Source organism: Helianthus annuus, chromosome 9, assembly GCF_002127325.2.
Source record: "Helianthus annuus cultivar XRQ/B chromosome 9, HanXRQr2.0-SUNRISE, whole genome shotgun sequence".
Lineage (NCBI taxonomy): Eukaryota > Viridiplantae > Streptophyta > Magnoliopsida > Asterales > Asteraceae > Helianthus > Helianthus annuus.
In genome coordinates this window covers 144,981,619-145,053,707 of record NC_035441.2, presented here as the reverse complement: position 1 = coordinate 145,053,707, position 72,089 = coordinate 144,981,619, and the positions used below count along the sequence as shown (strand labels likewise).

The following is a 72,089-nucleotide window of genomic DNA, read 5'->3' as shown; positions in this document are numbered from 1 at the left end:
TATTTTTGAAGTTGAGACCGTTGTTAGCCAACGGCTAATAGTTTGAATGATTAAAATCCATTATTCCATATATTATATAAACATAAAACTATTAAATTATTTGATTAACATATACAGTAATTAAAAAAAGACCAAAATAATGCTCATAATCTAAATCATGTTTTGAACAATAAATTAACAAACCTTTAGTTACAATGATTCCTAAACGACATGAGTGACTCACACTCCTAAACTTAAACTACACACATAAACCAAAAAAAGAAAACATCCCCTGAAAAAGTAGAATTAATCTTCTCCAAAAAAAAAAAAAAAAAAAGTTGTCGAAAAGAGAGATTGATGAATGATTACAAGCATGCTCAACAATAATCATCTCAATCAATTAAGCTTCACTTGGTGCAGCTATCGAAAGCTGCTTTAACCACTCAAACGTTCGGTGACGTGACGCCGTCTGTCTCCCTTCACCGATCATCGTACTATTTCTATCTTCAGTTGTTGTCTTCTTCTTTCCAACAGTATCTTTCATCGTACCAACGGTTGTAACTGCAGTACATTTACATCCGCCGAAAAACAACCTCTGTTTCTTCTTGTTGTTTTTCGGCGGATGCTTTATTTTATTTTGGTGTTTGTTTTGACTTTGTGTTTGATCATTTGTACCATTCATACTATTCATACTACCGCTATTGCTGCTGCTGTTGCTGTTGTGGCTCCCGAATCTCTTGCTCCGGTTTTTTAAATCTGATAACCCGATTTCTTGTGGCTTTACTAAACCCACTTGTAAAAAACTCCATAACGAGGATGATGTTTTCGGGTTTGAATGTGAAAGTGTACGGAAACTTTGGGTTCGGATCTGTGGTGATGGGCTCGGGTGTGAATGGAACTGGTTTCGGATCTTGGGTTTGTACCCGTACTCGTTTGACCGAATTGTTCTCGGGTCTTTTCCGGTGGTTATACTTCTACTGCCGACAACACTCATAGATGCTGACCGGGTCAACCCGGCTGTTTCGGAGCAGACCGAGTGGCGTAACGGTAGAATCTGACCTTGGAAAAACACATCATCGGCGTTGCACATGTTTTCCGGTGAGAGACAAGTGGTATCGCCGTGAGAGGAACCGAACTGGAAGTCTTCTGGTTCGGTGTCTTCTATGTTTGAGGTTGTTTGGATTTGAATGTCGTTGGTGGGAAGATCGCAAAGAGATAATGTTTCTTCTTCGTTGTCTTCAAAACATTGATTGTCATGAGAATCGAATTGAACCCAATTACCGTTGCAGCGAATTGTTGCCATTTTTTGGTGGATTTTGAAGAAAAGATGGAAGGGTTGGTTTTTTTATAGGGGTCGGTGGGGAAAGAGAAAAGTGGAGATGCAGGCAGAAAGCACAAATGATTATAGAAGTTGAATTTTGCATTGTTGGTACTTTAAGTTTAGTTAGTAACAAGTATAGTCCACTAGCTTTTGAAGTTAAAGTTATACTAGAAACTAGTAAGTTTCAAGGATGAGAGTTTTTACCGAAATACTGGTATCATATCGATCATAAATGGTAGTATTAATACCAGTACTAGTATTAGATTTTTTGAATTTCGGTATGGTAAATAATGGTATCAGTATCGATATTTTTCGATAAAAACCGGTATTAGCACCTAATTTTACTAAGAAATTTCAAGGGTTATTTTTGTCACTATTTAATTAATTTATCTTTCAATTTACATTTTAAATAATGGTAGATGAGTTAATTCAGGTGATGCATTTTTTCTTATAAACCAGTTGAATATTTGTTTACAACTAGTTTAGTTATTTATTGTCTTTATAAACTAAACATATAAGTGTTTGAATAGTTTGTGAAATGAACAATAGGCGGATACTGGATAGCAGTTTCATGATTGAGTCGATCGATTAAAACAAGTTATGCATATGTGCCAGATTATCTTATACTCTTTCATTATTAATTTTCATTATATTGTACTTTTTTATTTAGATCTGAATTCCAAACCAATATCCCATCTCCACGGTTTTTCTTTTAAGTTGTTCATACCATCTTTATCATTAGTGAAAAGCATGGCTCAAATGTACTTATTTCTTGCGTCTTTTAGTAAGATAATTTAAACTTATTTGTAATACAATGGTTTGTATCCACAATTAAGGAGATTAGGTAAAACAATGGATAACACCAAAGCGGTACTAATGCGGTAAAGTACCGTAAAACCTGTACCGATACTGCTATCGTACCGGTACCGAACCAATATATGCGGTATGGTATTTGGTATCCACTTTTCCTTAATTTCAGTATCAGTATTTTTAGTATTGGTACCGATACGGTTTTGGTTTGATACCGATCCCATCTCTAGTAATCATTTTATAAAATATATAGCACCCTCGTGTGATACCACGGGTAAAACATATACACTACTAGAAAAAATGGCAATTGTCACCGAAATTTGTTACCGAAAAAAGGGTAGCAAAATGGGTAATTTTTTTCCATGTGAAATCTTAATTTCCCTAAATAACACACACACATCTCATCTCCCCCCACCAAAATCACCAATCACACGATGCCAATCGCCACATCGTCGCCCTATCTCCTCTGTCCTTACCGGAACACAATAGCACACCGGAGAAATTGGTTGATTAGATTAAATATCCGATTCAATACAACGATCAATTTGAAGACAAATCTACATCATCCTACCGGAACCAAACCTTAGTGGTCTGGTTACATCACAGAACAAATTGATCAATTTGAAGACGATTTAATATCTGATGCAATACAGTGATCACTTTGAAGAAGATCAGATTCAATGTTCGATTCACAGAACAAATTGATCTGGTACAGTGCGTTTCATTTTTTCCGATCTTAGTACCTAGATGTTCTTATTACATTGATCTGATACAGTGATCAGCTTCATTTGCTTCTCCTTGTTTGCTCAAATATATAACCAGTAGTTGTTGAATCTCGAACAATTAGTTAGGGTTTATGTAAATCGTGTGTTACAGAGTTACTAATGAAACGTGCATTTAGGGAAATCGGAGGCAAGTGACCGTATATTGATTAGGTTTAGTGTATTGATGAGGTATACTGTACAGTTTTTCAGATGTCATTTAGAAATACTACAGATTTGAATCTCTCCTTATCTTTTGGCCATGGCAGTTCTTTCGTTATCATCAAAGTCATCGAGAAACCGTCCATAGCAGACCGATTCCACATATTAGGGTTTAGTAAGGTATGATTCTCGACCTCATTTCTTGTTAATTAGATGACTGATTTGACCAATTTACAATTTCTCTAATGTTCTGATTCTCGATTATATCAATTAATTAGCGTTTGCTGAAATTTATTATCCAAAAAACTGTTTATATGTAATCTGTTGAGATTTTGGAAAGTTGATTTCATTGATAATTACTTATTTAGCTCTTAATTTGTAGCAAATTTCTACACTGAAATTGATTTGTTGTTTGGCTATTTGATTGATCAGGATTTAGGTTTTAACTGGTTATATATATCATTCATGATCGATGTTTTAGCTTTATGAATGCTTATTAGAAGTTTCAGATTGTTAAATCAGGAGTGAAATTGGTAGGTTTCGCAGCGAAAACTATAAGCTTATCATTATCAATTGAGAGTGGTTGTTTGAGATGTTGTGACACATACTTAGGTATTGTTTGGAGACAACCTTGTGGTCAAAGAATCTTGAAAATAGAATCAGTAAGTAAAAGTTGTTACAACAACGAGATTCCAATTATTGACATAGTATTTTGGTTCTTAGCCAACATTAAAGGTTGCAACCTTGACCTCTATGAAAGGGTCAATTTACTTTCTACAGTTGTTCACTTTATATTCAAATAAGAAGATGACCAGTAGATTGATTTAGAGTAGTGTTCTATAAATAGAGTCATCACTTTTCTCTCAATCTATGAAATCAACTAATCTAGGGTTGGTCCTTAAATAATAGTTGACTTACAACAATAATCCCATAGTTTTAAGAACCGTAATCAATTAATGTTTTAAACTCTGTTGTGAGTTAGTTTGGAAAGCATATTATGTCAAAAGTTTTGAATGCAGAGAGGGGAAGGGATAGAATGGATTGGGTGCGTATATTCTTTTATTTTGCAGACTTAGTTTTAATAAGTGCGCCTCAGGGCCTTGAGGCGGAGCTTTATGCATTCACTAGATCTTTCTAATGTATCAATTCACTATGGAACCATGTGATTAAGGTAAAGAATGCATTTGCCAATTGTATCGAGTCTGAGGTCTGTCAAAGGTTTGACCTAAAATATATGTTGGTTTGTCATGTTAGTATGCCTGTTTTAAAGCTTACGTGGTCGTTTGCATAGATTTTTTTCTTTGGGATAGATAACATTCATGCCATAGGGAGAGTAAAGCTTGTCTTAGAGACTACTTTGATACACATGGAACTAGCCATCAGATAGGATGTCATCATTCTTGGTATAATCTCAATCTCCAACATCCTAACCCTAAGAATCAACTCTAATTTTAAGAAGTATGGGGTGGAGGTAATCTCAGCTATATGTCTGCATTTGTATCATTCCTTGGTGACAGTGGCTGGTTAATACACATTCAGAATGTGCTGGTAGACTCCGCTTGGATTGTTGTTCGTGTTGCAATCGAGAGCATCCATGCTTGTTCATTGCAGGTATACACATCATCTGCGACTGTTTCAGACTCGTGACTTTCAACCTATTGTTCTAATTTATTATTATACACTGCTTAAGTGCTTTGTATAGGGTTTATTACTCTTCTTAAGAAATAGAAATGTATGATATCTTCACGAACATGCTTTTCTTTTTGTACAGAGATGGATGGGATAAAACAAGCCAACTAGTTACTCTTGGAAGTTTGTTACTTGATTCATATTACCGCACCATCAAGGGATTTATGGTTTGTTTTCATTCGAGATGTAGACTATGTATACATGTCTTGTTAGCTAAGTAAAAACAAGTATTATTAATCCCTATTTTTGTGTAGCAACTTGTGGAAAAAGATTGGCTTGCGTTTGGACATCCGTTTTTAGACCGAGACCGAGCTGGAATTGTTGGGGAAATTCGAAATTGCTTGGATAAATCTGAAGTCGTGTAATCACTTTCAGATCAAACAATTGGAGTGGATACCAATCTTTGATCGGATAAAATCAGAATTGATTCTTGATTTCTGTATGAGAATTTGGTTGAGAGAATTTTGAGGGATTCTCACGAACTGCAAATTCGTCTGGGGTTTTTCAAAATCGTTTGAGAGAGCGTATTTGCAGTTTTCCACAACTGCTTGCAGTTTTCATCTTGAACAAAAACACCTTTAGTCCCTCATGTTTCAAAAGTGCATATTTAGCCCGAAATTTAATTTCTGATGCATTTTCGACCCCAGCCAGGGGCTCTGCCCCTTGGACCCCGCCAGGGGCTGCCGCCCCTTGGACCCCGCTTCTCTAGGGGGCGCTGCCCCTTTGGATTCCCCGTTAGTCCCGATGACATTCAAATAAGCATGCACTCTTATTTGTATGTCACACGCAATCTCAAATTACACTAAAATATCCAACAGGAATGACAAGCTTAATTGGGAGTGGTTTAGAATTACCTAGGCAGTCTTCAAGGAGCTCGTTAAGGAAAAGAAAGAAGAGAAAGAAAGGTTCAGCGTAATTATAAAAGAGTTGATGGCTGAAATGGAAAAGGATACAAAGATGTTATGATGAACATTGAAGCTATGTTAACAATTGTGGTTCGAAAATAGCAATAAAGACGTTTAGTTTGAATGTATTGATTTGGATGTTTTAATTTTGGTTATTTGATGTTTTGATTTGAATGTTTATTATAATTTTGAAGTATCATAAATGGCTAGATATTGCAAATAAATGAAATGGAGTACGTAGATATAAAACATGGAATAGCATATGACAAAAAGCGGTAGCTAAATGGTGACAAAAATAAAAAAAAAAACGGTAGGAAAAAAAGTGGCAAAAAGCAGTAGCTAAATGGTGACAAAAAAAGCGGTAGCACAAATGGTAGCAAAACGGTAATAAAAAGTGGTAGCAAAATGGTAGCAAACTAACTATAGCAAAACGGTAGCAAATAGGTGCCAATAGGGCAATAGCTACGTGTGTTTTTCTTACCGAGTTTTTGGTGGCAAAAAGGCAATTGCCACCATTTTGCGACCGGAAATGCGGTAGCAAAAACCCAATTATCTAGTAGTGATAGCGTTTTATAAAACTTACCCTCGTGTAACCCAAAGATATAACTTAAACAATAAAATCATGATATGCGAAAAATGATATCGACCTGTATTTTACATCGACTAAAAACCATAAATATAAATATCCATAATAGTTCCGATAATATCAATATCGGTACCAATTTTGTTTCTTAGTATCTAATAGTTTGTTACGATATACTAGACTACTTCTTTTAACTACTTTTTTATTTTGAAAAATTAGCTAACACAAGTTATTTGAGAAAAATAATAAAGATATGAAAAATCAGTTAGTGTGTGTTATTTTTAGTACATCACATGAAATTGAAACTTAAAAAACACGTGACATGTTATTTTTAGTACATCACATGAAATTGAAACTTAAAAAACACGTGACACGGTAGTGCTGGAAATGGTGGGGGGTGGGATGGGTGGGTGGTGACGGTGTAGACAGGTGGCGGCGATGATAGAGGCTTGTGATGGGGTGAGTGGTGGGAGGTGGTGGTGGTGGTCGATGAAAATGGCAAAAGATGACTAAAGTAAGGGACTAAAATAACAGAAAACAAAACCATTTGAACTAAAATAGCAAAAAAAAATTATTTAGACTAAAGTGACAATTTTAGTCAAATCTCAGGTACTAAAATGACAATTTACTTCGGTAAATTCAATAAATGATGGGGTTTATTGAGCATAGTTGATTACACTACTAAATTGGTTTATAGTCAAAGAAAAGAAACAAAGTGCAATCTGCAATGTAAGCAAAAGTTGTAACATATAAAAACACCAAGAATTCTTAGGGGATTATATAGTTTTATAAGTGTCGTCTCAAATAACTTGAAATTGTTATGCATGTTAACTCTTTATCTCGTCATTTTAGCGCTCAATATGGATATAGCCACTGATTAAGCAAAGAGATTCCAACGAATATAGTCTTGTAAGTAATATATTCATAAAAAAAAATATATACAATCAAATAAACCTATCGTGTAGTGTTTATTTACGAATCATGCTATTATTACTTATTTGGTCGCAAAACATCCCAATTAAAGACACGTACTAGACGGCATCATCCTTGTCTAATTTCTTTAGACATAAGAAATACAAAATGGACGATAGGACATCTCTTTCTAAATTACGTAAATAAAATACGGGTTACACTCACTGGTTGTAGGACGTAATTTCCACTACTATTTTTCGAAGGGTTATTGGATTTTATCACCCCAAACTATTAACTATTGGCCGTTGCCACCCCGACTATCACTTTGACGTTCACCACTCCCAATTTAACACTTAGTGTGTTCTGTTATCATGTCGTTAACTGATCACTAACTTTTAATCATGTTGCTATACTTTTGGGGGTGTTATAAGATTCCTAAAACCTTCCTAAAATCCCTATGACACCCCTAAAAATATAGTAACATGATCAAAAGTTAGTGATCAGTTAACGACGTGTTTACAGAACATGCTAAGTATTAAGTTGGGGGTGACGGATGTCAAAGTGATAGTTGAAGGTGATAGCGGCCAATATATAGCTAATAGTTGGAGGTGGTAAAATCCAATAACCTTTTTTCGAAACTACACAACAAGATTTGATTTCATTATTACCCTTATTATCACTACACTAAGGCCATGGGGTATGGGGCGGGAGTTTGGGCGTGGGTTGGGGGAAAACGCCTAAGCCATCACCCTGGGTGGGCTTGGGTTGTGGCGTGGCCCCTTGGGGCTTGGCTTTCAAGCCGGGCGTGGGGCGGTATGGCCAAGCGAGCTGGCTGAATCCCATTGGTTCACCCGCCACGTCAGGCGGTTGATTTTGAATTTTAAAATTCAAACGGTCCCCCATCCCCCCATCTTCTCAAACCGCCACCCGGGTCACCCAAAGGCCTATATATTGTAACCCCAACCCCACTGGTCCCCCCATCCCACGAACAAAAACCCCACCGGCTACCCACTGTCTTGAACCCGCTACCCCGCTGGTCCCCCCATCCCACGAACCCAACATCACTGTCTTGAACCCGCTACACCACTATGGCATCCTGGACCCGTGAAGAAAAAATGACACTCATAACTAGCGTCGTCGACGCTATGAAGGGGCGGCCACCGGGCCAAACAAAATATTGGGCGGAAACATTCGCGGCCTACCGACATAACGTCGGTAACGACCGCCACAACCTCAACGCGTGCCAACATAAATGGCGCGAGCTACGGCCCAAGCTCGAGCGTTTCAAGGCTTACTACGAAGCCGTTCCCGGTGGCGAGTTAAGCCACGAGGACCGGGTGGCGGTGGCGAACATAGAGTTTCGAGGCAAGGAAAACAAGGCGTTCGACAAGATCGACCTTTTTGAAATTTTTTTAACGCTCTAGGTTTTTTTATTTTGTAATTTTTAGAAATTATGTAATTTTTAGGATTATGTAATTTTTAAAATTTTAATGAAGTTGTAGGTTTTTTTTAAAATGTTGTGTGATTTTTTATAAATTTTTTGTATTTTTTTTAAAAAAACATTTATGCCACGCGGTGCACCCAATCCAAGCCCAACCCACGCCCCGCCATACCCCGCAGACACGTCACCTGGCAGTGGGCTGGCTCCCTTTACACATGTCACCAAATGCCTAACCCAACCCCCAACCCAAGCCCACCATACCCCACGGTGTAATGTTAAATATTCTTCTAGATCACAAGGACTTCTTTTTACTTATCACTATTAAAAGATACATAAAACATTTGATTTATATTTATAATTTATATTTATAATCACATATATAAACTAACAAATGTGGCTGATTAAATTAATACTTTTCTATATGTAATTTGACTTTTTGAGGCTTGAAACGGGAGTTTATTTTTTTTACAAGTTGGGTAAAGAGGGCGGCCTGCCGTGAACAGATTCACATGAACCCCAAATGCCCAAATGTTTCCTTTTCATACCATCATCGACACCCACCCCTATAATAAAAAAGTTGTATTTTTTCAAAAATTCAACTTCTAGTGAATCAGACTGTTCCGGTTCTGAGCATCGGCCACCCCAAATATAAAATCTGCTCGTTTGATTATTATTTGAAAATACTTATCAAGGTACAAATGGAAGTTAAAAAAAAAGACATATTAATTAGGGCTGTAAAAGAACCGAACGAATACGAACAAGGCCTTGTTCGTGTTCGTTCGTTAAAGAAATAAATGTGTTCACGAACGGTTCATGAACACTTACCAAACGAGATTTTATGTTCGTGTTCGTTCATTAAGGAAATGAGTGTGTTCGCGAACGGTTCACGAACACAAATAAATTTAGCGAACGCGACGAAGGATAAAGATAGATGGCCCAAAGAGTAGCACTCAAACTTGAATCCCTTATTGTGGAACGAAGGTCGATCGTATTCGCCGATGTAAATAATGAGAAATGAAAGCGAAATGATGCATAAACAAGGTGAAAGTGAGTTTTCTAGTTTAATTGTTAGGGTAATAAAATAAATAAAAGTTTAATAATATACAAAATGACAAATAAAATATAAGAAAATACAAAGATCTTCAATCAAAACACAAACATACGAACATAAACGAACGGAAATCAACGAATGTTCACGAACACGTTCACGAACACCTTACCGAACGTTCACGAACACAATCGAACGAATGAGACCTCTGTTCATGTTCGTTCATTTAACTAATAGAACAAAATTTCTTATTCATGTTCATTCGTTTATTAAACAAACGAACATAAACGAACTTCCCGCCGAACAGTTCACGAAATGTTCGCTGAACGTTCGGTTCGTTTACAGCCCTAATATTAATCACTTAATTATGAAAAGCAAATATAATTATAACGTCCCATGGTAATTGGTAGAAGTTTTATCATCTTAAACGTGTTTTTATATGTACTTATAAATTGTTATAGAAATATGTATCATGTACTACTTAACCTTTACCAAAACACACTTCCTATGTGAAAAACAATTTATGTATGATTAGCTCAAGTACAAAGCTTATAGTTTTTTATAGTAAAAAAGTAGTAAACTTTGTGGTCAAATTATTCATCAAACTGTTAGATTTCATGTTAGAAGGTCATGCTTGTGGTATGAAATATATTGTTACATCTTTTAGTTCATATTTTCTTGTATTGATGCTGTAAGTATTGTAACAATAACATAATTTATATGTACATATTGATTATGGTTGTAAAACAAGGTCTCCAAGGCCGAGTATTCCCCGAGTAGTCGCTACAAGGTAGGTTGCCGATGCGACTTTCTTCAACTCCGATTAATTGCTCGGAATTGATCAAATGCGGTCAACATCGGCCAAAATCGGATCTAGAAGGTCAACTCGGGCTGAGTTTGACTTAAAATAAAATAAACCATAATTTCTATGCCTATAAATTAAAGAATGAATATCAATTTCACGTATTTTGTTATAAATATTAATAAATTTATGTTATTTGACATATATTTAATATCCGAAAACTAATTTCTTTATAATTTGGCATGTCCGAGTACTCTCCGCCTAGGCCGAGTACTCTCAACTCCCCGGTCGACCGACTAGGGAGCGCCTAGCGACTTTTGCAACCATGATATTGATTAGCTTAACAAAACTTTAGTTACATATGATATTTTGTAAAGAATAATCTAGAACAAGAACAATCTAGATAGGCCCCAATGTAGTATAAATAGCTGATTTGGGGTCTCATTTGAGACATCCCCCAAACACTTGTAAACATCACACTCTTGTAAGCTTCCTTTGTATAATACAAAGCATTTCTCTTGTATACTTGTGTTCAAGTATTACAAGCAACTTCCTTGCGATCCAACATTCCCTTTTAGCAACTTTCATAACCAAAACTTAACGACACTAAGTCGACTAGGCTTACTTAGACCGTGTTCTAAGGCCGCACGCGAGTTGAAAGACTAACTCCGTGACACCTGGGTTTCTTTAAGTGATACCACGAGATTCTATGGTTGAGCACAAAGAAGAGAAAAGGACTTTGCATAGAGAAATGGTTGTTTTGTTACTAAAAATGTCATTCAAACTTTAAACACATGACCCCTTGTATGAACGCCTAGTCGACCAAGGAAACACAATATAATCAACAATAGAGATATACGTTATTAGCATGGTACTTGGTGCTTAATTGTTCTGTAAGATATACATTATTTTATGGTTGTATTTGTGCATGTTTAGTTTGTTCATGAATTAGAGCTTGAGCTTGTCATGACGGTCTTTTCAAAGTCATATATTTGAGAAAGTTTTGGTTCTTCGGAGGTGTATACGTTACTCATGCTCAACAGGGTAAGTGGACCAAATGTTAGCTTTATATTATAAAAGTTTAGGCATCTTGAAAATTGAGTTTCTTCTATAGGTTTCCTTGTGCCCGGAAAAAAAATGGTTTACTATTTTGAGACAGAGACAAGAGAGTAATGGTTTTATCTATATAATTAAAGCCAGAATCAATTAAAACCTATATAAATTAGCAACAAAAACATGCAATACAAGTTGTAACTTGTGCTTTGGGAAATTTTCAAAAAAAAACTTGATTTTTTTTTACTTTTAACCCAATGGTTTTACCTTTTTCAATTTTAACCCTACATAATTTGTTTTTTTAACTTTAACCCAAAACTTTTCATTATTTGCAATTTAACTTCACAACTATTGTCACTTAACTTCACAAATTTTTGTTTTACGTATAGTTCTAAATTTTTCGAGTTCAAACGACGCAACGTACGAGTGTGGTTCAACTTTTTCATGTTTTGTTTCAAATTTTGCAAGTAAATTTTTGTTTTACGTATAGTTCTAAATTTTTCGAGTTCAAACGACGCAACGTACGAGTGTGGTTCAACTTTTTCATGTTTTGTTTCAAATTTTGCAAGTCAACACGACGCAACGTGCATGTGTGGTTCAACGTTTTACCTATATTTTTCGTGTTTGACAGGTTCGTCGCAACACACAGATCCTAGGTCGAGTCAGTGTAGTGGTCGATGACGGTCATGTGGCATTAGTACTACTTGACACCGTTTTACGCCCCGCCGCAACCCGGGGTGTGCTTTGAGGGGTTTTTCAAAGAAAAAATGGTAATGGATATGGTTGTTGTAACCTTGACTTTGGGGGTTTTTCAAAAAAAAGATTTTTTTTACTTTTCACCCAAAAGTATTTCATAAATTACTTTTAACCCAAAACTATTTGTTTTTTTACTTTTAACATAAAACTTTTTATTCTTTGCAATCTATCATCACAACTTTTTTTACTTTCAACTTTGTTCCTTTATACTTTTCATTTTCCGCAAATTTTTTGCTTTATGCTTGATTCTAAATTTTGTGACTTAACACATCGCAACGTGCGTCTTTGGTTTAACGTTTTACGTTCCGTTCTAAATTTTGCGAGTTAACACGACGCAACGTGCGTGTGTGGGTGAACGTTTTTACGTCGTCTATTTTCCCCATTTGACAGGTTTAACATAACGTGCAGGTCCTGTATCGACTTAGTTATAACTAAAGAATCCCCGCCGCATTGCGGCGGGTCGCAATTCTAGTTGAACTTTAATTAGCAACCACCTTAATTAATTAATAGTTAATGGTTGAGATTTTTTGAATATGAATTATTTCAAAATTTCAAAATTCAAATGTTCTTAACGACTTCTTACTTTGAAGTTTGACTTTGGATTAAATTGCTGTCAATGAGTGTGATGTTTTGAACTTTAATAAGTTTTAATGCTTACCTTTTTTTGTGGCCAAATGTTCCAATAATAACCCATCAAAATAATCAGAACACGTTTACAGACAAAATTCATGTTGATCTAAATTTGGCAATTTGAATAGTATTTAAGTTAAAATGAGAACCATCATGAGTTATCAGAACTATAAGAACTCCTATTTTCTACGTTAGTTGGGCTACAATTTTTTACACAAACGTAGATGAAAATATTATAAACACATCTGTAAAAAAAGAAAAAAAAATATCGAGTCAGTAGTTTTGCCTGATGTAAGTTTTGTTTACGCGCTAATATAAATTTTGTTACGATGATAAAAAATTTTTTACACCTCATGTTAATTTGTGTATGCGGCATTTTTTAATTTTTTTTGCTGAAACAAGTGATTTTTTAAAACTTTTGAGAATTTTTTTTTTTGGAAAAACTTTTTGAATTGCCTAGTTCTCATTGTTCACTTTTTTTTTTAGAAAATTTTGCTGAAACAAGTGATTTTTTAAATTTTTTGAGAATTTTTTTTTGGAAAACCTATTTTTTTTTTGAATTTTTGAGAAATAAGCAACAACTTTAAGCTTAGGGTAATTGTATCGTTGTCTTTGGGTGGGTTTCAAAAAAATGGAATTTTATTTTTTAACCTAAGTCTTTCTATTTGTTGCAAATTTAACTTACAAAATTGATTTTGCTCATCTTAAAACCAAAACTTTTCTTCTTTTACAATTTAACCTCACAACTTTTCTACTTTTAATCTTTCGCAAATTATACATTATACACCATAAATAAGCAACAACTTTAAGCTTAGGTAGTTGTATCCTTGGCTTTGGGTGGGTTTCAAAAAAAATTGGAATTTTACTTTTTAACCGAAGTCTTTCTATTTGTTGCAAATTTAACTTACAAAATTGATTTTGCTCACCTTAAAGCAAAAACTTTTCTTCTTTTATAATTTAATCTCACAACTTTTCTACTTTTCATTTTTCGCAAATTTTCGATTTAAGTTTCGTATTAAATTTTACGAGTTACCACGGAACAACGTGCTTGTGTGATTCAACGTTTTATGTTTCGTTCATACTTTGGGTGGTTTTCAAAAAAAAAAAAAAATAGAATTTAACCCATGTCTTTCTATTTGTTGCAAATTTAACTTACAAAATTGATTTTGTTCACCTTAAAGCCAAAACTTTTCTTCTTTTACAATTTACCACGGAGCAACGTGCTTGTGTGGCTCAACGTTTTTACATTTCGTTCATAATTTTGCGAGTTAACACGGCACAACGTCCATGTGTAGTTCAAGGTTTTTACGTATATTGTTTTTCATCTTACAGGTTCGTCACAACGTGTGGGTCATTGATCAACTTAATTATTTTTTATATGTTTTATGTTTCGGTTTCTTGCAATTTTAACCTCACAAAATTGAATTTTTAATTTTAACTCAAAACTTTTCATCTTTTACAATTTAACCACACTACGTTTTTACTTTCAACTTTGATCTCCTATGCTTTTCATCTTTCACAAATTTCCGTTTTACGTTTCGTACTAAATTTGCGAGTTAACACGGCGCACCGTGCGTGTGTGCTTCAACGTTTTTACGTTACGTTCATAATTTTGTGAGTTAATACACCGCAACGTCTATGTGTGGTTCAAAGTTTTTATGTCTACTTTTTCTCATTTGACAGGTTCGTCACAACGCGTGGGTCCTAGATCGACTTAGTTATTGTTTTATATGTTCTACGTTTCGGTCTATTTCTTCGCTTTAAAATGCAACAACTTTAGCGTTGGTTATCACTGATGGATGTATGGCATTTGTGCTATTTGACATGGTTTTACACCCCACCACAATACGGGGTGCTTAATTCTAGTTATAACATACAATTGCAAGTTACATTAACACTAACTATAAGATCCTCTTATTTGCTTTCCTTTATATATATATATATATATATATATAGTGAAATTCACCTATTTTCCTTTTGGTTATTTTATATGAGCTTTATGTGGTTAATAGGGTGATGGTCCATTAATAAAACAAAGCCTTTCTACATCTAGATTAGAAAAAACGAGGTCTTGGATTTAAATCCCACAGATGATAAGAATTAAGAAAAGTTAGTCGTTCAAAAAAAGCTTTATATTGTTATATTATCTCTTATGAGATAGATATTATTGTATATATAATAATTATATTATATTATATTATATTATATTATATTATATTATATTATATTATATTATATTATATTATATTATATTATATTATATTATATTATATTATATTATATTATATTATATTATATTATATTATTAGTGTTTAATCTAAGATAATCTGATTATCATCTGAGTAAAATAAAAAAAAAAATTCAGTTTATATTTTCAATATCTCGAAATATATCAAATATTTTAGATCATTTGATTAAGAGTGAAGTGTCATTACGTCCCTGTGGTTGTTCACTTTTGTCATTTTAGGACAAATAACAAAATTGCACCATTTTCCTCCCCGACGTTCTTAAAACGTGTTATTTCAGTCCAAAAAATTAACCCCAATTAAAAACATTCAATCAGCTCAGGTGTAAAATTGTCATTTTACATAGATTTTTTTTTAACTTCAGATTTTAATATAAAGAAAAGAAAAACATAAGCAGATGGTCGGGATCGACCCGTGACCACCTGCTTAGAAACACGTGCATTAACCAGAGAGCCATAGCTCCTTTTGTTCTAAGTTTCCATCTGTTATTCTTTTGATATGTGTTAAACCGCCAGCACCAACACCATTCAACTATCCAACCACCATCACCACGATTCAACCATCAAACCACCACCATTCAGCCACTACCACAACCACCGTTCAATCTCCATCACCATCAAACAGCTCCACCATCGCCGCTTCACGTTCGATTATTGCATCGATTCCTCTTGCTTTGCTTTTCACTGTTGCCGGAAAACGTAAACTTATTGCATCGATTGTTGTTTCATGATACCTCTACTTTGCTTTTCACTGTTGCCGGAAAACGTAAAATGACACATACCGAACGTGAAGTGGCAGCGGTGGAGTTGCTTGGATGGTGGTGGAGATTGAACGGTGGTTGTGGTAGTTGTTTGGATGGTGAAGGAGATTGAACGGTGGTGGTGGTGGCGGCTGAATGGTGGTGGTTTGATGGTTGAATCTTGCTGATGGTGGTTTGATAGTTGAATGGTGGTGGTGGTTTAACACATATCAAAAGAATAACAGATGAAAACTTAGAACAAAAGGAGCTATGGCTCCCTTGTTAATGCATGTGTTTCTAAACAGGTGGTCACGGGTTCGATCCCGGCCATCTGCACATGTTTTTCTTTTCTTTATATTAAAATCTAAAGTTAAAAAAATAAAAAAACTATACAAAATGACAATTTTACCCCTAAGCTGATTGAATGTTTTTAGACGGGTTTAATTTTTGGACTGAAATGACACGTTTCAAAAACGTCGGGGAGGAAAATGGTGCAATGTTGAAATTTGATCTGAAATGAGAAAAGTAAACAAACCACAGGAACGTAAATGACACTTAACTCTTTGATAAAACTAGAGCAAAGCAATATAATCAATCTTAGATTAAACTAGAGCAAAGCTATATAATCAATCTTTGAGATTATACAATGCATTATTTTCTAAATAAATTTTCATGACTTATTTTTACTTTCTTTTAAAACTTTATGTTCTTTTTCTAATGTTTTCTGATGTTTAGTTTTCACTCCAACGCAAATTCGAATCCCTCCCCGAACCCCTTGTTGGTTCTTACTTCTTATGCGCTAACATCATCCTCCAACCTGCTGACATCAACTTTAATCTCTCAATAATTTTTATAATTTTTATGACTTTTTTTTCAATTGCAAAAACGTTAATTATTTCTTTTGATGGTTTCGATCGATATAAAACACGAGTCATATCCTCTTAAACATATTTCTTTCGATTGCTATATCAAATACTAATGTCATACCAAACTGATATTGATGCCGACCAAAACTCCGTTACGTAGTACGAGTATTTTTACTAGTTTGATTCAATTCAATTCATTTATAAATAATTACATTGATGATCCCTACATTACCTCTGTATTAGAAATTTGATCCCAAGGTTTACATTTGAAGTTGTTTACCTTTTTTAAGTTTTTGTGAAATTAGATTCACACCCTTTATATTAATAAAAAAAGTAAATAACTATTTTGGCCTATGGGGTTTGGGTAGTTCAATCCTTTAACATATCAAATCTTAAGGTTGCATTTTATAATGGTTTTGGCCAGTTACAAGTTTTATTTTATTATTTCATTATTTTCTCGATTATTATTTAACAAGATCCTTTTTCAATATACAAATAAATATATATTTTCTTTAACTGTTTATTTTTTATAAACGTCGTTTTTAAAATCATTTGTTTCTAAACTTTTTTCTTTAAATCATATATCTTTTTTAAATTATTCCTTTTTAAACCATTTGTTTTTCAAAATTATTCTTTTAAAGTTGTTTGTTTTTTAAAGAGTTCATTTTATAGCATTCTTTTCAAAATCATTTGTTTTTATAACATTTTTAAACAATCCATTCTTAAGTCATTCATTTTTAAACGTTTTTTGAAATCGTTCCTAACTTCCTTTAGAATCGTTTTTGAAATCGCTCATTTTTAAACTTTTTATTCAATTTACTTATAGCCATTAGGGAAAAATAACTTTAAAAACGAACTACTTTAAAAATTCACGATTTAAAAAGAAAGAATTGTTTAAAAAAAGTTTAATAAACAAACAATTTTTAGAAGAACGGTAAAAAAATGAATTGTTTTTAAAAAACGACCAACTTTAAAAGAATTAATTTAAAAAAACCAACGGTTTAAAAATTCATGATTTTAAAAAATGGATGATTTTAAAAAAGGTTAAAAAATAAATGATTTAAAAAATAACGTTTATCAAAAACACATTTGTATATTTAAAACGTATATTAATAAATAATAATCATGAACATCACAAAATAATAAATAAAAGTTAAATGATTAAATAAATAGTCTCTTAATTTACATAAACAACCTCTAAGGTGGAAATGAACCAAAACATCCTTACACTTAAGTGCACAAAAATAACAAAGTTAGTGTTAGGGGCCAAAAGCATTACAAAATGCTAACCCTAGGTCTGATATGTCAAAAGATTTTTTTTTTTTTGGCTGATGTGGTTAAACTCGTTAAACCATAAGGGCCAAAATAGTAATTTACTTTAAAAAAATTGTAAGCCCATGTGTATTCGCTCGTTATGGGGCTTCATATGAGGTCATAGCGCCAGGGAACACCCCCTCGTTGCTATGAGCTGAAAAATTGCACCCCGCGATTGTGATAACGGGTGAAATGTAGGTGAGGTTTTGACTTTGTGACCTTTAAAGATTTAATATATAAACCATTAAAGGTTTTATATATATATATATATATATATAAACCCATTCACTTTATAATTTTTATACAACTCTCTCATCTCTCATTCTCTTCACTCTTGTATATTAAAAAAAAAAAAAACTCAAGCTTTCACTTTGAAACAGATGCATCCCTACAACCCACGTTTCGTTCCTCCTCGTCCATGCGAGGAATCAGAGCAAGATTCGAACCAAATGAATGTTCCAAACCAACCTTTTTTTGCGGTTCCTACCCTACCAACAGCCCATGGAATCGGGTTTGCCAACTTTAATCACAACCAAATCGATTTCATGAACCTCTTGAACCAACCACTTTAACGGGATCAAATTCAATTCGGTTAGAAGCCTAACTTTAACATGGGAGGTTACGGCTCATCACAAGGTTACAGCTCGTGACAAGGCGAGCCCGACTATGTCTCGTTGACACAATCGGAGACCCAACTAGAGACACAACCGGACCAAACCAAACAAGACAAACGGGTGTCACATAAAAAGAAAGACACAACATTGACCCGAACCAAAAAAACGTGGAAATGTGGGAAGATGACGAGGAGTACGCTTTAGCCCGGGCTTGGCTCGAAGTATCGGAGGATCCTGAGATTGGTATGGGTTTCTATATACTTTTTTTAATTTTTTAATTTTATACTATTTTATTGTAAAAAATTGTATAAACGTTTTTCATTTTTTTGTAGCCAACAACCAAAATAATATTTTTTTTGGAGACGAAGCCCAAAACTCTTTTTTGATCTCATCTGCAAAGGAGTGGATTACCGGCCACATGATTCCATATCGGGCAAGTGGTTCAATACGAACACCAAATGCACAAAATTTCAATTGGTTTATCAACATTTTAGAAATGGTTGGAAAAATGGCGAGATCGATTATGATATATTTTTGTCGGCATTAATAGAATATCAAGCGGAACGGAACGAGTGAACTTCCCACACTTAAGGGTTTGGAGGCTTCTTCGTAATAGCTCTAAAATGGGCCAACGTCCTTATGATGAGGAACTTCTTCTGGTAGGTCCGAAAATAGAAGGCCTTCAAAGAAGTAAAAAAACCTTCGAGTTCGTTGATCCAGAAACGCCAACATCCGATGCTCGAAACATCGGCTTAAACGATGTAAATCTGTTATTTGTGGGTGAGGACCCGGCGAAGGAGCCAGAGACGGAGCTACGATGATCATCTGGTAGTAGAAGTAGTGGAAAATCAAGGCGACCAAAGTTATCGACTGGGGGATCCGACTTGAAAGAAGAGTTTGCGAATATGAACCAACGCCATCAAGACATACACAACCTCGCGGCTCAACGTGTACAAGAGAAGGTGGAAGTGCTTGAGCTTATGAAGGAGAGACAAATGGAGAGAGACATTGAGTATTACTCGAAGTCGATCGACTACTTAACTGGAAAGACGTTGGAATGGTTATAAAGCGTAGTGCGATTATCGAAAAAAATATGGATTTTAGTTATTTAATTAATTTTAGATAAAAAAATATATAGATTTTAGTTATTTAATTTTAAAGTGTTTTTAAATTTATTGTAATGTTTTTTTTTAATTATTGTAATTTATTTTTATTTAATGAAAAAATGCTATTTCTCTTTTATATATTTTAATTTTATAAATTAAAAAAAAATAATAATTGAGTACTGGTAGGGAGGTTACGGGGTTCTATCCACTACACACATGTTATACAACCTCTCTTTCTTACACATTTTGTCACTTATCACATAACCACCGTCATGGGGCTTGACCACTAAACATGGTCTGGCCTTTACCCCTCGCCACATTTATATTTATGCATGGATGAATAAGTGAATACATACAAATGGTACGTAACACCCTCTCTTTCTACGTAACAGACACATAACGGAAAGCATCCGACCTGTTGTCTTTGCTCATCACATCGAGTAGCCTAAACATACAAGAAAACGTGATAATTGATTCTACTATAAGTGTTGTACTTAAAAAAATAAAGAAAAATAAACACTTAAATATATAAAGTACTTAAAAAAATAAGAAAAATAAACACTTAAATATTGAGAGCTTGGATATATTACCCGGCCTATTTTGTATATCTAATACTACTAGGTTAGGTTAGAACCCCGTGTATTACACGGGTTGAATAAATACAATTTTATATATTAAATAATAAAAAAATATATCTTTAAAAATCTCGTTTATTATATGGGTTGAATAAATGTCATTTTATATACCAAATAATAAAACAATATATAATTAAAAATCTCGTTTATTGCATTGGTTGAATAAATGTAATTTTATATATTAAATAATAAAAAAAGTTATATCTTTAAGAACCCCGTGCATTGTATGGGTTGAGTAAATTTAATTTTATATATTAAATAATAAAAAGTTACATTTTTAAGAACCTCGTCGAGCTGAGGAGCGAGACTAAGTTCGACCGTTAGGGAGACTAAAGCGGGAGGCTGTGTTATACGGGTTGAACACATGTAATTTTGTATATCAAACAATAAAAAGTTATATCTTTATAAATCCTTTGTACTATATGTATTGAATAAATCTAATTTTATATACTATATAATAAAAAAAAGTTATATTTTTAAAACCCCGAGTGTTACACGAGTTGCATAAATGTAATTTTGTATAGTAAAAAAGAAAAATGTTATATCTTTAAAAAAACCTCGTTTATTACACGGGTTGAATGAATCTAATAAAAAATTATATCTTAAAAAAAACTAACGGATACACTCGATATACGATGGATGGGGTGATTGCGGTGATTGTTCTTATAAATGTCACGTAAACATAGTGATTACCGTATTTGAGTTGAGAATTGCACACGAAAATATATGTATAGAACCAATAAACACCTTTTAAACATTTTTGAAATAGGTTCTACCCTTAACTATTTTAGTTTAATAAAATAAATAAATCATTTAAATTAACTGAGTTAGGGCTAAAGGACATAACTTGCAAGGGTTTGCAAACATCGAGTACGTTTTCTGTAATTATTGAAGACAAATGACACAGTTTGCAATAAGTGACATACATAAAGGACGATTTTTGTAATTTACTCTATTTTAAAATATTATATATATTATCTCCTATATGAATTGTTTAAATTTATATTAAATTTAATTGTATAGTTATCTTTTAATTGATATTATTTATCTATAAAAATAGATGGATTACACGTGTCCAAAACTTGGTTTCTTTTATTATAGTAGATAGATATCATCTCTTACATTTTTTATTGTATAAAAAACATGTAAGGAAATTACTTTACTGTTCTGGTAATTAATTTGTAGCTCATAATATGGAATTGGTACACACTTGTCCAAGGTTTATGATTTAGCAATGCTGCAATAATTGGAGCACTACAACATTGAATATGATATTGAAGTAAATTATCCTTCTCTCCACTTACTACGAACATCAAACACTCCCCCCCGCCCCCCTCCCCCCCTCCTTCCATAACATATAACCTATCAGCACCCTTAGTCCATACGTAGTGGGGCGCTAAGTAGGCCCATAGCGCCTAGATGGCGCCTTGCACACCAAAACGATGGGCGCTATGCCCAAAAAAAAAAAAGAACGGCGTGATGAATTTCGCGGCGCCATGTGTTGAGGATTTGATTTTTTTGACCGTTTAACAACGGTCATATTTAAAAAAAAAATCAATTTTTTTAAATTTTCACACTATAAATACCCTCCTACTCTTCCATTTTTTTTACAACTCAATACATTCCCACTCTCATTCTCTATATATTTTTAAAAAAGCTAGTCTCACCTTATTAAAAAAAATGGGTTCCCCGTCGGAAGACTCTTTCACCGAAATTCACCGAAATTTTTTTTCGCCCGACGAAGACGCGGCCGAGGAAGAAGCATACAAGCATTTGAGCACATTCGGCCTACTCCCCCCACGACCCATCTTGCGACGCACCTATATCTTGCGAGATCGTGAAGCCGCGAACGAGCGTTTGATGAAAGACTATTTTGATGCGACACCGGTTCACGGACCGAATGTTTTTAGACGACGTTTTCGGATGAGCCAAAGGTTATTTTTGCGCATTAATAATGATTTGGAAAATAGGTACGATTTCTTTAAGCAAAGAATGGACGCGCGAGGATATCTAGGCTTCACCTCAATTCAAAAGGTCACATCCGCCTTACGCGTATTATCATACGGAAACACGTACGACATCAACGACGAGTATTTGAAGATGGCGGAGAAAACAACCCGAGATTGCTTGGAACATTTTTGCTATGGTAATTTTTATTGTCTTTTATTTATTTACTTTTACATATTTATTTTTTAGTAGCTTACTAGTAAAACTTTTGTATTTTAAATTAAATTTTAGGTATATGCCAGTTATATGGAAAACGTTATTTGAGAAACCCCACTTGGAACGACCTTCAAAAAATATATATATATGAGGTGCATCTAGAAAAGCATGGAATACCCGGCATGATTGGTAGCTTGGATTGTCGTCAATGGTGTTGGTATAATTGTCCAACCGCATGGCGAGGTCAACATACACGGGGTGATCAAAAAGGGCCAACTTTGGTATTACAAGGTGTTGCGTCATACGACCTTTGGGTTTGGTCGGCCTTCTTTGGTGTAGCCGGGTGTTTTAACGATATTAATACGTTAGAGGCTTCACCATTAATAGAGGGCTACATTTCTGGAACTATACCAAAGGTCGGTTTTCATGCAAACGGGAACGATTACGAGCATGGCTACTACTTGGCCGATGGTATCTACCCTGAGTATTCGATTATTGTTAAAACGTTTTCTGAAACTTTCGATGAAAAAAGAAAGTATTTTAAAAAATTACAAGAGTCTTCGAGAAAGGATATCGAGAGGTGTTTTGGGGTTCTACAGCAACGATGACATTTTATCAGAAATCCTTGTCGCATGTGGCATAAGGATAGAATACGAATGACCATGTATGCTTGCATCATTTTGCATAATATGATCATTGAGGATGATGGAAGAGCGATATGCCAAAACTATATTCCCGAAGATTTAGTCGAAGGAACCCAAGCGACAATGGAAGAGAGACTCGCAAATGCTCAACTATTGCGATCTAGAGAAATACATAACACGTTGAAGGCGGATTTGGTTGAGCATGCTTGGGCGATTCGCCCAATTCGATTCAACAGTGATCACGACGAAGATTCCGAGAAAGAAGAAGTTGAGGAATTCGAAGACGGGAACTTTGATGACGTAGGTTTGGATGCTGGAGAAAACGAAGAGGAAGAAGGAGAGAACGAAAATGAAACCGAAGAATAAATTTATTTTTTAGGTGTAATTTTTTTTTGTTTAACTTTTTTTTTAATTTTAATGTATTGTTTTTTATTTAATGGAATGTTTTTTAATTTTATAAAACTTATAAATTATTTAAAAAAATGAAAATTAAATTAATTTAGTAATGATGACAAAGGGGCTTTATGACTACGGCCTTGCTGACGTGGCATGCCACATGTCGCATAACGCCCCTAAAAGGGCTTTATGACTACACATGCCCTTATAAACGGCATTTCATCCATCACAGCCCTTGTGAAGGCGTTGCCAAATGGGAGACTAAGGCTTCTCCCAGGGAGACAATTTCCATAGCGAGCTTATTATAATAATAAAATAAAACTATAGTTTGTATGAACTAATAGTGAAATGATTATAAGGTTAAAATGATTATCTAAATAAATTAGAATATGTTAAAGGAACTTTCAATTTAGATGCTACAAATGTGTATGATATATTAACAATGCAATGTTTGCATCAAGTATTAGTTGTAATATGAACGAACTACATCATCTTTAATAGATTTTATATCATTTTGTGTCCTGATATATTAAATTTTTGTTCCTGCAATACACACATAATATAGAAAATATGTAAGTAAACTTCAAGTTTTAAAATATTTAAAAAGTTTGATATTATGCAGGCCTAACTGTTTAACAAATTTAATTAATGTATGAATAAGTAAAAAATCACCCATAACAGTGCATTTATGTTTAAATAATTGGATGGGGTTTCATGTGAAATTTGAAGGTACTAGGGAGAGGTTGATGTCTTTAATGCCGTATCATGGGAAGCTTGTGAAGCAGAAAAAGACCTCTCTGTATTTCTTTTATGTTATTTTATTCTGTTAATTTATTATATATGTTGGAACCAACCTGTTTCTTTAACCTGCAGGTATTAACTGTCTTCGTTTTATACCATACACCACAAATGTGGATTTCATGTGACCAACAATGTCTTGCGCATGTTTTCTAAACGTTCTTTTCTGTGTTTATTATAGTACACTTAATTAACTAGGTAGTAAGATCACATCTATGTGTTATAAAAGAATTAGTTGCAAAGATTTTTCTTAAGGGTGTGGCTAAATGCACCTCTATTTTTACTGTTTATACCCCCATTTCCAAAAATATCACTTTTATAAATTTTAAATTCCACCCTTTACCTTTTATATATTATTGTTTTGTTCAATTGTTTACGGTTTTTTTTTGTTCATTCCCTGTTTGTTTTTTTTTATTAAATCTTGATTGTTTTGTTCAAGTTTCTTTCTCTTTTCTCCCGGATGATTTTGTTTTGTATTATTTGTTGAGTGTTTTGTTTAAATTATTTTTTTTTTCACACAGATGATTTTGATACTTTTTAACAATTTGATTTGACGTGAAAGATTTTTTATATTACATGTTACTGTATATTATTGATATAAAAATAGGACGTGTTTAACAACTAAATTTCAAAAAGAAACATTCGCCTTGTGATTTTTTTTTAAAAAGAAATTATGAAGTTTAACTAAACTAAAATGGCTATTCACGTGAAAAAAGCATGTGTAAATTCTGTTGTGATGGACTGATCAATCGTTTCAAGCCATCTACATCATCAAGATTATCATTATTATATGAGAAAAAATAGATGAAGTTTTAAGTGTTTAATCAAAACAAATTATAGTTGAAGTTCAACCAAAAACAAAACAAACTATGTTAATGCACGTTTTGAATTTTTTGGGGATCAATAATTGACAGAGATTCAATCTGTATAAAATTTTAGATAAGTTTTATCAATCTGATTTAATTATCTTTTTTGAAAGGTTTAAAAACTTAAATTAGATGCAATTAAAAAAATACAAATTAAAAGGTTTGATTATACTTATTTAAAAACTTAAAGGGGGGAGTACGATCAGTAAAAATTAAGAAGATGAGAGTGCATTTAGCAACACCCTTTTCTTAATTACAACATTATGTTTTATAAAATTATACTGTTACAAAGATTTAATATTTTCTTAGACTTCCATTTTAAGAAATTATGTGGGTGATAAGATCTCCTCCTGTTTCACAAAGTTACAACATTACAAAAATAATTAGTTATAAAAGATTTAATATTGTCTTAACTTCCAATTTAGAAAATCAGTTCTTTCCTCACCTAATATTAATAAGTAACAAAATCACAATTTTGTTAAATTTAACAGAGACTTTAATATGTAAAAAGTTATTAATAGATTTTTTATGTGGAAAAAAAGTATGTTGCTTTTTTAAGTAAAAAAAGGTTAAGAGACTTATTGAAAATAAAAAAACAGAAAGGATGCTTATTAATTTTTTTTAATGAAATAGCCATGGTTTATACCTTTATTTATGCTTATAAGTAGGGTTCTAAACAAATTGAACGTTTAGCAAACCGTTCGTGAACCGTTCGGCAGGAAGTTCGTTTAGTTAATGAACGAACACGAATGAGATATTTCGTTCGATTAACTAAATGTACGAACAGAAACAAAGGTCTCGTTCTTCGATAGCGTTCGTGAACGTTAGGTAATATATTCGTTTATGTTCGTTTGTTTACGTTCATTTGTTTATGTTGATTTATTAAATGTTTTTAATGTTTAATATTTCACTTTCCTTCTTTAGGTTTACTTTCCCCCCTTTTCTTACTTTCTCCATAAACATTAGTTAATAATTATAGTAAAAAAATACTAAAATGTAAATCTTATCTAAACATACGAAGAAGTTGGACACTAAATACATTTTTTAGGATATGTCTAGATAATTATGTGTTAAGTTAGATAAACTTGATTTATCATATGATGCTTGTAGTAGACTTCTTGTGTGTTGAATTATTGGTTTATCATTTAATGATTGTAATTAACTACTTGTGTCGGATGTTTAGACCGCGGGGTGTGGGCTTGAGTTTGGGGTGTGGGAACCAAACCAACGCCGCTTTAGCCACACCGGGCCAGCCAGGGTAGCGGCGTTGCCCCTCTAGCATGGCTATGAAGTCTGGCGTGGGGCGGGTTGGCTAGATGATGTGGATGGCTGGGATTGGCTAGCAAAATATGGCCGTTACTCATAGCCATTTGGGCTAGCCGTTGGCCATGGCGGTAACCACTATGTAAATCAAATTTTTAAAAAATTTTACTAATTTTTACCCAAACCCCTAATTTTTTTACACCTACTTTCTTCAAACACAAATCTTCATCCAAAACCAACCCAAAAACCGCAAATGGTTAATTGGACCGAGGAGGAGGAGCTAGCGCTAGTAACGTCAATTGTTGACGTACAACGAACGCTACGCCGTGGTCAAACCGCCTACTGGACACGAGCGTTTCAGGAATACCAACATGTTGGAAACGCGCGTCACAACTTGAACGCGTGTCAACATAAGTGGCGGTAGTTAAAACCGCACCTGGATCAGTTTAAAGCATGCTTCGATCGTGTGCCTGCGGGCGACCTAATCTACGACGATCGAGTGGAGATCGCCAAAATCGAGTACAGGCACGATGGGAAACCGGAATTTCGTTGGGTTCCCCATTTTAATATTTGTCGTAGTTTGTAATTTTTTTTTTAGAATTTATTATGAAGCTTTTTAATTTTATTAGGATTTATTAAGTTGTTTTTTTTTTTAATTTATTAGGATTTTATGTAACTTTTTTATTTAAATTAAATTAGTGGTGTGTTTTATTTTATAAATGTCAAAATATAAAAAAAATAATAATAAATTTCCACAAGTCAACCCAAGCTCCCAACCCACGCCGCTACCACACCCCACTTTTTTGGGGTGGCCTGGTGGAGCCCATCTCCGCCACATGTCAACCCAAGCCCCACACCCAACGGTCTTAAGCTTAACGGTGCTTTTTAATTTCAAGTTCAATGCTCGTCTGTGTTTGTTTATGTTCATTTGCGTTCGTGTGGGTTTGTGACTAGTGTTCACGAATTGTTCGTGAACAACTAGACAACCTTAACAAACGAACACGGACATAAACTTTTGTTCGACATGTGTTCGCGAATAATTCCCAAACATCTGCATTTCCTTAACGAACGAATACGAACATGCCCTCGTTTGTATTCGTTCGGTTCATTTATAACCCTAGTCATTATCTAACATATACAATTCCCCTGGAGGGGAATAGTTCTGCTATATGATTGGCAAAAATGGTGGCAACTAATAAAAGTTTTTTTTTTAATTAGCATATAATAGTTAAAATTACGATTTTGCCCCCAATTCAAAATATAATTTTAGTTTTGCCCCTAGCTTAAAATTACGATTTTAACCTCAGTTAACAATTACGATTTTACCCCCAGCTATGGTCCTGCCAAATTACGACTTTGTCCACAGTTTAAAATTACAATTCCGCCCCAGTTCAAAATAAAATTTTGCTTTTGTTCGCAGCTTAAAATTACAATTTTCCCTCTATTAAAAATTTCAATTTTACGCTTACTTCAAAATAAAATTATGGTTTTGCCCGCAGCTTGAAATTACGATTTTGCCCTCAGTTAAGAATTGCGATTTTGCCCCCCGTTCGAAATAAAATTATGGTTTTGCCCTCAGTTCAAAATATGATTTTGCCTCCATTTCAAAATTACGATTTTACCCAAATTCAAAATTGCAATCTTGCCATGATTTTTTTTGGACAAAACTATGGTAGTGTTTTATTTTATTTGGGTGACTCAGTGTAGTTTTTATTAGTGCCAAACAGCTGCCTAGCACTCGCTAATTGGTCCTAACAAATTATTGTTTTGCCCCCAGCTCTAAATTACATGCTTGCCATCGTTTTAGTTATTTTTTTGACAAAACTATGGCAGTGTTTTTGGTTTAATTGGTTTAATTGTTTTGGTTTTGGTTTAATAAGTAGCATGTATAAGTGACCGAAATAAAGACGTATATGTTATTAAACTAAGAAATATTTGGTTTAGCGCCCCGCAATGCGGGTAACGCATAACACTAGTTAGAAGACAAAAATCAAAATCAATTCAAAGCAATTTCAAAGAACATATTATAATAGTTAGTTTGCAACGTTTTAAAAAAATAAATTGTTTTATATGACAAACCATCGCTTTGGACTTTAGTAGGCCAATCATGAAGCAAAGTTTATTAAAATAAAATATATAATTAAAATAATTAGTTGGCCAAATTTTGGTTTTTTCCCTGTCTACAACTTCAATACATAAGATATTAGTATTTGAAATTATACATGTTTTCTTTGTTTGACTCGTTTATATTATAAGAAGCTTCATGTAACGATTTACTGCTCTTACGTAACCAATATATTTATTTGTATTTTACCGGCTTTACATGAGAGTTTGCGATTGTCTCTAGTTTCATTTGTGATCTATGAGCAATCTATGGTTAATGCATTAAAACTAATACTCTTCATAATTTTGAATTTTTTAGTTCTATTAAATATATATTAACTAATTTTCAACAAATTTTTAAAGAAGAGATCACTATATACTCATGAATCACGATGCAACTAGTACTGATAATAGATAATTTAAACAAAAGTGTTTAAAAAATTAGGAAAGTATATTTTAATTGTCGAGTCAAAGTCAATTGTGATGAACCATTATTGATAAAAAATAATTTAAAGTTTAAACATATGTCGCACCAAAGGTTCTATATTATTAGCGGCGATATTTGATGCCCCTAAAAGTCAATAGTGACGAATCATTAGGGCGTTTTTGTTTCAATAGGGGAGACGGGCTCTGATTTTCTCGTAGTGATCACTAACCAATGGTTTTGAAAATGTGTAAACTCATTATAATTAAAACTATATAATAAACTATTTTCATTATGCTATGAACTTAATTGTGGCTGGGCTTGTGACAAGTACATGCTCATCCTAATTCCTAACTATAAACCATAACGCATCGTTTTGGGCTGGGCAACTTGTACATAATACATAGTCCTATCATCTCAATGTTAAATCCTCGAGTAAATGGTTGTTTTGGTTCTTGTGATTTAGCAAAATGCTATATTTTACAAATATGAAAGGTATTGTAAATTACACACCAACGTTTCAATTTATTATGATTTCAGTCCACATAACTAACTCCATCCACTTTCATGTTAACTCCATGTCACATGTTAACCGTGTGATAGACATTTTCGTAAAATTACATCTCAATTGAAAAGGCCAAGTATTATTTAACTCCAGATTATATAAAAGAAACCCTAGATTTCTCTTCTCCATAGAACCTCCTACTACTCTTGCATACAAGTAAGAACATTCTATTGGATGGTTATGATTCATCACGGCTCGTTTTGTTTTATTTTATTTTTATCCAAAAAATGTACGATTCTTATCTAGATAAATCATTAAATTGATCGGTTTCCATTTAATTTGTCCATTTTCGCTATTTGTTCGTTAGGTTTTATCATTATTTATTCTAAAACATGATCAATATTTTTACTAATTCGTACATACATGTTCAAATCTTCCACATAATGTACGTTAAGCTTCTATGCTATCTCTCGGAAGGATTGACACAGTGGTTTTATTTTTTATAATTAATCAACACAGTTTTTTTTTTTTTTTTTTTGGAGTGAACTAAATAATATAAATACCAACAATCAATAAAATGAAAATTAAATACAAACTAAAGATGTTTATATATTAATTGTAAAATTAACAATATAGTGGATGTAAAATGAGCCAAGCCACTTTTTGAAACTAGTTGTGTAGATTCAAACTGAGAAAAGAACCACTGGTAAATGGTTAGCAAATAGGATTTAATAAAAAAAATAAATAGGATCAGACGATCAGTTGTCGATCACTTTCCCAGACTTTCCTTTCTGTTTGTAACAAACTCCCATCTCCATCGGAGATGCACGGTTTTCCCACGAGGCTGAGTAACACATTTGCTACTATATACTTTTATCATTTTTATACTATCCCATAAATGACATTACAATAATAAATTAATAATACAACATTATTGTATAAACCTAGGGAAATTGACAATGAGGTTTACGTATACAAGTGAAAACCTAATTAATCCATAACGCTATAAGTATAAGATTAAACTTATCTAATGTATATTTATAACAATAAAATGTTTAGTGTTATGTTATGTTAGGTCAGGTTTGCCTATTTTCAGTTTTCAATACGGAAGTATAACGTTATTCTCCACGAAAGTATGACTCAAATGTTAGGAGAGTTTCGTGTTCACGATTTTGGCATGTTTTTCCTCCGTCTTCATCACGGCTATAGTTCATACGTTAACCCCTGATTTCAACATTATTTACTATACATTTGATCACTCTTCTCGTGATTATTGATCATCAATCATCACAACTCACTACACACTTTTGAGTTTCATTTGTCGGAAACTATCTGATCGATGAAGTCCAGAGGTAAAATAGGCGGGTGGTCTACTCTTGGTTTACCTGCTGTTTTCATCTTATGTATCTTCGTCTTCTTTTTGGGATTCTTCGGTTCATCTTTATTATCTCAACAGGTCTATCTTTCTTTCGTCCCTCGAAATTCTAGTCAAGATCGGCTCTCGCTAAAAGCTCGAATCAAGCTGAGCTTAAACGAGCGAGCCCAAACCCGAGTTTCACCTATCCAGCTCGAGTTGGCTTGCAAACCTAAACGAGCCTTTTATTTATATTTTTTATTTAATATTTTAACTATATAAGAGTAAAAAGTTATAAATTTATAAAAATTGTAGTAAACATGTAAATCAAGTAATTAACTGAACAAACGACCCTAGCCCGAGCCAAGCTCGAGCTTGAAAAATTACTCACAAGTGACATGCCAAGCTTGAGCTTTTAAAATAAAGTTCAAAACTAGCCAAGCTCGAGCCTAGTTGAGTTGGAGCTCGGCTCGGGTCATTTACTCCTCTAATTGAGATTGATATGATCACTCTATACATAATAGGATATTCAGTCTTCTGGGACTATAATTTACGTAACAATTGTGCGTAAATGATTAACAGGTTGAAAATGAATTTAGTTTACATCCAAGACGTCCTAGGGTACTCAACCAGAATGAATATGAACCGCTGCCTAGAGGAGATTCTGGTGATGACTCCTTAACCACCATTCCTTTTCAGGTACCCTTTTCAACCTTGTTTGTTTTATTGCACAAAACATAGCTTCTTCTTTTTTTGTTTTTCATTAAACCAAAACTAGCCAGGAGCTAGTGAATACAAGCTGCTGAACATACAAACACACCAATACACTTACAACATTACACAAAAGAAAACAAACACCATTTCTTCCGGTCCAATTCTGGAGTTTTCGAACGGTTTTTGACCCATAGAAATCCAAGTGACTTGAGCTCCTGCATTGACTTAGCTGGGTTTGCTTATTTACTGGAGAAGACTTCTTCTTTACGGGTCTTCCATAGTATCCAACATGATGCTAGTAGGACCGCTTGTACAGATTTATGGTAGAAGAACATATCCTCCACCGCAAAGAAGAATAACGGAGGGATGTTACACCACTCTGACATCATCCACCATAATGAGGATGAGAAAAAATAGCAAGAGGTCATAATATGTTCAAGGCGATTCGTCCGCGTCATTGCACAACGGACACATGGTGGAACCCATTGTAATATGCCTTCTTTGCAATTACAATTTTGTTGGAAGTCTATTTTGTAAGGCCCTCCGCCCAAAAATATTAATTTTCTTAGGCAGCCATTTACAACATTCATAGATCCTTTTGCTCCCTGATCGGTTGGGCTTTTAATAAGTTCTTCATACTCTTCACTGAAAAATATCCATTCGGGTCACCTAGCCATCTCCATGAATCACACGTATTCGATAGAGATGCGTTTTTCAACAGCTCTTTCGAGGCTAAAAGCTGTTGGATGTCTTCATCAGTGCTGGGAGAGCTGCACCAGCACCATGTCTGGGAGAAGTAGAGATCTGTTGCCCGCACTATACGATCTTTTCCTAGGAAGCCTTTTTGCTTATCTATCGAAAAGAAGGCTGGAAACATGGTTTTCAAAGGGGAATTGGTGACCTAGGTATCCGTCCAAAAGCAAACTGCATCCCGATCGCCAACTGAAGAAACACCAAGTTAATCCGACGATTAACTTGTGGTTTGTGTCTTTTCCAAATAAGGTTAATCTTCTTTCTTCCTCGACAACCAGCTGCAATGATCCTGGAAAACAATCAACACATCGTGAACTCGTCACAAGGAGGAGAATAGGGAGGGTTCTCCTTATATATATCCACCCTCCGGCGTGAGAATAAGAACTTGTTTTGAGGATAAAAGTGTGTGTATTAAGTGAGAGAGCAAGAGAGAGATCCTTAACCTATAGACGAGTTCTCTATTTATAGCCGGAGAGAGTTGTGAAGGAGATGGGCCGAGGGGCTTTAGGCCTGATGCCGAAAACAAGGAATATCCTCTTTGCCTCCTCTGTCACGACCGTTAGTGTTTACAGGCGATAGAGTAGTTGGTGCACGTTGAATGGATCCATGTGGCCTGGTAGATGTCCTTGTTGTCTTGTCCGACATCAGCGGTTGAATGGAGATTGTGGAGAAGTGGTCGACGCACGATGATTGGTGCGACTTGAGGTTGTCTCGTGTGGTCGGCGCAGGATTAGGGACCATACCCCTTCACCAACCGTCCCTTTTATTAACTTGTTCAAAAAAAAACCTTTCTTTGTCAATTCTTCTTCTTGTCTCCGAATCATGCTCCATGTTCCTGATACATCGTCTTTGTCTAGTAGAAATTTTCCTAGACTCGGGGTGAAGTGAATTGTTACAACTCTTCTCCAAAGCCGGTTCGGTTCCTTTTTGAATCTACACGCCCGTTTGGCTAAAATACATTGGTTGATGTCTTTAAACGCCCATAGTCTTAACCCACCACAATCCACTGGGCTACAATGTTTTCCCAACACACCCAACTCATTTTTTCTCTATCTTCTGACCCCCCGCATAAAAAAGACACGTCGCATCTTTTTCAAAGTTGAATATAATGAAAAGTGGGAAGGCTGTCCAACACAATTTTATGAGAGTCGTCCTCCCTCCAACAAATAGAGAAGAGGCCTTCCATTTGAATAGCCTACGCGCAAAAGTGCCCATAACAGGTCTCCAGCTGTTGCATATATTCATTTTTGGTCCAACTTTAATACCAAGGTATATGAATGACAATGTTCCTGCTTTACATTTTATGCTTCCCGCCACTTGTTTCACTTCATTTAAAGGAATCCCAACCCCGTATATGCATGATTTTTAGGCCGGATACTAGGTAGAAACATCTCATGAGCCTCTTGATATTTCTAATATTTTGTACCAACCAACTCCCCATTATCATCACATCATCCACAAAGATTAAGTGTGATAATGTCGGTCCCCGATTAGGTAATTCTAGACCTTTTATTGTCCCCAAAGATGCACATCTAGAAATAAAGCTTGCAAAAGCTTCCATGGCAAGAAAAAATATAAAAGGGTGATAAGGGGCCTTATCATTGAAACTTGAAAGTGGGTGTGCCGTTAACGAGTACCATGGCTGGGATGGAGGCGAGTAAACCTTTAATCCATATTCTCCAAATCGAGGGGAAGTTCATTTGGCCGAGCACCTCATCGATAAATCCCCAATGAATAGAGTTGAAGGCCTTCTCAAAGTCCACTTTGAAGAGGAAACATTGAGTCGTTGTCTAGCTCACCCGAAGTTAGACCATCCACATCCAGAGTGTAAATTAACTTATCATTATACTTTGTTAGTAAAATAATCTATATAAATTCAAGTATTATACCAAAGAAATAAAAATAGTGTAAAAAACGAAATAAGTTAATGTTTTTAAAATAAAACAATACATATTTTTTTACTTTTCCAATAACCATTTGATATGAATTATATAACAATTTGATATGAATTATATAACAAAAATAAGTATGTCATGCAAATCATTAAATCATATTATCCACAAGTATTTAATGCATCCCAACTTAAATTAAAACCAGAAAAAAAAAAGAAAATATAAAATTAAAAACCCACCTAATCCCACCAAAATGTTAGAATTTTCTAGTAGTGTCAGAAGCCCTTCACAATACTATATTCAACATTTTACGACACAATATTTGTTAAATATGACTGAAAGGGTGTTTTTGATGCATTTGCCAAAGAATAGTAAAGGAAAAAACCCTCATAAAAACTATTTTCGACAAATTTGCGACATATTTGCTACAAAAACAATTCGTCGGAACTTTGCAACACAACATTTTCTCGGAGATATGCAATGCAAATGGGTGTATCCGACGCATTAGCGATAAAAATCACAATAGCAACACCCTCGTAGGAAACTATTTTGACAAATTGTATATACTCTTAAAATGTATGTTCGGTGGACCATACATAATTTTAAACACATGGCCCAAAGGTAGATATATTTCATTTCATTACTCTATAAATGTGGTATGAGATCTATATCAGTCAAAATGAGATCTATAAATTTGGGCCGATATTTAATATCTTTTCTTTTAATATACATTTTTCTTTTAAGTTTAACATTTAACTAAACGTTACAAATCAAAGTGGTTTGCTTCACAAATTTTGTAATTTGGAATCTGAATTAATTAGTGTCATGTTTAGTTAAAAAAAAATAGAATGACTCTAGTGAGGGTATCGTAACAAACTAAACTGATTTTGATTGAACAACAACAATATTGTTATCAGTATTATCAACTATTATCAACTGATACCAATATTCATTTTTATATACTCTTAAAATGAAAGGTGGGTCATACGAACTCCCTCAAGTCCTCAACTTTCACATAAGAAAATTCTAACCTTTAGGGGATGTTTGTTTACCTCTTAATGAGGCTCTTAATGGTTCAGACCTCTTACTGGTTCAGCACTTAATGGTTCAAACTGTTTGTTTTATGAGCAGAGGTCTGAATGGTTCAGATATTTGCCTTTGAATGGTTAAGATTTATACAGAGTCTGAATTGTTAAGACCTCTAATCTGAATTGGTCAGACATTTGCCTCTGAACGGTTAAGCATTATACAGGCTCTTAATGGTTCAGACCTCTTACTGGTTCAGCACTTAATGGTCAAGACCTCTTACTAGTTTAGCACTTAACCATTCAGATGTTGCCAAACAGCCCCTTAGACTTCTAATTCATTATAAAAGTTTTGGTCTTTTCACTTCGCACCCTCAAACTTTTGACATAAAATACTATTAACCCTTATCTTTAAGTAACTTACACATTCGTTTCTATCTTTACGTAATTGACAACTTTGATTCACCAACCTTTTATACTTAATAACTTGATATCTCATTTTATTTAAATTACTTTTACGACTTTACACCGTAATGTGCGACACATCATTATACTTTTTTTATCTATGCTAAACCACGTTAATGTCTAAATTACTTTTACAACTTTGCACCACAACGAACGAGACATACTCTTTTTTTATCATGTCTGATGATGTTATTGTCACGAAGTAAAAAACGTGTAATGTCAGGTGCGGACATCACATGTTAATATCATCATCATTCACTGTAACCGCGATGCTTTTATATGTTACACTGAGTTAGAATACGTCAAACTAAGGTGTCGCCGCCACAATATGCGGCGCATGACAACAATCTAGTTTTTCTTGTTAAAAAATACATGGCTGCTGGCTGCTCTACTTGCTCCACAACCTTAAATAAAATAAATAAAAAATAGAAATGTGACTACTGTAAAGCAACTTGTTAACATTGCCTTTCCATTATTTTAAATATAATAATACGTTAAAATAATGCGGGTCGGGTCACATGGCCCGGAATTCAACAAACCTTTTTTTCCTGGGAAGTGCATGAATTCGATAATTATTGACTTGTATTTTGTTAATCATGACAGGGTAGTAGTTAGCTAAAGTAATCTTCCATTTACATGATACAACAACTAATTGGTGTTAAACTATAACATAGTATATTGATTATATAAGTGTGCAATTAATAATTCACTATAGATTTACATATATAAAACACATGCATGTTTTGAACATAACGTATATTCAATACAAAAATAATCATGAGTCCATATATATATAAGTCATTGCTTAATTCATGATATTGTATCACTAACACATTTTTGAACATGGAGGGTTCAAGGAAATTGACTTCGAATTATTCTTACCATTCTCCTCCACCACCACCACCAACACCTGCATGCCCTCCACCACCACCACCCCCTCCGCCTCCACCACCACCAGTTCCATGTCCTCCACCTCCACCACCTCCGGTTGCATGTCCTCCTCCACCATCAAAACCCGAGCATTGGAAGCCACCGCCATCTCCCACCCCAGACACACCAGCTTACCCTCCTAAAGCCTCTCCACCTAAATGGTCACACCCGCCGAAACCATCACATCCACCATATGGTCCATCTTACCCGCCTAAGGGTCCGAAACCTCCTACGCCAGGCGGACCAGCTAGTCCACCTAAAGAAGCAAAACCACCGACCCCTGGTGGACATGCTTATCCACCAAAGGGCCCTAAGCCACCAACACCTGGTGGGCCCACTTATCCACCTAAGGGCCCGAAACCACCAACCCCTGGTGGGCCTGCTTATCCACCTAAGGGACCAAAACCACCAACACCTGGTGGGCCCGCTTATCCACCAAACCTAAGTACTTGGCCTCCTAAAGCACAACCTCCATTACCATCATATGGACCCACCGTCCCACCTCCACAACCTTACAATGCCGTCCCGCCATCCGGTAACATCCTAACACCACCACCGTCTAGTGGCGGCGGCAAGGACCACACCGTCGTCATTGCGGTGTGTGCATCACTAGGTGGTGTATTTTTCCTAGCATTCTTAGCCGTCGGACTCTTCTGCTTAGCCAAGAGAAAGAAGAAGCCAATCTTAGTCCCGGCAGGAGCTCCATATGGTCACGGCAGCGGCGGAGGACACGGTCATGAAGGTGGTGGCGAACACTCAAGCTATGGCCGATACTAGGGCTATACGTTACCGTAAGAAATGCATCAAAAAGTTAGCATTGGTGGAGACGAGTGACGGTTAATCCTGTTCAAAAATAATACTAAACTCTTTTTCTTTACAAATTATCTATGATCGCTGTGTGGAGTTCAAACACTTTTCTGTTATATCAACTTTGTATTTTACTTATTGAGTGTTGTAAGTTGCATGTGAAAATGGTTTGCTTTTTTAAGTATCACCAGTACAAAATCAGTTTTTTGGTGCTAGAAATATACCACCAAATAATGAGTTTTGTTGGCATTGCTCAATAAGAGCACCATTGAATCTCTAAACACACCACCAAAAAATCAATAATAGAAACCAAATCAGTCCACCATCAAATCTCTAAACACCGTCAAAAAATCAATGATAGAAACCAAATTAGTCCACCATTAATCTCTAAACACACCACCAAAAAATCAATGCTAGAAACCATAAGTCTCTAACACGTGTTATGCATTTACCGCCATTTAATCCACTACTAGAATATCAACATTTTTGACACTGCTTTGATTGGTTGACTTGGGTTATCTTTATATTTTTAAAAAATAAAATATAAAAAGGTTATTGACGATGGATTTTCTAAACAAATGTTTTTTAGTTTTATTTTATTTATAAAACATCCATGATCTAATACAAAGGCAAATAAAACAAAAAACTATACAAACAAAAAATGATAAAATCTACAAGCATAATGAAATAAAATTACATGTTCATGGGAAGCTACAAAGAATGAGATACAAACATGATTTCTATAAAGCCATTTCCTAAAATAACAATTTAAACACATACAATCAAACCAAATCAACATAGTGTATAATTGTACATCCTTGGCACTTCAAAGGATAAATGACGTCCATCGTCGTAATAGCTTTCCGGCGAGTATATTCGGTGTATTTGATGGCATCACGCATAAAATCATCAAGAAAGATCTTCAAAAATCCCGTGTCTCTTCGTAGATAAGGCCATTGATACGCTTTACGCCACATCGCCGGTTTCTTGATATTGTGGAAGCCGTTCTGGAAAAGTTTCCGGTGATGCTTTGCTCCTTCTTAACATTTTTCTCTCTCTAAAAACGATTTTGATTTTAACATTGTGTCTGTAATTCTGTATATATGTGGGTATAAAGGTTGTGTTTTTGGAGGCTTGATTTGATCCATTGATTGAATAGGATGAGAGCAATTGAAAACCGTAGGATTATGATCCATGTGATGCCTAACAAAATGCTTTGAGGTTCACTTTGTTGGTGCTATTAACAACTTCACCTTCAAAAAAATCAATTTAATGGTGTTATAAACAACTTCACCCTCAAAAAATCAATTCTTGTTATTTGGTGCTTTTTATTCTAAAACACCACCAAAATTGAATTTGACACTACAAAAAAATAGTTTTGTACTAGTTGTAACAAAACTTATGGCAAATATAAAACATTTCGTCGGAACTTTGCGACTCATTTCCTACGACACTTACTATCTATAGTGTTGTGAGGTATTTCCGACAACACTTTCTTCTTCTTCTTCTTCTTATTATTACTAGTATTAAGCCCCTGCGTTGCAGCGGTTGTCATAAAACTGTGTTAAGTAGTAGGAATACTATATCATTGTCAGCGACCACCAACATCGGAATAGCTCGTAAAAACAAAATAAATAAAAACGGGAATAAAATAACGCCGAGCGAAAAGCAGACGTAAAATCTTTGAATCACGCACGCTCGTTGCTGAGAAATTAAACTGAAACGTAAAACATAGAAAAAATAACTAAGTCCATCCAGGACCCCATGTTGGATTAACTTGTCAAACGCAGAAAAATAGATGTGATGCGATGGTCCAGTCAAATGGGAAAAAAATATACGAAAAAATGTTGAACCCCACACGCACGTTGCGGTGCGTTAACTCACAAAATTTAAAACGAAATGAAAAACTTGGGAAAGATGAAAAGTATGGTTGACCAAAATTGAAAATAAAAAAGAATTTGGATTAAATTGCAAAAGTTGAAAATTTTAGGTTAAAAGTAAAAAACAAAGGGTCTAAACTGCAAAATTGAAGTTATTTATTAATTTTAGATAAAGATAAGGATAAAAATAAGTGATATCTATATACTGGTTATTAATTAATATTAATATTAAAAGAAATTTACTAAATAAATATAAATATTGAAGAAAAGAATGCCATGTGACATTATTTGGAGTCTTTTATTATAAATTAGATGATTATTATTATTATTATTATTATTATTATTATTATTATTATTATTATTATCATTATTATTATCATCATTATCATCATCATTATCATTATCATCATCATTTTGGGTGAGGATCAAATAAGAAGTTTATTTTGGCTAGGAAGTATAGGAAGCAATAGGAATAGGACATGTGGCAAAATTTAAAATAAACAGGAAGGGTATTTTAGTCAATCTTATCCTTTTCTTCTTCCTTCTTCTTCCCAATAACTTCAAAACCAACCATTTTCAAAACCCACCATCTTCAACTATTTCTTCACTTTCTATCTCAGTAATCACTACATTATATTGCGATTTTTGTCACCAATCAATGATTCAAACACCCGATCAACGCGTTCTTCAGATTTTTGAAGAAAACCCAGTTTAATTTCATACAAAATCTCGTTTTTTCCGGTGATTTTGAAGACAATCACTCGACCCGTTCGATTCGATCTCTGATAAGTGTTTCAATCATTCAAATTTCGTCAATCGTTGAAGAAACCGACTTCGATCCATGTAAGAAATTCTATAATTTCATTTTTATTATCTGGGTTTTTGATTTAGTCATTGCGTTTTACGAACTTGGTGGGGGTCCGGGGGCAGCGCCCCTGGTAGCAGGGTCCCAGGGCGGCAGCCCCTGGCGGGGTCTAAGGGGCAGAGCCCCTGGCTAATTTTCCAGAAATTGCCTCATTTCGAAGACAGTAATTTGTAGACAGTTTTTGATTTGCTACTCTCAGGTTAAGACAAATTCACAGACAGGTTAGCTTGTGTCCATTGCGTTTTAGAAATAAGAGAGTTTTATGTGTTTTCTGGCCATTGCGTTTTAGAAAAAACACATTTTTTGAAGTGTTTTTAGTTCATTGCGTTTTAGATAAACACATTTTTATTTGTTTTCAGTCCATTGCGTTTTAGAAAATACACTTTCTTTTGTGTTTTTAGGCCATTGCGTTTTAAAAATAAGACATTTTTATGTGTTTTTTGGCTATTGCGTTTTAGATAAACACATTTTTGAAGTGTTTTTAGTTATTGCGTTTTAGGTAAAACACATTTTTATGCTTTTTCAGTCCATTGCGTTTTAGAAAACAGACATTTTAAGTGTTTTCTGGCCATTGCATTTTAGAAATAAGACATTTCTTTGTGTTTTTGGTGCATTACGTTTTAGGTAAAACACATTTTTATGTGTTTTCAGTCCATTGCGTTTTAGAAAGTACACTTTCTTTTGTGTTTTTAGGCTATTGCGTTTTATAAATAAGACATTTCTTTGTGTTTTCTGGCCATTGGGTTTTACAAATAAGACATTTCTTTGTGTTTTTGGTGCATTGCGTTTTAGAAAAATGTCATTTTTTAGGTTTTTTTTTTCATTGCGTTTTACGCAACTGGGTTTTTTCTATTGCGTTTTACGCAACTGGGTTTTAAAAAAATTTCGAAAATATAGTACTAGTATACTCGTTTTAAAGATAAAAAAACGCTCGTTTTTTTGGTGCAATTTTTATAAAAATATAATGTCATATGAAAGAGTTATTAACGTTTAAAAAATAGGGGGGAATTGGAGGAGAGAGAAACTATTGCCTTGGATTGACTAGAATGCCCCTAAACAAACCCACGCGCCTATTTTCTTCCCTTCAATTTCCCTCATTTAATCTTAGCCGTTGATTAACTAAATGGATGGTCAAGATTACTTCCTAGCCTTCTTAGTCAAATAAACTTTCTATTATATCCTAACCCTTATTATTGTTGTTGTTGTTGTTATTATTATTATTATTATTATTATTATTATTATTATTATTATTATTATTATTATTATTATTATTATTATTATTATTATTATTATTATTATTATTATTATTATGTTGCAACACATTTCCACCAATCCCGTGTTGTGCTCCAAGGAGCCCCTTGGGAATGCCGATTGTTCCACTTAGGCTACTGTCCTCAAAATGCAGCTCCATTGTGGATGGTTTTATTAGACGCTCGTATGTCCATGAAAATACTTTGTTGATTGGATCATTTGTATCTATTAATGCACGCTGTGAAAATATTCATGATATAACTGTAAATACTAAAAGAGGAAATTTGTCATTCGTTCTTAGGCTGGAGAGAACGGATATGATGTAAAATTTTATTTCAATCGAGCAAAGTTTTGACGGTTATATTATGGTTTGTGTGATTGATGTTCTTGTTAGGTATTAAGTTGGACGCCTCGAGCACAATACTTTCCAGGTTTCGCAACAGCACAACAATGTGAAAGCATAATCAAGATGGCTGAGGTTAGACTCTCGCCTTCAGGCTTGGCTTTACGGAAGGGAGATACAACTGAAAGTACAAAGGGAGTTAGAACAAGGTATTCATATAACATGTTAGATGCCATATATAAATATTTAATCAAGTTTAATTCATATTTTTTTGTTTGTCAAATGAACCAGTTCTGGCATGTTCATAAGTGCATCTGAAGACAAAACGGGTACCTTAGCTCTCATTGAGAAGAAGATTGAAAGGGCTACAATGATCCCCAGAATTCATGGAGAGGTATTCAATTCTTTCATTATAATCTCAAAAATATTACGAGTTGGGTAAAATATGTGTATCTAGATTTTTGAAAAAAAGTTAGATAGTACTCATGTTATTAATGAACAACTAAATAGTTTATGAAATGAAAACCCCCAAAAAATGTAAATGAAAATAAAAGGGGGTGGGAGATGTCGCCCTTGCCAAGGGCGAGAACCCTATTTGTGTAAAAGTGTGAAGATCACTGGAGTCATTTTGTACTAGTTAGTTGTTTGATGCAAGAATGTTGTTATTTTTTTTCAGATGTTCAATGTTTTAAGGTATGAGATTGGGCAGAGGTATCTTCAACATTATGATAGTTTTAATCCTATTGAGTACGGTCCACAGAAGAGCCAGCGGGTACATGACTTACTAAACCTCGGTTGCTTTGAGGTTTTAGAATGTCACAACAGTCACTGATGCATGTTGGCTTGCTTGCAGATGGCTTCTTTCTTGTTGTATTTATCTGATGTTGAAGAAGGTGGCGAAACCATGTTTCCATATGAGGTAAGTTTGTATTGGAGTTTTTTTTTTATCTTAAGATATCGAAAGATTACATGGTTTATAGTAAATTTTCGAAACCTGTTTTAGCTAGCGGATGTGAATAGTGTTTACGAGTATCCAGTACGTTTCTCAGAGTTCGTGATAAGTTGGCAAACATGTATTGGCTTTTCAACATAAACACTATTCATATCGGCTAGTAAAACTAGTAGATCGCCTATAATCAAAACAAGTTTAAAAATTGACTATAAACCATGTAAAACTCTCCAGACTACCTAAAGATAAAATGGAAAGAAATGTAATATTGAGCGGCACTATAACGTAATCGGCTAATTCTTATTTGTGCATATTACTATATGAGTCTCAGAATGATGAAAGTATGAGTTCGACTTATGATGTCGAAAAGTGTAATGGCTTGAAAGTAAAACCACGAAAAGGTGACGGACTATTGTTTTATTCATTATACCCGAATGGTACTATTGACCCGGTAAGTTCATCTTTCCTTTTGGTGTAATTGTAATTGTTTAACATTTTATTCTTTCTTTGTAGGAGCTATATATAACAATTATCTTTAATGGTTCTTAATGCAGACATCGCTTCATGGGGGTTGCGCTGTAATCAAAGGCCAAAAATGGGTGGCCACGAAATGGATTAGGAATCAAGAAGAATTCTATTGATATAAATTTATAGCAATTCCTCTTTTTCATTCAAAGGTTTTACTATATGTGCGTTTTCAGTGTGTTGGATCATAATTTTTTTAAACAACATTACAACGGTTCTTAGAACACGATGTACATCACTAAGACCATCTGTAGTCATAAAACTCTTTGTGGGGCGTTATGTAACAAGTGGCGAAACGCGTAAAAGAGGGGCTTTATGAGACTTTATATCACAAGAGGGTGTAGTCATAAAGCCCCATACCCATTATTACTTAATTATTAATTTTCTATTTTTTTTTTCATTTAATCTCCAATTTATTAAAAAAAAACTTTCATTAAATTTAAAAAAAACATTAAAATATTTAATAAAAACATTACGGTAAAAAAATACATTTAATCTTCGTCTTCATCGTTGTTCTCTCCTTCTTCCTCTTCGTTTTCTCCATAATCCAAACCTCCGTCTACAAAGTTCCAAACTTCGAATTCTTCTACTTCTTCTTCTTCCTCATAGTCTTGTTCGAAGTCGCCGTGTCGAATTGGGCGAATCGCCCAAGCACGATCGACCAAATCCGCCTTTAACGCATTATCTATTTCCTTAGATCGCAATAGTTGGGCATTTAAGATTCTCTCTTCCATTGTTGCTTGCATTCCTTCAACGACATCTTCTGGAAGATAGTTTTGACATATTGCTTTTCCATCGTCTTCTATAATCATATTATGCATTATGATGCAAGCATACATGACCATTCGAATTTTTTCCTTATCCCACATACGACAAGGATTTCTAATAAATTGCCATCGTTGTTGAAGAACCCCGAAACACCTCACGATGTCCTTTCACGAAAACTCTTGTAGTTTTTAAAATATTGCCTTTTCACATCGAGCGTTTCAGAAAATGTTTTCACAATATTCGAATACTCCGGGTATATACCATCGCCCTAATAGTATTCATGCTCGTAGTCATTCCCGTTTGCATGAAAACCGGCTTTCGGTATCGTGCCAGTAATGTAACCCTCTAACAATGGTGAACACTCGAAGATATTAATGTAGTTCGTACACTCGGCGACACCAAAGAAAGCCGACCAAACCCAAAGGTCGTATGACGCAACCGCTTGGAAAACCAACGTTGGTCCTTTCTGGTCACCGCGTGTGTGTTAACCTCGCCATGCAGTTGGACAATTATTCCAACGCCATTGACGACAATCCAAACTACGAATTATGTTGGGTATTCCATGTTTTTCTAAATGCACCTCGTATATTTACTGAAGGTCGTTCTAAGTCGGATTTCTCAAGTAACGTTTTCCATATAACTGGCATATACCTAAAAATTTTATATCACCGTATTTTATTTGTATTGCACTTTAAAATAAAATTAAATATATAAAAGTGAGTAAAAATATACCTAAGCAGAAATGTTCCACGGTATCACGTGTTGTTTTCTCTTCCATCTTCAAATACTCGTCGTTGATGTCATAAATGTTTCCGTAGGCAAGTATACGTAAGCCGGAAGTTACCTTTTGAATTGAGGTGAATCCTCGATATCCTCTCGCATCCATTCATTGCTTGATGGAGTCAAACTTAGCTTCCAAATCATCATTAATGCGAAAAAATAACCTTTGGCTCATCCTAAACTGTCGCCTAAAAATATCGGGGCCGTGAACCGGTGTTGGATCAAAATAATCTTTCATCAAACGCTCGTTTGCGGCTTCACGATCTCGCAAGATAAAAGTGTGCCTCAAAATGGAGCGTGGAGGAGAACAACTAACGTGTTGCATGGCTTGAATCGCAAGGTCACATGCACTAACCGATTCTACCTCCTCAGCGATTTGTTCGGGTGAAAAAAAATCTTCGGTAAATTTCGGTGAACGAATCTTCCGATGGCGAGCCCATTATTTTTTATAAGAAAGTGGGAGTATTATTTTGATAAGAATGTGGGATTAAAGAGTGTTTTGAGGTTTGGTTGAGTGTAATGTGAAAGTTTAGTGTATATATATATATAGATTTTTTAGAATTTTTTTTTATTATAGATGACCATTGGAACGGTCATTTTTTTTTTTTTTTTTTGAAAACCAACTTCATTTAAATAAAACATATATAAATACAATAATTTATATCTAAATTATTTAGTGGAAAACACATTTTTACTAAAAATTTCAACACGACTAAATATTATCTAACCTTACATTTGCAAGAACTTGAATCCACACCCACTTTTACAAGACAATTATCATACCACTAGACTATTAAGTTATAAGATTATTCGAATATAATGAATTTAAAGTTTGATAGTGATAAAAGAGCTAAGTTATGACTAAATCAGTAGCTTAAAGAAAATATAAAATATGAAATTCATACATAATATTGTATCATTAATATCTTTTTAGCAAAAGTAAAATGGTTATTGGAAATAAACTAGGTTGACAATTGTATTTATTGGCTTGAGAAAAAGATGGATGCCTATTTTTTAAAACATTAACATAAAGTAAGTGGACCCGTACATGGTTAATTATTGATCACGACCTCCTACGTTTGTACACCCCTCTTCCTTTAGGTATGGCTAAACTAGGTAGACAATTTTAACCTCTTTTGAGCCGAGAATGAAAAAAAATTGAAACCGGAGTGGAATATCTGGAACTCGGAACATCCGTGATAGACTGATAGGTAATCGAGTAATAGGATCGGATTAAAGATTGATTAAACAAACCCATGGGTCCGAGTATAAGAATAACACTAGGTGTTATCCGACTTGACTACCCGTAATCATACACTCGAAAAAACTTTAATATTACTTTTTTACTAACCCTTAACCATTGTCTAGTATTGTTTGATTATAGTAACTCCATTAGGATGGAGGGGTCACTTACCCACAAAAACTCCACACCACTAGCTAATAGGATTGTGTCACCCCCATTTAACCCAATACAACCCAATAGGTGGGGACACCCACCTAGAATTAACCCACAACCCAAACAATTTTTTTTTTTATCTAAATTAAAAAAGCTAATCAGAATTAAATAGAGGCCATGGTTCATCATCATCGTCGTTTTTGTTTTCCGGCTAGCTCAACACCACTGCCACTATCAAGGTTATGGTGTGAAATAGGGTTTTTGATGGGGAAGAAGGTGGTGGAGGTTTGTGGTGCAAGCTGTGAGCCTTCATTCTCCAGTATTAGAGTGTGTTTGTTAGTTAGTATGTTGAGTTAGTTATTGACAGTTGTCATGGTTAGTTGTTTAGCATGTGGTAGTTAGATGGTTATATATATAGTGTCATAGTCTGTATATTTGAATGATTCTATTCTATGAGATTGAGCTCATACTCTTGTTTCATGGTATCAGAGCCACAGAGCTCCTGATTCGGGTTTCAGACCTCCATTGTTTCCGACCAATATTCTTCATCTCCGGCCAATCTTCATCTTTTCCGGCGAACAATTATTTTCCGATTATCTTCCAACTTTTCTGATCTTTTCTGCTAATTATTTTACTCATCAACTGAAACATCAATCATGAGTTACATCTAATTCAAACAATAATCTTCCTAATATCAAACTTGATAATGAGAATTACCTGAATTGGCAACACCAAACTCTCATGTTTTTTAAGAATGTATGGTTTCTACAGTTTCTAAACAAAGAAATTAGACCTCCAGTTGATTCAGAAGCTCGAGAAATCTGGAATAAGGATGATGCTTATGTAACTGCCTTCTTAATCGACAATCGATCTTCTTCCTTGTTTCATCTTATACAAGGTATTGAATCTGCCTCCGATCTATGGCAGAAAATCGAAGAGTCCTTTTATCAACACCAACAGAAAAGAGATACGAACTGTATTTTTTCCGGCGACTTGGTTTCCTCTGGCGTGTTCTATTCAGGTGAGGACGATGTTAAGATTAAAGAAGATGAATCGAATTCTTCAGATTGTGATGACTGATGACAATGATTTGCGACCCAATGTTCTCTTTGAAAGAACGGATTGTTCAGGGTATGATGAAGATGGTTCAGATTTCAAATTTAGGGTTTTCTTTGAAGGTATCGATGTTTTTTGCAAGACTGACCAGTGTACAATTGGGTCTAGTCAACAGACTTCAAGGAAATTTGTTTTGGGCTCTAGTTCTGGCCCAACAAGTGGTTCTCATATGTTTTCTGGATTTGGGCCTGCTACACACTTTGGATTTAGTGCTGATTTTCGAGTATTTGTGAGAGGGTTGACTCGTGGATTCCGGATTCTGGAGAGACTGCTCATATGACCGTTGATGCCTCGATTATTTTTGATGTTATTCCTTATACCGGTTCTGAGAAAGTTGTTGTTGGTGATGGTAAGACACTTTCTATTTCTCATATAGGTAGCTCACTATTACATTTATCAGATCATACTTTGTTATTGCGACATGTGTTACTGGTTCCTGGCTTAGCCAAGAACCTCTTGTCTATTACACAACTTGTTATTGAGCATCCTATTGTTGTGATGTTTTCACATCTTGGTCTGCATATTCAGACCTTGACTGGACAGCTTCTCCACCACACGCGTGGTAGTCCACATCAGTTGTATTCACTTGCTGCTTTCACTTCTGCTTCCCGTGAGACTTGGCATTCTCGTTCGGGTCATCCGTCTGATGATGTTTTGTCTAGATGTTCGTTTTTACATCTGACAAACAAACCCAAACACACACATTGTACAGCTTGTAGTGTTTCAAAATCGACTAGATTGCCTTTTACATCAGTTGTATCCCATTCTACTTTACCTTTACATGTTATACATTGTGATATTTGGGGTGCGTCACCGGTTATCTCTAGAGATGGATACCGATATTCATTACGTTCATTGATGATTTTAGTAGATTTACATGGATGTATCCTTTGACTTGTCGTTCTCAAGCGGTCGATTATTTTCGGCACTTCAAACCGCTTGTTGAGAACCTCTACTCCTGTACCATCAAACACCTTCAGTATGATGGTGCTCCTGAGCTCATTCGTGGTCCTATGGCTCGTTTTCTTTCAGATTCTGGCATTGCTTATCGAATTTCATGTCCCTATACTCCCCAACAGAATGGGGTTGCTGAGCGCAAAAACCGCCATCTTTCCGAGGTAGCTCGAGCTTTATTGTTTCATGCTCGGTTACCAAAGAAATTCTGGTATGATGCATATGCTACTGCTGCCTTCCTTATTAACCGGTTACCATCACCGGTTCTTCATCACTCATCGCCCTACGAGGTCCTATTTGGATCTCGTCCCGATTACTCTCTTCTTCGCACTTTTGGGTGTTTGTGTTATCCGTTTCTAGGTGATACTCGAGCGGATAAACTCTCACCCAAGTCTACTCCATGTATCTTTGTTGGCTATGCTCCTGATCATCTTGGTTATCTCTGTTATGATCCTCATACTTCTCGTACTTATACTTCTCAACATGTTCGATTCCATGAGTCGGTATTTGATATTCCAGGGAGTTCTACTACTCCCACAGCTTCTTTTGATTTTATTCCTTTATTCATTCCTCCTCATTCGCTTCCGGTTTCTAGTTCTTGTCCTTCACTTCCGGTTTCTGTTTCTTCTCCTTCCTCTTCATCTCCTCCTATCATTCCTTCCTCATGTTCTCCTATTATTCCTTCTCCTTCTCCTTCTCCTCCTCCTCCTCCTCCTGTTCTGACTCACCCGATGGTTACTCGATCTCAAGATCATACACGGCAGCTGTGTCAGTTTCCTGATCATGTTCTTTTTCATGTCTCTACTACACCCACCACTGAGCCTTCTACATTTTGACAGGTTCAGGAGTACTCTGTATGGTGGGGTGCGATGCGTGCTGAGATTGATGCTCTTCATGCCAACCAGACTTGGCGTCTGGTTCTGGCTGCCACTGATGCCAACATTGTTGGTTGTAAGTGGGTTTATAGGATTAAGCATAATCCTGATGGTTCTGTGAGTCGATACAAAGCTCGGCTTGTTGCCAAGGGCTTTCATCAGACTGAGGGTGTTGATTATACCAAGACTTTTAGCCTAGTGGTTAAACCCACTACTATTCGTCTTTTTCTCTCTGTTGCTTTTTCTCGCAGATGGGTCATCAGACAGGTTGATGTCAACAATGCCTTTCTTCATGGTGATTTATCTGAGACTGTCTATATGTCACAGCCTCCAGGCTTTGTTGATTCTTCCTGACCTTATCATGTTTGTTTACTGCAGAAGGCTTTTTATGGCCTGAAGCAGGCACCCAGAGCTTGGTTTTTCAAGCTTTCATCGGCTCTTATTTCTGGTGGATTCTCTCAGTGTCTTTCTGACACCTCTCTATTTGTTTATAGTCGAGATTCGATCATGTGTTATGTCTTGATCTACGTGGATGACATTATTATTACTGGGAGCTCTTCTGAGTTTGTTACTGGATTGATTGAGCGCTTGCATTCACAGTTTGCACTCAAGGATTTGGGACAATTGTCTTATTTTCTGGGTATTTAGGCTACATTTTCTAAGGACGTGTTACATTTATCACAACAGCACTACTTACTTGACTTGTTACAGCGCACTGGTCTTGCTGATTGTCGTCCGTTATCTACTCATGTCTCTTCTGGTAGACAGCTTTCTCGGCACACTGGTGATCATTTATCTGATGCTACTATGTATCGGAGCACTGTTGGTGCATTACAGTATCTTGTGTTGACACGACCAGAGATTGCTTATGCGGTCAGTAAGGTGTCACAGTTTCTTCAAACACCTACTGATCGACATTGGGTCGCTGTCAAACGGATTTTGAGGTACCTTAAGGGTACCATATCTCATGGTTTATGTATAAGCCGGTCTACTTGTGTTGATTTACATACTTACAGTGATGCTGACTGGACTGGGTGTCTAGATGATCGATGTTCCACCACAAGTTATTGTGTTTTTTCTTGGGCCTAACCTCATAAGTTGGAGCTCCAAGAAACAGCATACGGTTGCTAGGTCGAGTACTGAGGCTGAGTACCGTGCTCTTGCTTATACATCTGCAAAGTTGCAATGGATTACATCTATATTGCATGAGTTACATATTACGATGACATGTCCACCATCTCTTTGGTGTGACAATATTGGAGCTACATATCTTGCAGTCAACCCGGTGTTTCATCAGCGTACTAAACACTTGGAGATTGACTTGCATTTTATTCGTGACATGGTTTTGGCGGGTATTTTACATGTTCGGTATATTTCCACTACACTTCAGATTGCAGATCTTTTGACCAAAGGATTGTCTGGTGTTCGTTTTGGCAATCTGCGGTCCAAGCTTCACGTGGATGCATCCCGTTCAGGTTGAGGGGGCATATTAGAGTGTGTATGTTAGTTAGTATGTTGAGTTAGTTATTGACAGTTGTCATGATTAGTTGTTTAGCATGTGGTAGTTAGCTGGTTGTATATATAGTGTCATAGTCTGTATATTTGAATGATTCTATTCTATGAGATTGAGATCATACTCTTGTTTCATCCGGGTTGTCATACACGCCATCCCTACTCGCCCTCACAACTTGTCGGGGTTGCGGTGGTGAACCTACGTTACCCGCAACTACTCAATTGAACTAAGGGCCTTGTGGGTTACACGCCCATTCCCCCTTATGTGGAAAACAACTTTTTTTATTGGAATGTTATTTATAGTTTGTTTGTTACAAGTATAAACTTTTTTATTGAGGTTTATATCATCATGAAATTTACATATAAATTTATATGTTTCAAGCATTTATTGTGATTATAATAGGATTACATGGTTTTGAATGATTTTGCATCTAAGGTTGCATGCTAACACCTATGTATTCGCTTTCTACATGCACAAAACATCCACATATACATAGGATGTGTCTTAGAAATAAATGAGATATTTGTTTATTTTTTATTTATCTTTTGGATATTGTATGAATATTTGTTGAACATTTTCTATGATCATGTGTGACAATATAAACTTGGTGCCTTTAAATATTTAATATTATTATACTGTCATAAGCTATGGACAATCATCATGCCCCGTACTATATCCGCTGCGGGTCAGGGTTTGACGTTTTTTCTATAATATAAGGAAGGCAAATTGGAAATAAATAATCCCAACTCACTGTTATTGGCCAATAATAATCCAAACTCATTTAATCACCAATAATAATCCGAACTATTCACTTTTGTTTGTAAAATACTCCCACGTTAAAAAAACACTAACTAGGTTAAAATATTGCTGATGTGGCTTAACATGTGTGGACTGACGTGGCTGGTTAACATCTTACTTGTGTATAAAATGATTATTAGCCTCATTTGCACACACAATCGACTGAATTTGCCCAATTTGTAGAATTAGGGTTTTGAAGGAGAGTGCGATTATGTGTGCAAATGAGGCTGATAATCATTTTCTACACATGTAAGATGTTAACCAGCCACATCAGTCCACACATGTTTAGCCACATCAGCAATATTTTAACCTAGTTAGTGTTTTTTTTAACGTGGGATTATTTTACAAACAAAAGTGAATAGTTCGTATTATTATTGGTGATTAAATGAGTTGGGATTATTATTGGCCAATAACAATGAGTTGGGATTATTTATTTCCAATTTGCCTATAAGGAATATAACATTTTTTTAATAATATCTTAATCAAAATTCACCCCTCTTAGATATGATGGAATCAAAATTTGAAAACTATTATATATTATATACTATTAATTTGTAACATTTGTATGCATTTATAGTTGTAAATTATGCTTAAGTTGTTGTACCTTAATCAAATAATGGTTTCATTATCTAATTTATTTATATATTATTATTTTGTAACATTTTTGTAAATTATGCTTAAGTTGTTATACCTTAATTAAATAATGGTTTCATGATCTAACCAAATTCAATTTGTTTTGTATGCATGTATGGTTGTAAATTGTGCTTAAGTGGTTGTACCCTGATCAAATAATAACTTCATTAACTTACCAAATTCAATCAGTTTGATCCATTCAAAGTTGTGTTGTTTTATTTGTAAATTATTATTATTTATACTAATATAATTAATTTAGCCAAAATCTTTTATAAAATATAATTTGCAACATATTCATGCAATGGTTGTTGTAATGTATGCATTATGCTTTGTATAGTGGTAATGATATATATTATATATAGATTACGATGAACCTATCAAACGAGAAAAAATACACGCGTATTCATCATAACGCGCGAGTCCTAGATCAACTTAGTTATTTTATTCTATGTGTTACGTTTCGGTTTAATTTCTTCGCATTAACACGCCGCAACTTAGTGTCAGTGGTTAGTGGTTGCTGACAGTAGTGTGACATTAGTATTCGCCCCTGCCGCAACGCGATGGTACTTAATACTAGTTTGTATCAACTTTTACAAAACAAATGCATAATTTGATGGGTTTTTTTTATTGTTGCTACCAAAACATGATGGTTAATTGTTGCTACCAAAACATGATGGGTATAATATACAGAACCAGGGCTGTTTCAAGCATAAGCGAAAACAAACTAGGGCTCTGGGCCATCAAATTTTTAGGGCCTCATTCTAAAGAAAACTGAAACGTATAATGTGTATATTAAATTTGTTTTGACAATTAGTAAAATTAATCTGATTGTAGTCTGGTGGTAAAATTCCTTTATTTTCCCACATAAGCCTGGATTCGAATCCCAGCCTTCACTACCTTTAGCAATAATTTTTTTAGTTCTCCTGTCCCTTTAGCAATATTTCTTTGGAATATTGGATTTTAATAATCCCAACTGTTCATCGTTGGCCGCCAACAGTTCCAACTTTAAAAATAACCATTGGCAGTCCCAACTATTGACATATTGGCCACCAATGGACCCAGACTAACAGAACCCTAACGCCGTTAGTTTTCGGTCACCGAAAAACCGTTTTTGTCCTGAAAAGGGTTTCTAAAGTTCCGATCTACGGTTACAAAGAGGTTTGGGACGAAAAGGTTGAGTTTTTCAGCCAAAAAGTTGAGTTTTCTAGCGAAAAAGAAGTTTTCCGGCGACTTTAATAATTGGGGCTTTCACTAGAAAAAGTTCCCAAAGGTCCATAATAAGATTACAAAGAGGTTCGGGACAAAAATATTGAGTTTTTTCTAGCCAAAAATGAGTTTTCCGGCCAAAAAACGCTTTTTCGGCGACCAGAGACTAACGGCGTTAGGGTTCTGTTAGTTAGTGTCCATCGGAGGCCAATATGTTAAAAGTTAGGACTGGCAGTAGTTATTTTTAAAGTTGGGACTGTTAACGGCGAACGACAAATAGTTGGGATTATTAAAATCCGATAATCTTTTTTTCTTAGTTCTCTTGTCATATGCATTATAGGCCTCAAATAAATAGTTCACTGTTATATACAAGAGAGCAAAAACATAAGAAAAGATTTCCTTCATACGTATTTCATGTACATATATCATATATATAGATCAATACAACAACCCTAAAGCCCATTAACATTAGGTCAGGCTTGGCTTATGGGCCTGAATGTCTGCATTCATAACACTCCCCCTCAGACATTTAGAAATACACATACACTGTTAACATTATACTACTAGATAATGTTTACACGATTCTTCCGGACCGATGTTAACTGATACTTCAGGACAAGTTATGTTGCCTCATTAAAACCTTACTAAGAAAAACCCAGTGGGACAAAACTTAGTCAAGGAAAAAGAGTACATACATTGTGTATATTATGGGTACATTACTCCCCCTCAATTTTACTTGTATATCTTAATGATGTTGAATCCAATCTTCTGTGACAATTGCTTGACTTGATATTTGGTGTAGTCTTCTTTGATTTGAGTGTTGTTGTCTACATTATCTTCATATAGTATAGCTTGAGCTTCTCTTGATCAACTATAATCTACATACTTCTTAAATATGCTGAAATCTTCGACCTTCATAACTTGTATCTGAATTGAGATTGAACTCTATGCGAGTCTAATATATATCAATCATAACCCAGGACGCCATATTGTTCTTGTAGAACTATCCCGTGTCTCGAGTTTGTGAAAATGTCAAATAATTATTTGATGCGCTTTATAATGATGCCTCGTTAAAAGCCATGCCAGGAAAACCCAATAGGACAAAACCGTAGCTAAGGGAAAAGAGTGCACTGCGCATTATACATAATTAACAACATGATTTATGATGATGTTAAATTAGTACTTCGGGACCTATAAGATAAACTGATACTACTGGATCAGTTATGTTGTCTCGTTAAAAAAACCTTACCAAGAAAACCCAATGGGAAAAACTTAGTGAAGGGAAAAAGAGTGCAACATTTGAGATTAGAACTGTAATCTTACCAATACATCTAGCAATAACGTAATATCAGATGTCGTCTTGTTTGCAAGATACGTCAATGCTCTGATCGCAATTAAGTATGGCACTTCTTGACTAAGTAGTTCAACATCCTTTTCTTGGGGTTGATAAGAATATTTTTTTCTATGTCAAGTGATCAGACAATCGTTCATGTACTCAACGAATGAGCTTTTTCTATATAACATCTTCTAGATGTAGTCAGATTGATGAGCAAAAATAGTACATATATACTCGAACTACAGGTCGAGAATAACTACACTTTGTAAAGGTCATTCAAAATTTTCCTCTTTAGTTTGAGAGTTCCCTCTCGATGATGTTTACATTATCACTATAAGAGTGAAATCTTGTTAAATAGATGTAGCTCATTTTATCAAAATTAAACCTCTCTTTTCAGAGTATAGTCGACTGTACCACATACGAGTAGTTTCCTTTAAGATTCATATATATAACACATATGGGGTTATTGTTTCATAATGCTTTGAGCATTTTTAATCCTTCAGGGGTTTTCATACAGATGTCATTTGCAATTGTCTCGAACATGTATACGATGATGACATCCCTAAGTTGTTTTATCTGAAGTCATTCTGAGATTGCGAGGCCGCTTAAACATCTAAAGATTATCGCATCCACTACAGGGGTATACGTTTTCTCGTAATCAACTGCTAGGATTTTGGAAAAATCTTTATGTTAAAATGTGTGTCTTACATCGCAAAAACTCATTATTTACGTTTCCTTTTATTTAAAGATACCCATTTATAACCTACTGGTTTGACGTCTATGGGTGTTCGAACTGCTGGTTCGAAAACGTTTAGTTTGTCGAGCAAATTTAGTTCAACCTTAAGTCATGTAGCCATTTTGGCTATTTGTGTGCGTACACTCTTGCACACTTTCTATATACGTAATCTTTTTTTTTCATCGATTACATCTATTGCTATAGCATAATCAAGTATATCATTCTACACGTGTTTCATTACGGTTCCATATTGTACTTATTTTGTACATAATTCATCGCGATCTCACATTTGTTTGGTACTAGAGTTTCTTTTAGAACTCCATTAGCCTCTTTTGGGGTTTTAACAACAACCTTCTTTAAGGTTTAGTACGCAACCACTTCTGGGGTTTTGTATGCAACCACTTATGGTGTTTTATGTGCCACCTCTTTTGGGGTTATACCAATTGCGTTACTCTGCTCTTTTTGTGTTTGTGGGTTTTATCTTTTTGGAACCGATTTATCTATCACAATTTATTAATATGATAATCATTTTGTGAGTACTTCCATTCGAGCAGATAAGTTTAAGCTGGTATATGTGACTTTGTCACCTTATTTGTGTTAGTGAATGCATCTTGTATTTCATTTGTTATTATTTGCAAATACACGCTCTTTCTTTTGGACTTCATATTTGCATTGACCACTTCAGGGGTCGATATATAATATGATGCATTTTTTTTTGTTACCAGTCTTTCATTTTCTTGTCTCCCCCTAAGACTGGGAATACGATGTACATACCCCAATTTATATGTTATGGTGGTGCTATTGGTACATAGGCTGCACAGCAAAATATAAAAAAAATGGAAACTTGGTTCTCTTCAGGAGACCAGTTGTAATGGGGAGTATTTGTGATAAGCAGTTGGTTTTGAATTGATATAATCAATCGACGAATTCCGTCTCGACTACGTATGCCTCTCACTATATTTCACATTGTGCCCAACAATGGTCCCTACAATTGGGTTGTCAAAGAACAATGTTAAACCATGTAAAAAAACAACGTTCCATAGTGTTGGGCATATGCTACATACGGGTAGCTAAAAACTCACATGTAACCATGTATGAATGCCACAATCCACACAACTGTACATTTCAATGGTCCCATATAACAGGGATTGTTTGTAGGAGTTTATTCTTTGGAAGGGCATAAAAATTTTAATAAATTTCTTTAGTATACATTAGAATATGATGCATTATGAATTACAAAATTCGATATCAGCGGGTAAACTATCGATGCTCTTCTGGAGCATTTAATATGCTATTAACACGTGAAATAGTATCAATAGCGTCCCTACCAAGACAACTAAAAATTATATTACTTATGTTTGTGACAGTGTTAGATGTGATGTGTATCAGACATTTGCCACCTCAATTTGTGATCGCACTACTGGAGCTTCTAGATTTGCATATGTATGATACATGCATTCACCTGAGTATGATAAGGTCTTTGTGTATCACTGGTTGGTCAATACACATTTGAAGCGAAATGAATGTTTGTATTTCCCCTTCTCGCAATTGCCACTTAGTAAGAGACTCATATTATGTTCGTTTGGGCCATAGATATCAGTTTTTTTTCATGATCATCCACACGTAAGGCCTATACTGCGGCTGATAATCCTTTGCTCCTCTGGTGATATTAACAAATTATAACATTTACATCCGAGCATTTTGTGAAATCACATTCTCGGTATTGCTGCATCAGGAGCATGTCGAGAAGATTTATAGCAAGCTTTTCAAAGGATGACTAACTTCTGGTGGTCAAACATGTCGATCGGGTATCTTCACACGTCTAGAATACGTCATGGAGGAGAAATATTATAGTTTTAGCCTTTTTTAGAGGGAAAACATGTGCTATTCATAAGGTTTTCCATCAGTAGGCTATATGTTAGCCAAAACGCCAAGTGCGATGAACTAAAGTTTGGGTTGAACTTGAAAAATCATTATTAAAACAAACGGGACTTTGTATACATTTGGGAGAACTTCGGGTTCTCAACATTGATTTAGGATTCATGTGAAATTCAGTATAAATGAGCATCAACACTAACTCAAATGAATTATTATCTATCAATTTAAGTAACTAACATTAGAGTAGTTTACTTAAGCTAAAGTCCACTAATTATTTTCATAGCTATTTTTCATCATTTTCATGTGAGGGCACATTTCTAATGACTATATCAATGTCTATTAATATTTGTTTAGCAACCCATGGCATTATAGCCTAGTGGTATTTTGGTGGTGGGATAAGGCTTATGACCATTAGGTCATGGGCTCGATTCCCACAAAGGGGGTTTTTACCAGATTTATTGGGTTTCCTCCTGAATTGGTGTATAGGCATTATTGCCTAGTGGAGATGGATATGATCGGGTGGTTCTACTGGTGGCACGATGATACTCCAGTAGTCCGTCAGTGATCCGAATTTGCCGTTCAAAAAAAAAAAAATATTTGTTTAGCAACAACAAGCAATTAGAAGAATAACCATACAATTACCAACACTTTCTTCAATGCTCGGAAATTATTTTTTTTAATTAATTAATTGTGTATAGTTACATTGTTTTATAAAATTAACTTATTAATAAAGGTGTCATTTATTTGCCAGTAAGTTACATTGTTTTATGAAATTAACTTATTAATAAAAGAATTAATCAAATTTATGAATATTGTGACTATCCATTTCATAACTCTATATAATTTAAGATTGTAATTAAATGGATATTAAAGATTATTTAAAGTAATAAGAATTAATCAAATTTATGAACATTAAAAGATATTAATAAGAATGAATTAAAATTAATAAATTTTGAATACTCATCTATTAATGCATAGTTTTTGAATTAAAGAAATATAAAACAATTTTAGTAAAGGATTTAAAACAAGTAAATAATATCAAAATATTCACGTGGTTCTCCAAGTTTATTATCATCATTTTCTATTAATTTGTCTTATATCAATAATTTGTACCTATGAACTATGGTGTATAAATTCCATAACTATTTTTTTTCAAACCTTCAAAGTTACATGATTTTATTTGTAAAATTTCAAAATCAAACTAATCATACTAAATTGTTGCATTCAATTAAATTCACCAAAAAGAATAAACTTCTAAATGATAAGACTACAGTACCAGTAATAACAATGATCGCAGTATAAGCATGATTCACGAAAATGTCGTAGTTGAACACATAAGCTATTTAATATTATATGAATATTATAATGAGTTTCAATTATCATGCATATAATAAAAAAAACATTAATTGCTAGATGATTAATGAAATTCACTAAAAAAAACTTTGACAAATTTAATTTTATGTACCAACGCATAAACATTTTTCTTTAAGAATTTTACATTGTGGTGATTAAATTCGTCTTCAAATAAAACCGTAAATCAATTGAGGATATTAGAAAATTGTTTGTAGAAGAAATAATATGAAGTAATATATCTTGGGGAAAAGAAACTATTATTCCTACAAAATCCTTTTCATATTATTAACCCTAGGCATCAGTAAATTTCATACCCATACAAATAAAACCCAATTATAAATTTTCTAGATCAATAAATATAAAAGAATCAAGTAATATATATTACCTTTCGCAAATTTTGGCTCGCAACAGTATGGGAATTCATTTCTTATACACGTAACGTAGAATCAACCACTGACTGCCAATTGCAACATAAACACCCACGCCTGTTCCGTCATACTAGAAGGTTTCAAGATCACAAAAACACAACTACAACAATGTTTTTCTCTTGAATCGATCAGGACAATTGCCTTATCCGGTTTGGAGGCCAGAAGAGAAAAGAAACAACGGTAAGGAAATGATTAGCGTTTTGAACAGAGCACTTTCGTGCTGATAACGTGTTATATACAAGAGAGCAAAAACATAAGAAAAGATTTCCTTCATACGTATTTCATGTACATATATCATATATATAGATCAATACAACAACCCTAAAGCCCATTAACATTAGGTCAGGCTTGGCCTATGAGCCTGAATGTCTGCATTCATACCATTCACAATTTTGTTCTTTATTTTTGTTTTGTCATCTATGGAAATTTCAATAATAAATTTATTATTTTTAACTAAAAGCATTGGTTTTTATCATATGTTCAAGTTTCAATGACAAATTCATGAACATTTTAGCTCCATATTACTACTATATATAGTAGAACGTTACTTTTACAATATTAATATTGTTTGTGTTTATTATAAAAAACAATCATAAAAAATGTATTAACATGTATCAAATATTAGAGAACGTCTACGTGTAGCTGTAGATGGTTAAACTTATGTTTCTCATAGGCTATAGCATATTTACAGTAAACAATTTTGATAAAGTAAATAAAAATGTCTCTAAATACCTCTAAGTTTCCTCGTACCTTGTAATCAGTGGCGGATCCAGGAATTTTTTTATAGTGGTAAGGAACATTTTTAAAAATTTTAGGCCACTAGATATATAAGTAAAAAAATCGGTTCATATCCGGTCGGGTCGGGTCATGTAAAACAAACGAATATCAAACTAAATTTATATAATCATCAAAAACATATCAAACCTTGTTACAAACATAATTAAAACGTCGACACCCTATGGGTTTTCATTTTTTTGAAATCTATCCAAAATATCATCTAAAGCTAATTTCTTAAGCAATTCTTTCTCTATATAACATAAGTTCATCGCTCCATAACATAATATTTCAATTTTAATTTTCAACTATTCAAGCCTTAGAAATCATAACGTAAGTTGTAATCATCCTAAAAATATATAAACAACATAATCACCCTAAAAATCATCTAAACAACCATAAACAACGACAAAACACACAAAATTTCAAACCTATTTAACAACTTTATTACCTTTTTTTCTCCTATAATATCAACCAAAATCATCAAAATAACAAAGAAACTTACCCGTGTTCGGATTCCGGTTAGATTTGGTGTCGAACGACGGTGGTATGGTAGCTGATTACGGTGGTCGCCGGCTGCTGGACTGTTGTCGCTGGGTGATGTTGTTCGTTGGCAGTGCAGGGACGCAAGAGAGAGTGAGCGGGAGAGAATTTCTAAAGATTTTGAGCTTTAATTATTTTATTATAGTTTAAAATATTGTTAGGTTTGATTAATGGACTAAGACTTAGTGGGCTAGCTAGTTAGGAATTATAGTGGGTAAAGGTATGGGTATTTGGGTTTAGTTAGTTAGGTATTAAAAGTTATATAATTTAGGCAGTATTTTTTTTAAATAAGAGTTTACTAAAAAAATTTAAAATATAAATTGATAACATTTTTACCTAAGGGGTGCGGACGAAAAATTTCAAGGGGTGCGGTCGAAAAATTCCAAGGGGTGCGGACGAGATTTTCGACGGAACTTAGCACTAATTTTTTTTCCACAGGGGTGCGCCCACCCACCTTGGGCTGGGCTTGGGTCCGCCCATGCTTGTAATATTATACAAAGAAATACTCATAGCTTCCTCTTTCATGTGCTACAAGTCTTAGACCGTCATATTTTAATAACTTTATTTGACAGAAAACCCACTTAATTTATAAATTCATTAGTAATCCCAAAATAAAAGTGAAAAGGAGCCTCGGTTTTTTGTTTCGCTTTGGGCCTCTAAATTCATGTACAAGATTACAACTAGAAAAACCTTACAACATTAAGTCATAAACTAAATCAACAACACTTTAACGTAATCATACCACCATATGGATATGATACCAAACATTTTGGGTGGAAGTAAAAAGTTTCCAGTTGTATTTCATTATTTGACACAACCCAACCAAAGACAAGATGTACACCGTGCTTGTGGGGCTGCAAGCCCAAACTCCTTTTGCTGCCTGTTATGGTACAGATCAGTTAATGTCTTCTGCCCAACAATCAATGCAATCCTGTAAACATTATATTCATTCACTTTGTCGGCCATCGTATTCGAAAGCGTAGCTGACCGGGTAATTAAAGCATTAAAACTTGTTGTTTGGGGACGGTTTATGTGTCGCATTGATGATGAACGGTCGATAATCATTGTGTTAGACAATGTGGGTGTGTTTATCCCAATTTGGAAAGATGAGCATTATGTGGTTGATAAAATACCTCACTGGTCAATTTGAGAAATTTCTAATCTTATTGGCCAAATACTTCAAACCCATTTGCATTCACCACCACACACTCAAATACTCCTCAACTATTTTCTTGCAATTATCTTTAATTATGTCTTGTACATGAATACCAATTTTATAAAACTCTAGAGAGGAATTTACTATTTTGCCCTTGTATCTTTCTTCCTTTTTGCTAGAAAGCTAATGTCCTTCATGTCTGTTTGTTAAAAGACGTTGATTGTTTGACATGTTACATAATCAAAACTCACAGTTAGTGCTTTATCAGTTTATCTTCACTTAAATTTGTGGAACCAATAGTGAAATGAGTGTACTTTTGTAAGGCTCTTTTTCTTTTCTTTAAATATTAGTACATTATTATAACATGGTTATGTTCATGATTGCTCTATCATTGCCATGGTGGATGTCCTACAAGAATGACTGTACTGTCCACTGCCCTTAATATCCCTGCCTGCTAAGAGATTAAGATAGGGGAGATTATGATTGATTCCATGAAGAAAGCTAGTGATTGGTATGTTTTTAATCTTCTTGTTCTTGTTTTTTTCTTAATTTTTTTGATACTTTGTTTTGAATTCTCTGATTATGGAAAGATATGAAGTTTTATTTCAATGTGAACAGGATTTGCTCACCGGAGATCCCGAGCGATGTCACAGTTCATGCAGGCGGTGTTTCCTTTTCATTACACAAGGTATAATATCTCTATGATGTTGTTTAAATGTTGCTTGATAAACTAACTCTATGTTTTATGCAGTTTCCATTGGTCTCAAAGTGTGGTTATATAAGTAAATTGGTGTCTGGGTCCAAAGAGAATGATGGGTTAGTGGTTGAAATCCCGGATATCCCGGGAGGGTCTGAAGGATTTGAACTTGCGGCAAAGTTTTGTTACGGAATAAACTTTGACTTATCGATGGAAAACATTGCGATGGTGAGATGTGTAGCCGAGTATCTTGAAATGACAGAGGATTATGCAATTGGAAACCTGATAACAAGATCTGAATCCTATATAAATGAAGTAGGACTTAAAACTTTGGCTGGTGCAGTGTCTATTTTACAGTCATCTGCAAACCTTTTACCAATGGCGGAAAAAGTAAGACTGATTAATCGATGTATAGATACTATAGCGTTTATTGTCACCAAAGAAAGCCAGTTTCCGTCTTCTAGTGGTGCAGAGGGGGATTTGATTACTTCATCTTCATCGTCATCTCACCCGAAAGCGGTAGTTGATTGGTGGGCTGAAGATTTGATTGTTCTTAGGATCGATATCTTCCAAAGGGTTCTTCTTGCAATGATTTCAAGAGGTTTCAAACAATATGCTCTTGGTCCGATTCTAATGCTTTACGCTCAAAAATGTCTTCGTGGTTTGGTAAGATCTTATTTTTTTCAAGCCGAATATAAATATTTTACACAAATTCATAATCATTGGCCTTATCACATGTTATGGATTGACATCATTTTGAAATGGAGCTTCCATTGACTTCCTACATGAATCAATATGTTCTTGATGTGAACTTTTTAATAACTTGTTTTAGGCCACTAAACCATGTTGACTTTTTAATGACTTGCTATGGAACACACTTTTGACCATATTGACTTTGCTCTGAATTCTGTTTGGATTTAACTAACTTGTTTTAGGCCACTAAACCATCAAAGTTACAATTTACGATCTAAGGTATTTTCTTACGATAACTAGTTTTTAGGCGCCGCCTTATAAAAAGTCAACATGGTCAAAAGTTACTAATATGCCAATTTTGTGTCACAGTTTTTGACCGGTTACTTGTTCGCATTACCTTAAGTTTTTGAAGGTTGGTTATCCTCAGTCGACTTTTTGAAACTTCGATGTGTTAGTTAAAATATTAATCGGGCCAAATTTAGGCAACCCTTTTATAGCCCTGTGTAATGAGTTTCTGTACAGCTACAAGTTTCTTATTTTTGCACAACTTTTTCGTTGATTCATATGTGCAATCTATCATCAAACAGGAGATATTCGGAAAAACCAAGAAACAAATCGAGCCAGAACAAGAACACGAAAAGAGGATAGTTTTAGAAACAATAGTCAGCCTTCTACCAAGAGAAAGGAATTCAATGTCGGTTAGCTTTGTCTCAGTGTTGCTTCGGGCTGCCATATACCTTGAAACAACAATGGCATGCAGGCTAGATTTGGAGAAACGGATCGGGTTACAACTCGGGCAGGCGGTTTTGGATGACATATTAATCCCTTCATTTCATTTTGAAGGTGACACATTGTTTGATGTTGATACTGTGCAACGAATCATGATGAACTATCTTGAATATGCATTAGAAGGCGCTCGTGATGAAGATTATGCTTCTTCTCCTCAAAGTGACATGGAGAAAGTCGGGAAGCTTATGGAGTGTTATCTTGCTGAGATAGCTTCTGATCGTAATCTGTTGGTGTCGAAATTTATAAATCTAGCTGAACATATTCCTGAACAAGCAAAGGTTTCAGAAGATGGAATGTATAGAGCTATTGATATTTACTTAAAAGTAAGTATTCTTCTTCTTTCTAAGCTCAACAATCTGTATATATATTTAATATTTAGTGATGATATATAACAGGCACATCCAATGTTAAGTGATATGGAAAGAAAAAAGGTTTGCAGCTTGATGGATTGCCAAAAGCTTTCACGTGAAGCGTGTGCACACGCAGCCCAAAATGACCGGTTGCCTGTGCAAACCGTGGTTCAAGTTCTTTACTATGAACAACAACGGCTACGAGACAACATGGATGGTGGTTTGATATCAACCGACCCTGCGGCTCAACAAACCAACAAGAAACAACCACTAAATGATGAGCTCTCGCGCTTGAAAAAAGAAAACCAAGATCTCAAATTCGAGCTTTTGAAGATTAAAACGAGATTAAAAGAAGCAGAACGATCATCAGCGTCTATTGACAAGTCTTCGGTCAGCAGCCCGTCTTCCACACGTTACTCCGCTGATAAGCCGCCGTTGCCTAGAAAATCTTTCATGAATTCTGTGTCAAAAAAGCTCGGAAAACTTGCACCGTTTCTACGCGCTGACGGGGTTTTTCCTGCTACTAGAGGCAAGAATAAGCCAAGTAAAAATAGAAGACATTCTATATCTTGATCTGCATACTTGGCATGAAGATTGCAACCATTGGTAATTTTTCTTTTTAAATTTTTTTTTTTTTCAATTAATTCCATGGCTTTGATATGTTTGTGTGAAATATCTATGTAAAGTTTGTATGTACATCACTATAGTTGTATAAGATATATTATAGGGCTGATTTGAAATGGAATGAATGTGCTAATCTGTTGTTGGGCACTTGGGCTGATTTAAATTGTGGGTTAATACTATTGGACTGCTCCAATCATGGTTGTTGGCCTGGTACAGTGTTGGGCTGATACATTTTTGGGTACATATATGGTTGTGGGCTGGCCTCTTAGTGTAATTGTGGGTTGTAATTGTTTGGGTTTAATCGTTCCTATAAATATAACTTAATTAACTCTTAAAAGAGTAGGATTGAGTTACTCTACACAATCTCCTAAATCTAGGAAGATGCAAAAACATAATGAGTCGCAAAATATAACATTATGCCAAGCAAAATATAACGTAATGCCGAGGAAAAAGACACAATATACTGTAGAAAAAGATACAATGACAAAAAAAAAAAAAAAAAAAAAAAAAAAACATAATGCCAAATAAAAAGACACAGTGATCTGAAACAAAAATTCTAATATCTACAAGCTAAAAATCCAAAAGCGAAAACCGAAGATCTAAAATCGTTGAGCTCGATGAAACGGTTCCAATAATGCTATATTGAGTTCATTTGGAGTCTGTTTTATACAATTCCTACGACTTGTAGGAGATTATGTATATGAACCCAACCCTAGAAAAGTAACGCAACTTTAGACATAAAGATTCAATTATTGCAATATAATGATTAAAAAGAATAACATAAAGATTCAGAAAAAAAAAAAAAAATTGGCAGGTTTTTCTCGTTGATAACTTTATCCACAGCTAATATCTATGTTTGTCCCGAAGTTCCTTGTATTGATTGTCACTTTGCATAAAAATCTAACAATATAATGAATAATAATAACTAAAAAACATCAATGACTCATGTAAGGTTTATGTATATGGATTTATCCGGTCTTGTGTGAATATTAATATAATATATTATGGCTTCAACAAAATAAGTGGACAATGAAATCACTGTGCGAATACAAATATACAATAGTGCAATACTATTCCACCATTACAACAAGTCGAATTTAAAGCAATATTGGAAACCAGAATTGTCAATGTAAGCATTATATTTAACATCCTCTTTAATATGCATAATTACTACTTCCATCCTAGATCACTATATTGCGTCATTTTATAAAAATGCTTAACGTTTCCTTCACTACGTGAGACATTATCTGTTAGTTTATCATGTACGTACTCTTCAATTAATAAATCAAATTCATTTGTTACATGAATTACTCTTTTTTTAATCAACTTCCAATTGTTCGGTTTGCAGTCCGTTTTTCTTTTTTCTTTTTTTGTCAACTTCAGTGATTATCAATTAAATGATGCCCAAACACATGTAATTTAAGTTTTATATAGATGTCCATGTACGATGGTTAGACACTTAAGACTTACACTTTGTTTTACTCTTCGGACTTTAATTTAATGTTTTCCTCTTGAGATGATTCTCCACAGTCTTTAGATACATTAATTCCTAATGGAATCGTAAAATAGGGTAAATGATTTCCATATAATGTTTCTGCAATTCTACCCCTAATGTTTGATGAATGAAAACAGAAATTTATAATTAACAAGTAATATGATTTCTACTAAAGTTTTCAGGCTGTTTTCCCATTTTTCATTTTTGTGGTGCCAACAAGAGTTGCGTATTCAACATATGTGTTCGATCAGTGGTTACACCTTGCCTTTTTTCCACTCGTCATCATTAAATCTCTTAAAGTGATGCAAGACAATTAACGTTGTCATCATTTTCTTTCCCTCAACTAGTCAATTTGAGTTCCCTTTTTCTTTCGCATTTGATTCTATCAATCGAGGAGTTCATGATATATATTAACTTCATCTAAGGTTACCATAAAAAACAAATATTACATGACCAAAGTATAAAAAAGTGTGTCCTTTTTTTGTAACCTAAATTGTTTCAAGTTTTTCTTTGTATTTAAGATATGCTTTTTTTTATTATAAATACTTTTTATAGATTTTTCCATATTTGGGTTTTTCACTTGAACGTCGTGTAATGTGGTTGTGGTATTCTTACATTAGGCCATATATATTGGTGTTTTAAACTAAATATAGGTATAGGGGTCGTTCTGTAATTAGTAGATAGTTAGTTTATGTTATAATTAGATTAGTTAGTAAGTGCGAGGACCGGATGCGACAAAGTGAAAGATTAAAACCTACATATTGAATGGAACGACATCTCCTGGGGACACACCCCTTCAGATCGGCGCCAACAAAACAGGAAGCAACAGACATGACGTTTCAAGCAAGAGGCACATCGATTCAAGAGGAGACGCAACTGTTCAATCGCACCTGTTCGTATAGTATATATAGGGTTCATGTATGTCAATTGTAATCATCACTTTTCATTCAATACAAGCAAGTTTATTATTCTCGATTCTCAATTCTTTATATTCAAACCTGTGATTCGCATGTTCGATTACCAACAGTGGTATCAGAGCACCACGTTAATCGATCCAGGAAGCAAGAAAGAAAATCTCAGTGCAAGATTATGAGCAAGAAACGATTATTTGCGTTTGCCAATCGAATCGGAGAATCAGAATCAATCAAGAACCAATCGACGTGTTTCGATTTCGTAAGTAAGTTTTTATTTTGATTTAGTCGAACCACCAAGAAAAGAACAATAGGGTCATCTTGTTTTGTTTCTCGTCTTCTAAAAAAAAAGGGAAAGTCAAAGTTGATTTCTTGGTTCAATTCCATTGTTTGCATCAAATTTACGTATACTGATTCATTAAAGAATCATAAAACAAAGATCACGAGTTTATATTTAATTGCAAGTTTGACTTTTTTTGCAAAGCCATATTGGAATCACAAACATAGAAAAAGAGGGTTGTTGTCTCAATTCTTTTAAGTAAAATTCAAACGGCTTTCAAAAAAAGAAATCAAGTTTTTGTACGTTGAAAAGGGAATCATTAGCATGTTTTTAAAGTAAGCAAGTCAATTTTTGAATCATAAACGATACGTATAGCAAGAAATCGAACCCATATCGGTTCTAGCAAGTCAAACCGATTCTTGGTTCAAATAGCAAGTTCCGGATTGTTTAGTTCAAAATAGCAAGTAGCACGTCGAATCTTCACGATTCAGTCAAGCAAGAAAACGACCATTCTTGGTCAAAGCAAGAAAAAGCAAGTACAGCGGGTCGATTAAATTAAGCCCAATTAGCAAGTTGGTTGGATATTTTTTTATCACTCGCAATAGCAAGTTAGCAAGAATCTGATCAGCAAGTCGGTCAGAACCTGATTAGCAAGTGGGTCAGGGTACATAAAAATCTGATTAGCAAGTCGGTCAGAAACGCAAGAACCTGGTTAGCAAGTTGGCCAGACGCAAGTACTAAGTAAGAAATTTGATCTACACGGTCAAGAAAAGGATCATCCGATCACAAGAAAGATAGGCAAGAAAAGCAAGGCGAGAAAGAAAGGAGGCATGACAGAAAAAGAAGGAAGTGCGTCAACGTCACTCCACGAGCAAGGGAATGTATCTCTTCAATGCCCAAAATTGAAAGAGGCAAATTACACCCAATGGGCAGTTATGATGGAAACAATCTTGAAGGCATATAGTCTTTGGGAAACAGTTGTTTCAACGGAAGGGATAAACGAAAAAAAGGCGCACACAACGAAAGCACTTATCTTCCAAACGTTAGCAGAAGATGTTTTGATGCAAGTTGCGCAATACGAAAAAGCAAAGGAAGTATGGGATGCAATCAAAGTTCGTTATCTCGGAGCAGATATGGTTCAGAAAGCACGTCTACAAACTTTGAGGAGCGAACTAGAAGTCTTAAAGATGGATGAGAACGAAACAGTAAGTAGTTTCGCAAGCAAGTTGAGTGGTATAAAAGCCAAATTTAAAACTCTCGGTACCACTATCAAAGACAAGAAACTAGTAAGGAAATTACTCATTTCCGTTCCAAAGAAGTTCCTACCCATCGTGGCAAATATCGAACAATATTCGGAAATAGACAAGATGCCATTTGAAGAAGCAGTGGGAAGAATAATAGCTTTTGAAGAACGTCTCAAAAGTCAAGACAAGCAAGAAGATAATAATCAAGGAGGACTCATGATGGCAAGTACAAATAATCAGTTTGAAAGTTTGCATCATGGAAAAGGCCGTGGTGTTCAAAACTATGGCAGAAGTCAAGGACAAGGATCTTTCAAAGGAGGAAGAGGACGTGGAAAAGATATGGGTCCAAGAAACCAAGACAAGAGCAAGTTCAGATGTTATGATTGTGGAGAACTTGGTCATTTTGCAAGAGATTGCACCAAGTGGAAAGAAAAGGAGAAAGGCACGCAACAAGAAGCCAATCTCGCATTGGAAGAGGAACCAATGCTACTACAAGTCGAGCAAGTTGAAGACCTTTGTTAAACTATATTTAGTTTACGGGGGAGTATTGGTGTTTTAAACTAAATATAGGTATAGGGGTCGTTCTGTAATTAGTAGATAGTTAGTTTATGTTATAATTAGATTAGTTAGTAAGTGCGAGGACCGGATGCGACAAAGTGAAAGATTAAAACCTACATATTGAATGGAACGACATCTCCTGGGGACACACCCCTTCAGATCGGCGCCAACAAAACAGGAAGCAACAGACATGACGTTTCAAGCAAGAGGCACATCGATTCAAGAGGAGACGCAACTGTTCAATCGCACCTGTTCGTATAGTATATATAGGGTTCATGTATGTCAATTGTAATCATCACTTTTCATTCAACACAAGCAAGTTTATTATTCTCGATTCTCAATTCTTTATATTCAAACCTGTGATTCGCATGTTCGATTACCAACAATATATAGTGGTAACATCACATAACCCCCTTTATGGGGGGTTACTTGACAAATGGCAAAAAAATGAAATGTGGGGTAGATATGAGGTATATATGTATGTATATATATGCGTGTGAGAGAACCAAATGTGTTTACCCCGTTATAATTTTCACAAGAGAAATGATTTGGAGGGGTATAGCGCCCCTCGGGGCGGTGTGGAGGCGCCATAGGACGCTATGATGTCCGGCGTTATATCACCTTCTACTACGGAAGGAATTAAGTTATTGAAAAACAAATCAAAATGCATATTATATACTTGTTACATTTTAGGAACAAACGACGTACTCCATTGATGGCCAATGAAGAGATGACAACCAATGTTGAGATGACAACAAGCCAATCATGGATTCAAATAGAAAAGATGGTTTCAGTTATGAATTTCAATTACGGGTCAGCAAGCCAATCATGTAGCAGAAAAAGATGATTTAAATTATGGGTCACTTCAAAGATATATATCGATTCAATGATGGATCCACACAAATTGAAAAGATGATTTAAGATATGGGTCACTTAAAGATATATAGTGATTTCATTATGAATCGACACATTGATAGAAATAGAAAAATGATTTCAATTATATGTCACCTAAAGATATATAGTGATATAATTCAATTATGAATCGACTGTATAGATAAGATGATTGAAATTATGGGTCACTTGTAGCTGATGAGCAACAAAGAAAATAATTACAAATGGAAGAAGACCATTACACAAATAAAAAAAATTATATATACTGAAACCTAAAATGAGTTGAAGAACAATACAGAAGATCAATGCATCGTAGAGTTTGTATCTTGTAATTGAGCATACGTAGAAGACTAGAAGAGGATCCTTGCATCCGTCAAACCTAAATACACATCTATGTATGTGATTAATTGGCATCCATGTGGTTTAGTTTAATCCTTTTTCTAACCGAAAACCAAAAGACCTACTATTATAAACCGATGACTGTCGTGGACGAGTTAATTTCAATTACTTAGGGAGTTTAGGATACTGAAAAACAAACAATAGATGGTCTTTGAAACATGTTTTGGTTTATAGGTAGTCCGCTACCAGGTTAGCATACTTTGAGGAAAGTCCAAATTTACTATTCGAACCGTCAGAACTCAAAAATTCATTTTTTTAATCCAATATTTCATTTACATGTAATTTGATTTCTTTAATAAATTTGTTTTTTTTAACCTAAATAGCTAGTTTTATTTTGTTTTTTACGACTTTTTTATATATATTCTATTAAAACCGAATTATTTTTAGAATAGAATATTTTTTAGCTCCGTAATCTTGAAAGATACTTTACTTCGACTATAACTCAGTTTCCCATAAAAAAAATACAACGAAATATCGAGAAGAAAATTGTAAGTTAATGAACAAAAAAAAAAAAAAACTACTGAACCTTTCCAAAATTCGATGGTTGAAATAGCAAATTTGAACTTTTTCTCAAAGTCCACTACCCTGGATAACAAACTATATATAAACCATACATGTTTTAAAACCACCTATAAACACTTTTCAATCTCCTAAGTCCTAAACCCCACAAAAGCACTTTGATTAATCTCTATGGTATGATAAAACTATAAACAACGTTCACTCTTGATACTACTTACAAATTGGTCCATATTTACTTCTACATGATACAATGAAATGAACACTTTATCATATTATCTATTATTATTATTATCTATATTAATTCAAAGTTATCATGAACAGTAATTTAATTTTCTTTTCTCAATATTGTTTTTCTAAGTTTTCACTATTCTATTGTTTTATTACATTAATCGATTTTAGAGTTATTTTCTCATATAACTTTTAACGTATGATCAAAGTAACCGTTATCAAACAGAAAACTATATAAATAAATGTGAACCGATACCGAGGTTGTTTGGTGAATTAATATAGATAATATTGTTTTTCTAAGTTTTCACTATTCTCTTGTTTTATTACATTAATTGATTTTAAACTTAGTTTTCTCATATAACTTTTAACGTACGATCAAAGTAACCGTTATCAAATAGAAAACCATAAAAATAAATGTGAACCGAGACCGAGGTTGTTTGGTTTAGTTCGGTACGGTATGATAGTGACACGGTGTCAATTTATCAAAAGAAAAAAACAATAAAAATAAGAAAACGTTACAAATGTTATTCAATCGGTTTTAATTCGATTTGCTACTATAGCGGTACAATATCCATTTTCGAAAAAAAAAATATCGCAAGGAGCTAAAATAAACATAGAATGCAAATGAACCAAACCGATATCAACTAAACATCATTGCTACCAGTATCAGTATCGATATTCATTTTTATTGTTTTCAATCGATGTATTGTTTTCTCTTTCGGTTACTATAGCGAGTGTTGGTACCATACCAAACCAAACCAAATTGATACTGACTAAATTCCCGCCTCAAAGCGCGGGGAATCTTACTAGTTTTATTGAAATAAACGTTAATTGGTAGCTCAAATCTAATCATATAAATAAAAACTATTACAACAATATCA

General features: G+C 34.5%; 3 protein-coding genes across 4 annotated transcripts; 2 read left to right on the top strand and 1 right to left on the bottom strand.

Annotated features, from left to right (window-relative positions):
* Positions 1-379: 379 nt before the first annotated feature.
* LOC110893010 lies at positions 380-1,282 on the bottom strand. Its single transcript, XM_022140135.1, has one exon. The coding sequence runs from the start codon at positions 1,280-1,282 to the stop codon at positions 380-382; it is 903 nt and encodes a 300-aa protein (XP_021995827.1).
* Positions 1,283-30,681: 29,399 nt separating this feature from the next.
* Positions 30,682-43,621, top strand: LOC110895185 (probable prolyl 4-hydroxylase 9). Its single transcript, XM_022142465.2, has 8 exons — positions 30,682-30,990; positions 31,471-31,587; positions 41,865-42,022; positions 42,105-42,207; positions 42,490-42,585; positions 42,667-42,732; positions 43,094-43,213; positions 43,317-43,621. The coding sequence occupies exons 1-8, from the start codon at positions 30,874-30,876 to the stop codon at positions 43,401-43,403; spliced, it is 864 nt and encodes a 287-aa protein (XP_021998157.1). The 5' UTR covers positions 30,682-30,873; the 3' UTR covers positions 43,404-43,621.
* A 17,639-nt stretch (positions 43,622-61,260) lies between these two features.
* On the top strand, positions 61,261-64,846 carry LOC110895184 (BTB/POZ domain-containing protein SR1IP1). 2 transcript variants are annotated; one of them, XM_022142464.2, is made up of 6 exons: positions 61,261-61,848; positions 61,946-62,041; positions 62,149-62,218; positions 62,282-62,893; positions 63,508-64,032; positions 64,105-64,830. In XM_022142464.2, exons 2-6 carry the CDS (start codon positions 62,010-62,012, stop codon positions 64,630-64,632), a joined length of 1,767 nt encoding a protein of 588 aa, XP_021998156.1. In that variant the 5' UTR covers positions 61,261-61,848; positions 61,946-62,009; the 3' UTR covers positions 64,633-64,830. The 2 variants fall into 2 exon arrangements, with proteins under 2 accessions (XP_021998156.1, XP_021998155.1); XM_022142463.2 differs by having other exon boundaries at positions 61,263-62,041; positions 64,105-64,846.
* Positions 64,847-72,089: the final 7,243 nt, after the last annotated feature.

Coding starts and splice junctions, on each gene's coding strand:
- LOC110895184 (XM_022142463.2), top strand. CDS start 62,010: ATGATTGATTCCATGAAGAAAGCTAGTGATTG. Junction 62,894..63,507: donor AAAAATGTCTTCGTGGTTTG/GTAAGATCTTAT, acceptor ATCATCAAACAG/GAGATATTCGGAAAAACCAA. Junction 64,033..64,104: donor CTATTGATATTTACTTAAAA/GTAAGTATTCTT, acceptor GATATATAACAG/GCACATCCAATGTTAAGTGA.
- LOC110893010 (XM_022140135.1), bottom strand. CDS start 1,282: ATGGCAACAATTCGCTGCAACGGTAATTGGGTTCAATTCGATTCTCAT.
- LOC110895185 (XM_022142465.2), top strand. CDS start 30,874: ATGAAGTCCAGAGGTAAAATAGGCGGGTGGTCTACTCTTGGTTTACCT. Junction 31,588..41,864: donor TAACCACCATTCCTTTTCAG/GTACCCTTTTCA, acceptor TGTTCTTGTTAG/GTATTAAGTTGGACGCCTCG. Junction 42,023..42,104: donor ACAAAGGGAGTTAGAACAAG/GTATTCATATAA, acceptor CAAATGAACCAG/TTCTGGCATGTTCATAAGTG.